This window comes from Arachis hypogaea, chromosome 6, assembly GCF_003086295.3.
Source record: "Arachis hypogaea cultivar Tifrunner chromosome 6, arahy.Tifrunner.gnm2.J5K5, whole genome shotgun sequence".
NCBI lineage: Eukaryota > Viridiplantae > Streptophyta > Magnoliopsida > Fabales > Fabaceae > Arachis > Arachis hypogaea.
The window spans coordinates 6419684-6473682 of record NC_092041.1 but is presented as its reverse complement, the minus strand read 5'-3'; the positions used below and the strand labels follow the sequence as shown (position 1 = coordinate 6473682).

Sequence of the window (53999 nt, the reverse complement as noted above, 5' to 3'; positions counted from 1 at the left end):
AATTTTTGGTGTATGTGTGCTAATAAGTTTTGTATAATTCAAAACTCTTCCTCTTTCTCCTTCTCATTTTTTACTGCTGCTTCTTCTTTTTTTCATCATCATCACCATCTTCTTCTTCTTTTCTTATTAATCTTTTCCTTTTTGTTTTACCTTCTCAAGTTTCTTCTTGTTTTACTCTCTCACCAACACCACCTCCTCCTCTTCTTTCTCTTTTTTTTTCATTGGAATTTCTTCTCCTCCTTCCTTTTTCTTCTTCTCCTCCATCATCAGTTATCTCGTTGTTGAAGATAATGAATAATTCAAGTTCAGATTGTTAATTAAACAAGAACAAAATTGATTATCTTGAATCCAATCAAGTGGTTGAGATGTAGTTTGATTCTAGTTGATATTTTTGTTAGTAGTGTATGATTCTATAAGTGAATAATGTTTTTATTTGTGAAAATTGTTGTTCATCGTTGATGGTTTGAATTGAATGTAATATAAAGGTATGCATTAAAGAAAATATTTTTCTGTATTTGGGTGTAACACGAAGATATTTGTGTGTATTGTTTAAGAATTTTCGGTGTATGTATGCTGATAATTAAGTTCTACACAATTCAAAACTCTTATTCTCCCTCTTCCTCGTCTTATACTGCTTCTTCTTCTTTTTCTTCATCATCATCGTCATCATCTTCTTTTTTTTCTTATTCATCTTTTTTTTCTTGTTTTATCTTCTCAAGTTTCTTCTTGTTTTACTCTTTTAGCAAGAATAAAAACAAAAAAATCAAATAAAGAAGAAGAAGAAACGCATAATGATACAAAATTACTTGGAAAATGATGAACTTACATTCATTCAACTAAAAGAAAGAAAGAAATAAGGAAAAAAAGAACAAAAAAATGCAGCATTAGAGAAATATTTTTCTGTATTTGCAGCGAATTTGGGTGTAACACAAAGATATTTGGGTGTATTGTTTAATTATTTTTGGTGTATATGTGCTGATAAGTTCTGCATAATTCAAAACTCTTCCTCTTCCTCCTCTTCATCTTCGGTTGCTTTTTCTTCTTCATCTTCTTATTTCATGTTCTCATAATCTTCTTAAGAGGTCAAACAAAGAAAAAAAATAAAAAATACATAATGTTACAAAATTAATAGAAAGAGAAGGAGGAAAAAAATGCAGCAACAACAGTAGTAATAAAAAAATAATGATGGAGATGAAACATGCAAAGAAAAAGGAGAAAAAAAAAAGAGGAGGAGGAGGAACGCGAAACACGCTATGAAAACTGTTAAGTAACGCGCGTTTTAATGACTTGTAAACCAAAATGGCTTGTATATGTAGCACTTCTGATATATATATATATATATATATATATATATATATATATATATATATATATATATATATATATATATATATATATAAGAGCAATGCTAGGAAACCAAAATGATATTAGTAAAAAATCAGCCAAAATATTTTTGGTGAATCCAAATTTTCTACGAATTAATATATATGGATGTTTCTTCTGCTAAGTATCAGAATGTTTCTTTTTCATACTAAATGGATGTTTTTTTATATATTTTTCGAATTTTTTTGTATTGTAAATGTGAATGCCTCTATTTCCTTAAAAATTTCATATTTTTTTTAAATTTTATAGATATTTAATTATTTTTGCTAAAATATAATTAAATATTTCTTTTGTTAAGTATTAGGATATTTTTTTCATATTAAATGAATATTTTTTTATATTTTTGTTTAAATGCTTGTAACATCCACGAGAAATTTTGTTTATAACCTGGTTGGTAACATTTAAGTCTAAGATTACAAAGGAAGAGAAATTTATTGTCCCTAACAAATCATCTACATAGGATGATGATGGTATTTATGTAGTAACAGAAATAAATGAGTGAGAAGGTGGATTTGGATTGAACTTGACAGATTCCTTTCATATGAGTTCCTTGACATCCTCTTCAGTGCATGTTGGATGTTCAAAGTCAAAACTGAATGGCCTAGGACAAACCGGCTCATCATTGATGGCCTCCATCGCCTCCTTAGATAGCACAATCGGCCTCAGGCTTTAGTTACTTGGTCTCGATGCGCCTGTTCCGGAAATTCCGAGACTCGAACCCGAGTCCGAACATAAGGTTCACAAGCTCCCGATCTGGTAAAGACAGTTCCGACTAGAAGCAGAAGCGATCGAAAGAGTGGGTTGCGGTGGGGAGGCGGAGAGGGCCTGACGGTGAGAGAGAGATTGATTGTTAGAGGTGGGTAGATTAATGTGAGAGAGAAAAAAGAGAGGTTTTTATAGGTTTTAATTAGATTTAGTTAATCAATTTTTAATTTTTTAAATTTTGAATTTAAAAAATTTAAAATTAATTATTAATATAAATTAATGTGGTTTTGTTTAGTTTTTGGCTGATAACCTTTTGGTTCTATATACTTTTCCTATATATAAACTCGGCCATTAGTTTTTTAAAATTTTGGCTATAATGAATATTAAATTTTAAAAAATATAGATATAAATTATATATTTTTTATATATAAATATTTATAAATATGAGTATTAATTATTATTATCATATATTAACTCAAAATTATATGTATAAATTTTATAAAATATGAGTACAAATTATTACTGATTAAATAATAATAAAAAATAATAAATTTTAATAATTTTCTAACATTCATGTACTAATTCGTCGAGAGCAAATTGATAGAGTGAAATTGGTCTCCAATAAAATTTCAAGTGAATTATCAATTATGTTTACTAAATAACGAAATTATATCATTTTTACGTAACTTATATATTGAAATTAAAGGATAAAATTGGTGCCACATACTTATTTTTTCCTTTGATCATTAAAAAAATATTACTTATACTTTAAATTTTTAGGTTTAGTCCATCTTTTTTGTGTAAATAATATTATTTAATTAATTTAAATATTCATTTTATAAAAAAATATTTATTTTTATAAAAAATTACTTATTTTTTAGTTTTTTTTTCTCCTCTAAAGATTGAATAATAAACAATTTTCAAAGAATATCTAGTTGCACATCGCTGGTTAAAAAGAAAATTCAAAGGCTCTAAAATAATATTAAAAAGATGTTATATAAAATAGAAAAGTTGGTGAACTCTGTTTTAGTGATGTCCATGTCTTGCAAATCTTACACCAAAGTCTCCTTACCCTTCAACTAACTGATGGTTGGCATTTCCTCAGCTTGCACCAAACTTATAGTCACGTGCAGTTGTGTTTATGTTCTCTTTTTCTGTGATAAATATTCCAATTTTATTGTTGCAAACTTGCAATTGCTTTGAATTAAAGTTGAAGGACTTTGCCAATACTTGATCATCAAGATATATATACATATACAGCAGAGATGGTTATTGCCATTATTATTATTCTCTTACCATATCCAACTCAAAAGCTTCCAATCCCTCTCTAGATCTTCTCCTAAGCCATTTATCTATTTCATCGTCATCACAACCATGTCCCAATCAAACACAATTGCAAGTCTGGTGATCTTAATCAGCAGTGCCATCTCCTTTGCATTCGCTTCTGATCCTGACACACTTCAAGACTTTTGTGTTGCTCTTCCCTCTTCTTCAAAAACAGGTGTGAAGGTGAATGGATTTGCGTGCAAAGAATCATCAAACGTGACAGAATCTGATTTCTTCTTCAACGGATTAGCCAAGGCTGCAACAATCAACAACACAGTAGGGTCAGTGGTGACAGCAGCCAATGTGGAAAAGATTCCAGGGCTCAACACATTGGGTGTCTCTCTCTCAAGAATAGACTACAAACCCGGTGGCCTAAACCCGCCGCACACGCACCCACGCGCCACCGAGGTCGTGTTTGTGTTGGAAGGAGAATTGGAAGTTGGTTTTGTCACCACATCCAACAAGCTCATATCAAAAACCATAAAGGAAGGTGAAGTGTTTGTGTTCCCAAAAGGGTTGATACACTTTCAGAAGAACAACAATGGGGACAAGCCTGCTGCCGTTGTCTCCGCCTTCAACAGCCAACTCCCTGGCACGTTGTCCATCGCCGCCGCTTTGTTTGGCGCAACGCCGGCTGTTCCTGACGATGTTCTCGCTCTGGCATTCCAGATTGATGCCCAAGACGTTAGTAACATCAAGACCAATCTTTCCTCCAAGAAGTAAAGGGAAGATTGTTTCGTTTTCTTATATATATGAAACTATTCTTCTTTTTCCTGGCCTCCACCAAGTGATTCTTGATCTATACGTAAGATCATTTAGTGGTTGCATTTTTTCCATTTGAGTCCATTGAAACGAGGATAAGTGTACGTATAGAGAATTGAATAATAAGAAGTTTTTACTTTTTCTATATATAATAATATAATTGTGTCATTATCAGTTGCTATAAGCTTTTACATACCAGTGTCTTATCACATATAAACACAATAAATCAAAAACAAAAATAGAAGTTTTGGACACGGAAGTTTGGGTTGTCTTGAACTTCCATGAACATGGTAAGTGGAGCTAGGTTTTAGAAAATATGCATGGACATGAACATTGACATTTTTTATTTTTTTTTTTATTTTTAAAATATTTTGTTTTCGAACAAAGATTAATAGCATTTAATTGTCTTTTTGGTATATTATTGATTGATTTAGCTTCGATTGAAAGTAAAAACATGGACTTAAAAAAAGAGCCTGGCGCATATTATTTTCCTAACATATTTTTTTATTATTATTTATTCATTTTTAAGTTTTAACAGACTTGAAAAATTTACCATGGTAATATGATTACATCACAGACACTTATCGCTGAACAGGTCAAAATATAATACTCTTATCATATGGCTTTCTTGAGTAACAAGATTAATTAGTTGAACTGAATATTGGAGATGAAAGATTGGCCAAATTTCCAATTGGAGGGTGCTACGTTATAAGCAGTGAGGGTTCTTCCATCGGTGAGTTGAACTGTGAAGGACAAGCTCTGTCCATTGAGATAGCTTAAACTTTGCCAGTTAACACCCCAGTTCCTGCTCATTGCTTCCCACACATTCTTCTTTGACCCTTTTACCCACACTTGCCCTATCTCCCCAACTCCACCTACATTGCTTATCGTCACTAATTCGAAATAATCCCTTCCATTGATGCTAAATCTTATTCCTCCACTCCTTCTACACCCAACTCTGCATAATTAAATATATGTTAGGATTGGATTTTTTTTTAATATATTTAACTAAATTATCATGTAACGGACATACTTTCTGTACAGTATGGGTACGATGCCGGCCTTGTATTTGGCGATGGTTAGAAAGGAAGGTTGAGACATGTCGAAGTGTGGTCTTGGAGGATTACACCAACCGCCATTGTCATTAGGGAGTGCATAGTTTGGAGGACAAAAGTTTGTGGCAGTAACTGTGATGAAAGTGCCCTTAAGGCACCATTGCGGCACTTGGCTTGCATCACAAACTATCTGATAGCAACCGCCGCATGCCTTCCCGTCGTTAAACAGAACGGTACTCAGAGCCGTCGTCTTCGTACAGTAACCGTCTCTGTACAGATTCCCATAGCCACATGCACCACCTACAACAAGAACTCACAACGATGAGTTAATGAATCCGAACAAAAAACATATCAAGTTGAATAATCTTGATTATATAAGTTAGGTACCCATTGTTCCCGAGGCATCGGCTCCACCATAGAAAGTTGCATGAGCTTTCTGCCACAGTTCACATTGAACTCTATGTTGTGCAATGAATAAGACTAAACACAGTAATAAAAAGCAGAATGTTTTCATTCTCTCTATATATATCTATTATCTCCGTTTAATTTGTCTAATCAAGCTAAGGAAATGTAAGGTACTTGATTATTTTGCTGCATAAAATGGCAAAATCATATGGTAATTTATAGAAGCTCATGCTGCTTGTTGTCATTGTTTTTATAATCATTTTAAAATAATCAGGATGACATAAAACTAACGTAACTAGTTCAAGATTAGATAATTGTATGTTACAGAAATAAAAAGACAAAAGAAATGATATATGCATGATGAATGTAACAACTTTCTTTTATTATAGCATAAATGCATAATAGTGGATATTAAATTAGTATAGGACTAATATTTCTCCCACTCATTCATTAATATCCATTATTCCGTTTGTTCTGTTCACTGTCAATTAATATTATTTTTTGTTAGAATTTATTTTTGGTTTAATTATTCGTTATATTTTTATAATTTTATTAAATTTATAATTAAATTTTTATATATTTTTAATTAAATTTTTATATTATTTTTAATTTTGTAGTTTGATTTTTTTATTAAAAATATTAAAATTAATAAAATATTTTTTCAAAAAATAAGTTATCAAACATTTAATTAAATTTTTAATTGTGAGTACTTTTAATTTATAAAAAATATTATGTTAACTCTAATTTTTTATATTGACAAAGACATAATTACAAAGTTAAAAATAGTATAAGAATTTAATTAAAAAAAATATAAAAACTTAATTAAAAATTTGGTGATACTACATAGAATATTTATTCTTCTTCTTTTATATACGTATAGAATTTAGAATAATAACACAAATCAGTGTTTGATATTTTTAAAGTTGAGTACTTTAGTCATCTAAATTTTAAAATACACAAAATAATTTTTCACATTTATTTTTGTCAGACAATATAATTCTCCTCCAATTTAATTCAAAAAATAAACTAAAAAATAGTCTCTAATTTTTTTTAAATCTCAAAATAATTTTTACAGAAAATTTAAAAAGTTTAAAACAGACATTTCAATTAAAAGAATTAAATTAAAAAAGACTGTATTCTCTAACAAAAATAAACATTAGAAATTATTTTGTGTACGTTTTTACAAATCTAAAAAACTAAAAATAATTACATAAATCAACCTATGAAAAATTAAAATCAGATACTTTAATTTTTTTAATTTTTAAAATACATAAATAATCTTTCACATTTATTTTTTTTTAATTTACACATAATTTTTTAAATCATAATGATTATCTTTTTTATTTTTTACATCAGGCAATATTCCAAATACGGTTTATATTCACGTCATCCTCATTATGGTTTTGGTTTGTATTGTTCCTACATTGTACCGATCTCTTCCTAGTTGGTATTAATATTTATTCCACTCCATATCAAATAACTTAACTTTTAATTTTTTTTTCACAAATAAATATTTAATAAAAAAATCGGATAATATTATTTTTTTACTATTTATTTCTTCTTTTATTGTAAAATTATCTCTTATAAATTCTAAAATTTGTTATAAAAAATTTGATATTAATTATTATAAAATTAATTTTTTAATAATGTTAAATAATTTAATAAAAGTAGGTGAATAATTTTTTGAATAAATAACTATATGTATCCATAAAAGATAAAAACGCCACACTAAATCAAAACTAAACTTGTACCCTAAACCCTAAACTCTAAATTTATACGCACACAAAATGTCTTCAGTGTGATAAGAGTACTCTGTTTTTAGAGGGTTAGAGTACTACATAAAATATTTTTATCACATGAACATATCTTATGTGAGTACAAATTTAATTTCAATCTGATGTGAATATATATGTCAGTATTTTTATTTTTTATGAACACAAATAATCATTTATTTATATTTTTTTATGTAGATGTAACTAATATTTAAGATATTAAAAAAATGGGTAAATATTTAAAGTTAAATTTGGACCAAAACAAATCCAATTTTATTTCACCTATAAAAATTCTCATTTGCAAGTTTGATTTTCAACTGGATCAAAGCTGAAATAGCAATTTTAATTGAATTATATTTGATAGAAACTAATATATATAATAATACCGTAAGCGTTAAACATATATAAAAGAAAATAATTATTGTAGAATTGTAACTAAAGATAAATTTTTTTATTTTATTATCATTATCAACCACATAACTACATAGATCAATCAATTATACTTTAATGTGATGCAGGGTGAAAATAAAATAATTTTTATTAATATTCTTTTAATTAAAGTCTAAATTTGAAGGTGGTGGACCTCCTCCATGGCCCAGGTCGAAGTTTATGTCCCTCTCCTCCGCTAGATGGAAAATTCATGAATTTGTTTCTAAAAACTTTGTCTAAATTGAAAAACACTCCAAAGTTCTCATCAAAGTACAAATAATCAAATATAAACGCGGTGGATCTTTATGTTTAGGTGGAGTACTATGTCCCTTTCTTCTATGGGATGGACCTAATCCTTCGAAAAAAATTTATGTTTTTTTTGAAAACTATTTAAACTTGCTGAATTTTAAAATCCTCCAAAATTTTCAGCATGATAGGAGCTAACAAGCTCATGATGCTTATTGTCTTCGTTCTCATCTTCATTTTAAAATAATCAGGATGACATCAAACTAATGAAGTTAATTCAAGATGAGATAATGGTATGTTATATAAATGAAAAGATAGAAGAAATGATAAATGTAACAACTTTCTTTTATAGCATAATAGTGGATACTAAATTAATGCAAAACTAATCTTTTTTCCACTCATTCATTAATAGGGGTGGCAACAGGGACGGGTAGGGGTGGATTTTTGCTCTATTCGAATTTCATCCTGTAACAACTCGCATAGAATTCATCTGCGAGTAGTAAATCGTTGAACTTTAATCTGTCCGGATATTCGCCCGCTCCTACCTGCCTCTATAATTATTAAAATCCAATAAATTAAATTAAATTTTAAAATTTTATAGGAAAAGTATATGAAATCAACTAATAATCAGCCAAAAATGGAACAACATAATTAATTATAATTAGTTTTATTAATTTATAATTTAATTTGTTTTTTAAATTATTGTTGACTACATTTAAAACATGAGGGAAAATACGCTAGTGATAGGAGAGAATCACGGAACAGATACTTTGATCATTCATTAGTTGATTCCATATAATTAATTATGTTTTATTAATGCGTAACATATAAAACATAGAAATCATATCCAAAACCATCCAATTTATAAGAAAAAAAATATCCGTGTGCCTATCAGTAGCAACATCCGGTTAAAGTCACCGGTGCCTCTGGTTTACCAGTTGGCTGATTCTTGGCTTATATAGAGTTGGTTCCCTAGAATTGTTGAATTTTATATAACTATTATCACATACATAATATAAATTAAAGTAAAAATTTAAATATGATACAATATTATTAATCATTTACTAATTATTTTACGTATATTATATATATATATGTCGGGGCGGGTATTACCTAAACCCAACCCCGCCCCACTCTTCCTAAAAATCCACCCCACTTAAAACCCGCCTCGCAATTACCCACCTCGAATGGGTAGGGGCGGGGTAGGTACCGCAGGTAGGGGTGGAAAAAGGCCAGGCAGCCTGCCAGGGGCCTGCAGCCTGGCATGTGTTTGGCCTGGCTTGGCCTGTTATAAAATAGGTACAGCCCCAGGCTCTTTTAAAAGCCTTAATACATTAATAGGCCAGGCCCAGACTTACTAATTAGTCTTATAGGCCTGTCAGACCTGCCTGGGCCTGTTAAAATATAATTAAATATATAAATAATTATTTATTATTAATAAAATTATGAGATATTTTAAATTTATTATATTTTATTATAAATATTTTTGTATATTTTAAATATGTTAAAAGTTTAAAATTGTTTATAAATATTAAATATATAAGATATTACATATAACTATTTTTATTAAAAAATAATTTTTTTGAATAATATTTTTATTTTTTTAAAAAAATTATCAGGCCTTTTAACAGGCTTCAGGCCAGGCTAGGCCTAGTAATTTATAAAGAGTTTATAACAGGTTGTAAGCCAGGCTCAGGCCAATTAATTGTATGACAGGCCAGGCCTGTTAAAAGTAAAACCTGGCCTGACCTGAGTTATTTCCACCCCTAACCGCAAGTTTGGATGGTGTTAACATTCCTATTCATTAATATCCATTATTCCGTTTTATCTGTTGACCGTCAATTAATGTTATTTTTTTATTAGTATTTATTGTTAGTTTAATTATTTTGGATTTTTACTATTTTATTAAATTTGTAATTAAAGTTATATATATATATTAATTAGATCTTTATACTATTTTTAATTTTATAGTTAAATCTTTTTGTATTTAAAATATTTTTCTTTGAAAATAAGTAATAAAAAATTTAATTAGGTTCTTAATTGTAAATACTTTTAATTTGTAAAAAATATTAGGTTAACTCTAATTTTTTACACCAACAAAGACATAATTATAAAATTAAAAATAGTTTATGGATCCAATTAAAAAAAATATATAAAAACTTAATTGAAAATTTGGTGATACTAGAAAGATTAATAGAAAAATTAAATATTTATTCTTCTTTCTTTATACGTATATAGAATTTAGAATAATAACCCAAATCAGTGTTTTTTGTAAAGTCGAATATTTTAGTTATCTAAATTTTAAAATACCAAAATAATTCTTTACATTTATCTTTGTTGGATAATATAGTCTTCCTCTAATTTAATCCGAAAAGTAAACTAAAAAACGGCTTCTAAATTTTTTTAAAACTCTCAAAATAATCTTTACAAAACTTTAAAAATTCCAAAACAAACATTTAGATTAAAAGAATTAAATTAGATAAGATTGTATTGTCTAATAAAAATAAATATTAAAAATTGTTTTGTGTATCTATAAACCAAAATGACCAAAAATAATTACATAAATCAATCCCTAAGATTTTTAAAATCGGATACTTTAGTTTCTCAATTTTTAAAATACACAAAATAATCTCTAATGTTTACTTCAATAATTCAATTAGACAATACAGTCTCTTTTTATTAGCTAACAGTAATGGCTAAACGTTGACTTGCATATATAACCATTAAGTGTGCATGTGTATGATGTTGACAAACCAATCCCTATGAAATAAAGTACAAAACAGTCATAAGAATTTAAAAAATATCAAAACAGTCTATAAAAAAATTAAAAAAATTTAAAATACTTCTTTCGAATTATTTATATATAATTTTTTTAAATTAATAAATTTTAATTTTTAAATTTTTTAATCTCTTTATCTCAAAATTATTTATTTTATAATTTTTTATATATATAAATATGTACTTAAATAGATTCTTAAAAAATTTTGAATCAAACGTCTTCAATTTCTATAAAAATTTTATTACGTCGTGGTTTTTGAATTTTAAAAAAATAAAATATATGTCTTTTTGTCATATTGTTAAAAATTTATTTATTCAAATAAAAATAATAGAATTAACTAAAATAAAAATTTATGTTTTATTTTTATAAAATTAGATATCTCTATATAATAAAATATTTTGAAAAACTAAAATATTCAATACAAATTTTTTAAGAATTTATTTAAATATATATTTTTATATATTTTAAAATTTTAAATTATAAATTAATTATTTTTTATTGAAAATTGGACACGTAAAGTAATACCAAACCAAAGTAAAATGTTGAAAGCAACAACTGAAGCTGCTGGTGTCACGGCTTCACCGAAAGTGTCCCTCTATATATATATATATATTCTACGTACAAATGTTTTATCTATACAAATCAGAATTTGAATTCTCGAATTCTCCCCATATATATATATATTCTGTATATAAGTATTTTATCTATATAAATTAGAATTTGAATCCTCTAAATTTTAAATTTTTATTTTAGAGGATAAAATTAAATGTGATTTTTTACTATTTATTTCATAAGTGAGACCAAAAGAAAATATGAGAGAAAAACCATTTAAGAGTGAGAGACATTTTATTTTATAAAGCAAAAATTTAAAGGTGGAAGATCACTTTAGACACGCTTCTTCTAATACATCGATTTTACGCGCCTCCTAATTTAACAAAATTTTCAATCAATACACGCATATTCTTCTTTGTGCCGTTACTACACGTTCTTCTTCTCTTTTGTTATTGTGGTTACCGATACCTGTTCCTCCTCTCCTTCCTCCTTTTTTTATTAGAATTTCTTTTCCTCCTTCTCCTCCTTATCTCGTTGTTAAAGAGATAATGAATAATTCAAATTCATATTATTATCAATTGAACTTATTGATTTGAATCCAATCAAATAGCTTAGGTGTGGTTCGATTCTAGTTAATTTTTTGTTAGTAGTTTATGATTCTGTAGGTGAATAATGTTTCATCGTTGATGGTTTGAATTGAATGTAATGTAAAAGTTTTACATTGAAAAAATATTTTTCTGTATTTGCGATAAATTTGGGTGTAACACGAAGATATTTGAGTGTATTCTTTAAGAATTTTCGATGTATGTGTGCTGATAAATTTTGTATAATTCAAAAATCTTCTTCTCCATTCTCCTCATCTTCTACTGCTTATTCTTCTTCTTTTTCATCATCGTCATCATCATCATCTTCTTCTTTTTTTTATTTATCTTTTTTTTATCTTCTCAAATTTTTTTCTTGTTTTTCTCTTTTGACAAGAATAAAAACAAAAACAATCAAACAAAGAAGCAGAGAAAACACATAATGGTATAAAATTACTTGAAAGAAGATGAACTTATATTCGTTCATCTAAAATAAAGAAAGAAATAAGAAAAAAATACAGTATTAGAGGAAAAAAAAATTCTGTAATTTACAGCAAATTTGGGTGTAACACGAAAATATTTGGGTGTAATACGAAAATACTTGGATGTATTGTTTAAGAATTTTCAGTATATGTGTACTGATAAGTTTTTCATAATTTATAACTTTTCCTATTTCTCCTCCTTATCTTTTGCTTGCTTTTTTTCATCATCATCATCATTTTCTTCTTTTTTTTACTTATTCATATTTTTCGTTTTGTTTTATTTTCTCAAGTTTCTTCTTATTTTACTCTCTCACTAATACTACCTCCTCCCCTTCTTTCTTTTTTTTTATTGGCATTTCTTCTCCTCCTCCTTTTTCTCCTTTTCCTCCATCATCAATTATTTTGTTGTTGAAAATAATAAATAATTCAAGTTTAGATTGTCAATTGAACTAGAACGAAATTGATTATTTTGAATCAAATATTATTTTCCTAATATACTTTTTATTATTTATTCATTTTTAACAGACTTGATAAATTACCACGGTAATATGATTACATCACAAACACTTATCGCTGAACAGGTCAAAATATAATACTCTTATCATATGGCTTTCTTGAGTAACAAGATTTGCTATATAGCTGTTATAGTCATCAAATACTGCACACAATGTTTGAATTGTTGAGCCTATTTGGATGGATACAAGTGGATATGTATAGTGATTAATTAGTTGAACTGAACATTAGAGGTGAAAGATTGGCCAAATTTCCAATTGGAGGGTGCTACGTTATAAGCAGTGAGAGTTCTTCCATTGGTGAGTTGAACTTTGAAAGACAAGCTCTGTCCATTGAGATAGCTTAAGCTTTGCCAGTTAACACCCCAGTTCCTGCTCATTGCTTCCCACACATTCTTCTTTGACTCTTTTACCCACACTTGCCCTATCTCCCCAACTCCACCTACATTGCTTATCGTCACTAATTCGAAATAATCCCTTCCATTGATGCTAAATCTTATTCCTCCACTCCTTCTGCACCCAACTCTGCATAATTAAATATATGTTAGGATTGGACCTTTTTTTTTTTAATATATTTGACTAAATTATCATATAACATATACGAATAACGACATACTTTCTATACAGTATGGGTACGATGCCGGCCTTGTATTTGGCGATGGTTAGAAAGGAAGGTTGAGACATGTCGAAGTGTGGTCTTGGAGGATTACACCAACCGCCATTGTCATTAGGGAGTGCATAGTTTGGAGGACAAAAGTTTGTGGCAGTAACTGTGATGAAAGTGCCCTTAAGGCACCATTGCGGCACTTGGCTTGCATCACAAACTATCTGATAGCAACCGCCGCATGCCTTCCCGTCGTTAAACAGAACGGTACTCAGAGCCGTCGTCTTCGTACCGTAACCGTCTCTGTACAGATTCCCATAGCCACATGCACCACCTACAACAAGAACTCACAACGATGAGTTAATGAATCTGAACAAAAAATATATCAAGTTGAATAATCTTGATTATATATGTTACGTACCCATTGTTCCTGAGGCATCGGCTCCACCGTAGAAAGTTGCATGAGCTTTCTGCCACAGTGCACATTGAACTCTATGTTGTGCAATGAATAACACCAAACACAATAATAAAAAGCAGAATGTTTTCATTCTCTCTATATATATCTCCGTTTAATTTGTCTAATCAAGCTAGGGAAATGTAACGTACTTGATTATTTTGTTGCATAAAATGGCAAGATCATATGGTAATTTATAGAAGCAGTTGGGACAGTGGAACGAACAACGAACTAGTTCGATAATCAATCGGGTTCAAAGTATTGAGAAATAAAAATAGTATCGAGAGTTGACTAAAAAAGTCAATTCTCGCTCTTGTTTTAAAAATAATAGTGGATAACATGCCTTAAAGAAGTAGGGATAATGGTAGGTATAGATAATCATGAAATAAACTAATTAATTGGTTTGTATGCATAACATTAACACGTTTAATCATTTCTAGGATCCGTGGTACGTACAAATAGTCAAATACAATATAATCAATCAAATGTAGTTTCCACAACTTGCGGCGGTGAACCCTAACATGCATTTATCATATAATAACTAATCCTATAGGCCAACCCACTTGAATGATAGCTTATCCAACATATATTACAGAAATTAAATAAACAAGATGCTATTATTCCGTACTTATACATAAATGGTACACGCAATAATGAAAGATATAAAGAACGAAACTATGGGTACCTAGTAGGTACATTGTAACATGCAATGTGTTATTATTATTGATATGTATTTGTAGTTGACCTGATTTTCTGTTTATCAAGAAATGGGCATTTTTTTTAAATGTTATATATGCAGCTATTGTAGAAGAGGGCTAAGCAACTGTTATTAATACATGTGTTGTGGCATGTTTCATGGAATTAGTTGGAGTCACAACTCACAAGGCACATGGCTGATGCCATCCCTTAACGCTATTTCCGGTTATACATACCACATTCTTCCATGTTCAAATGTCAGTTTCACATTGCACATTCTGCTTCTAAGGAATTTGGGATTAGTACTTAGTAGTACGATATAATCAATATCGTTAAACGTTTAAGCATTATTTTGATATTTGTATTTTTCTTAATAATTAACACACACATTTTTTAATTAAAAAGTAATTTAAACATAATTAATTAATAATAATCATATTTTTATTCGAATGTTTAGACTGATTGGTGTATGTATCCATAGTGATATTATGGTTAAGAAAAAGTATTGAAAATCAATACTTTTCAACCAATAAATCTGTCAATAATTGAACATTAAAAATTAGTGAAAACTTATGTCTAATTATCTTCACGTGAAGTTGTTAATTAAGAATCATTAGATGAGTTGATATATTTGACTAAATTATTATCAAATAGTTTTTATCTATCAATTTTATATAAAAATAACTGCATGTGAGTTTTTATTTAAAATTAAACATTTAAAACTAAAAAAACAAAAATATCTAAAACTCAATTAAAAATAATATTTGAACATGAGATAAAGCAAAATCAATTTAGGGTATAATATTTAAGATTTAGAATTTAGAATTTATAAAATGATAAACAAGGACAACTGGAGATGGTGAGTGGCCGGTGACGGCTGACCACATTGCACAAGTGAAATTGTAGTGCTGGAAAGAAAGGGAAGTGAAAGGATATTTTTTTATTAAAGTTGTGAGAAATTGGGTTTGTTTAGTTATTGGTTAAAGTTGATTTTCTTATTTTTTGAATTGTGTTGTTAATCAATAACTTAAGAATAATGCTAGGGAACTATAAGGATATTAGTAAAAAATTAGTTAAATATTTTTGGGTGAATTTAAAATTTTTACGAGTTAATATATATAGATGTTTCTTCTACTAAGTATTAGAATGTTTTTTTTTCATACTAAATAGATGTTCTTTTATTTTTATTTTTTTGTATTGCAAATGTGAATGTCTCTATTTCTTTAAGAATTTCATATTTTTTTAAAATTTTATAGATATTAATTATTTTTGCTAAAATATAACTAGATATTTCTTTTGTTAAGTATTAGGATATTTTTTTCTATTAAATGAATGTTTTTTTTATAATTCATGGCCTGTCCGCCTTGTCCAGTGTAGATTATGACATCTCTTTCATCCATATCATTCTCGTAGCTACCGGAGACAATAACACTCGTTGCAATTGGCTCATTGTTGACGCTCATGGAAGCTGCCAGGTAATCAATGTCAGCCTGGATCTGACCGTGCAATCCAAGAAAACACAATTCCATCCGAAAGAGGAACACGTCGCCAACATACACACCGGGAATCGCTCCGACGATTCGCTTATCGCGATTCAGCCAAAGATCCTTCATCCTCATCATCTGCGCCGCACGAATATCCCCTCTTTGCTGCATCCGCTGTGCCATCTTGGCATCAGCTTCGCCCTTGTTGACTGTTTCCGTCTGGTTATAGCCGGCGTCATTGTCAGTCGCCGATTGTTGTTCCCCGACGGATTCATGAGCTGGCACGGCAACAGAGACGGTGGTTTCAGTTGAGGAAGAATATTCAACAGTGGATTCAGATCCAACGAACGATTGTCTTGGATGCGTGAATTCGCTTCGGACGTTGCCTCAGTCGGTGACGAAGTCGAAAGTGGATTTCGTGTTGAAGCAATTGTCTTGGATGCGCTTGTTAAGGACGTCGCGGAAAGCATAGAAGTCGCCATTGGTGAGAGAGAGAGGTCTCTGTGTGATTGTTAGAAATTGGTAGGTTAATATGAGAGAGAAGAAAAATATTTTTATAGATTTTAATTAGATTTACTTAATCAATTTTAAATTTTTTAAATTTTGAATTTAAAAAATTTAAAATTAATAATTAATATAAATTAATATAATTTTATTTAATTTTCGACCGATAATCTATTGTTCATATACTTTTCCATAACTTAAAGTGATAGCTGAATCTTGTTAATTGGTCACAAACAGTTGACTGAAGCCAATAATTTTGGAACGAAAAATAACTATTTAATTCGAAAGCAGCCGTTTTTGGGATGCCGAATCCAAGAAAATGCATATTTTTTGGGCTGTCAAGGCAAATACCTTTGTCGTATATAAGAAAATTTTTGAAGAAGAAGGCTTGGGCTAGGAAAACTAAAATCCTTGTAGTGAACGAAGTAGCTAGGACCTTCAGAAACTTATGACCCAATCAATTAGCACACAGCCATGAATTGCCCTAAATTAGACCAAATCTTAATACGTTGCATTGTTCCAATATATTGGCAATAGTAGGACGGATTCAAAAATATTACTATAGAAGTTAATAATATATATAATATTAAAAAATTATATAAAAAATTATATAATATAAAATATATTACAAAAGTATATTAATAGAGAATATATTTTAAAATATAAAAAATATGTATGTATTTTTTATTAATAAAGTGGTCAATTTTTTGTATCATAAAATTTATTGATAATAAAATATGTATCAAAATTTTCAGCAATTTTTTTAATGTAATTAAAAGACAATTAGCAAAAAATTAATCTTTCATTTTGTTTCTGAGTTATTCTTCATAACATTCATAACTGAAAAAAATCTCTCAGTTGTAGTAGTTGAAACATAGATAATTAATACCAAATGAATCAAGAAATACACTCACAAAAAGAAAAAAATCTATTTTATAAGATTTGAAAAATTTTATTTAATTTAAAAATATTAATAATAATATCTTTTCAAATTTTTTTAATATTGTTACTTATTTTTTAGATATTATAAATCATTAATATTTAAGTTAGATTAGACTTTTATTTATATTAAACTAAATACTAAATAATTTTTTTAAAAAATTAAATCATACTTAATAACTTACTACTATTAATCTTTTTTTTAAAAAGTTGGGAGACGAGGCCTTCATTTGCCCCCGTATGTCCGTCCCTAGCTATAATCAAATAGTAGATAGAATTTTTGTATGTGTGTGGGTGTAATGTATGTAAATGTGACCTAGGATTAAAAAGTGTCTAATCCATTAGACTTAGAAAAAAAAGACCAAATCTAAGCTGCATTACTCACTCCCACCTTAAAGTAAGCATAATTGTAGCCGATGCTTAGTTCAGATGGTAAATCATGTATCTCTTGATACGCTGCATTCGAGTTCGAATCTTGGTGTATGTCCCAAGTTGAAAAGAAACTCTTTAATGTTGTGTGGGTGAGTGTGTAGTGTGAATGTATAATGATATACCTAGGATTGGAATTGTCCAATCTATCCGACCAAAAAAAAAAGTAAGCATAATTATAACTAATTTGGTTGGTTCAATAGTTGATTCATTAATCCGTTTAAAAATAAAATATTAAGAAATTTAAATTTTGTCTTGTACATATAGTAATCCATTAGCTAATAATAAATTCTTAAACAGAATTTTAATTCATGACAGATTAATCTTTTATATGCTAAATTAAGAAATATTGTGAGAAAAAAAACATAATTATAAAATGTCATTTGAGTTTTTAGAAGTGTGTATTAATTACATTTAGTATAATTTTGGTAAAACTTTGTTTCACTTTATTTTTGGTATTCTAAACAGGGTATCCAATTAATCTTCTATGAAGATCTTAATTTGGAGAGCAGATACAACTCATTTAAAAAAGAGTAAACTCGATCCGAAAATTACTTAGCGTAAATATCGAATCTGTATATGTCAAAATATTTGTGATAAATTGCAAAACAATAACAAATAAAGTGAAGTAAAACTTTGGAAATAAAATGTTCGAAAAAAAAAGAAAAAAAACAATGTAAAGACAAAAATATCACCAAGAGAAAGAAATAAAATAAATACGAACATTAAATAAATAACAAATAAATTGAAGTTTAAAATAAATGAAAAAAAATTAAAACATCCGAAAAGAAATGAAAAGTAATAAAACGAAATAAACTGAAAATAAAAAGGAAAAAAATCAAGAATAAAAGAAAATTGACTACAGACACTCACATGCACTTGTACTCTATGAATCTTTTTGACGTCAATATGACTTTGGATGATTTTGCAGAATTTTGTGTGATGGTATAGTGTTTAGATTGAAGCTCCTTTTTCACTTCTGCAATTTTTATTTATTTATAGATCATAAGAATAGATTTGTAGAAAATTTTCTCTTCCTACAATCTAGCTTCCTCCTATTTTTCAGATCATAATATAGTGATACTGCCTTGATAATGAAAAATCTTGACTCCCAAACTTAACGTTCTAGGTCTTCTCTTACCCTAGTCTTCAAATTTCACATTCCATAAAACGTTTCTGGATAAAATTTTCGTATGATTATTTCATTTCAATTTTTTTAAAGTCACCAACTCAACTCCTTTTATAATAAGTCGAATCCTTATATTAACGTTCTTATGGAACAACTCATGTGTTACGATATTTTGACTTACATTCTCATGAAATACTCACGTGCTATAACATTTCAATTTACATATTATTGACTTACTTTTAGGTCAAACCATTAAAATCGCGCCATCTATAATGTCAAATTTTTATGCTAACAAAATTAAAAAGTTAAATGTTGAAATAGAAAATGTACACCAAACTTTAAGAATGATAAATAAACATTAACGAAAATACAATAATATAAATTATCAACGAACATTTTCTCTTTAGGTGAATAACTAAAAGTTACATGTACTGAAGATTTAAATTGTGAAAAGTATAGTCAAGCATGAAATAAGTTGTAGTCTTTTCAAGAGGAAAACTAATATCACAACCACTTCAACTAAAATATTTAATATACCATTGGAATTGTTAATAAGTCCAATTAAGCTCCATTGTTGGGACCAACCTTGGGTTCTTTTAGTGGATAATCTCAAAATTTGTTTTCCGAAATGATATCGAAACTATCTTCTAAGGCAAGGATAATGTAATGATGTTGGATACGTCTCCGGAACCCTAGATATATCAATCATGCATTATCCATGGAAATGGCATGTATTGTTTTAGGTAAAAAAAAAAAAAAGAGCACTCTTCTTATTTACGAGATACTTAATTAATATTTTCTTTATTTATAAAATATACATATTTATTTTTAAAAAATGAATAATATAAATTTTAGTCTATTTGACAAAAATACTTATCAATAATTATTATAATTATATACATATATCAATAAAATAATTTAGTCAATTTAAATAATAATTAAAATATATTATTATTGTAATAAATTTTATTTATTTTAATATTTTAATTTATCTCATAATATAAAAAAATTCAAACTTGGTATAAAAATATTTAATTTAAATTTTTTATATATTTATTTTATAATTAATAATAAGAAGTGTAGAAAATTTTATGAATTAAATTATATAACATCATACAGTTGATAATTAAAAGTTGATGATTATTAGTATGAAAATTATTAATGGATGAATAGTAACCAATTAATAATGCAAAACAAATTATTATGAGAATGATGATATATATGTAGACGTACACATCACCATGCTTATCTTCCATGGAGTTCCTGTGGAGGATATGTTGTTTTCATTGGTTTCGTCCAATCACACGCCTTCATAAAAGTGGGACCAATTTATCAACCCAGCTGTATGTTATTGTTGGCAACCAGCATCTACTCCTATAAACTCTCTCTACAGTGTAAAAATGTCTTCATCTATGGTATAGTTCTATCTACTATATAAAGGCTTCAAGGGTTGCCCAATTTTTATTCACTCCTCCCCCTTCTAATTTTAAAAGCTTATGCTATTTTGCATTGTCACGTTCGCCTTTATCTTGTTAATTATTGCTCTTTGGTACGTACGTAATTCATTACTAGCTACTATAGTTGCTTTTAATAGAATATAGGCGCGAACACTTTCATGTATACATAATATATATATATACACGTAGTCCATTAATTAAAATATTCCATGTATTAATATGTGTTAGTTTGCGTAGAATAATTGAAAAAAAAAGAAGCATTTCTATTTTATTTTATAGTTCAATTCCAATACACTAATAACAATTTTCTTATATATATACAATAATTAACCCATAGGATCATATACCCGTTTATTTTGATATCGTCAATGAAATAGTGTGATACAACTTAACCTTATTTATTTACTATAGTTTAACAAAATATGATTGGATAATTGATATAGCATTGAATTCTTAATTCTAGAGTTTAATTTAAGTTTTTTTTTATCTTCATAAAATAACAATATTATTATTATCAATGTTTGAAAGATAAGAATTTTCAGCTCAAAATTTTCCAATTTTAATTATATTTATGTCAATGTAATATATTCGCAATGATATATACCTCACGCGCGCATGCATATACAATTGACATTAATTGGATTAATAGCATATAATGTCTATTAATATTATTCTATTCCATTTTTAAAGTGACTATACGCTTATTTCTCCTGTAGTATACTCATGTATAATATTTAATTTGCATTAATAGTATCAAAAAAATATCTTTTATTTATTTTGTAATAATTTACATATATGCTTATTTAGAAAATGAGTTATATATAATTCTCAATCTCAAAATTCTAAAATAGCACAACATACGTTTTTTCAACTACATTGTGTATGTTTTATTCTTTTTTCGTGTTATAATTTTTTTAATAATTGGTTTATATTTTTTTATACTTCGTATCACAGTCTTGTTAAGTGTAAACCAATTTAGCATTTTTCTGTTGTATTATTTAAAATTTTGTTTCATAATTTTTTAAAATTTTTATTTTTTATTTTAACAGTCGATAGATAAAAATATGAGTTACGTAATAAAATTTATAAAAATATTTTAATTTAATATCTATAATTTCACGTATAATATCTACAATTTTATACTCGTTACATTAATAATTTCATATATATAACATCCACAATTAAAATATTTTTTCAATTAATATTATCCATCTTAATAATCCAACTATATGTCTATAATTTTAGATAAATAACATTTATGATTTCATTCTCGTAACATTCATAATTTCATTCATATAAGATATGATACACGGGTGGAAACTTAATTGGTTGTGATTTTTGTTTTTGATTCCCATCAGAAGTAAGGAGTGAATGAGCACTATGAAGTGCAGGAGAGGTACCAATGGATGTCTCAAAAACATGGTTTTGACAACTTTTATGGTGGCCGTGGTTGTTGTCCAACTCCAACATGTGAGTTGCAATGGTGTTGGTGTTGGTGGCAATGGATTTGTTCAACGAAGTGGCACCAACTTTGTTGTGAATGGGAAACGTTTCTACTTCAATGGATTCAATGCTTACTGGCTCATGTACATGGGAACTGACCCATCTACAAGGTCCAAGGTCACAACCACTTTACAACAAGCCTCCATCCATGGCTTAAGGGTTGCAAGAACTTGGGCCTTCAATGATGGACCTAATTACAGAGCCCTCCAGATTTCTCCCGGCACCTATGACGAGAATGTGTTTAGAGTACGTATTACATAATATTGTAAATCATTAGATAATTTGATACGTTTGACCGAACTACTTAACAGTTTGTAATATCAACGTCATGTGAAGACATATTCATGAAAGTATCCATCTTAATATATATTTTCTCTATTTTATTTTTTGATATCTGTCACTGTCAACTTTTGATACATGTATCTGTGTTTGTATAGGGATTGGATTTTGTAGTTTCAGAAGCGCGAAAATATGGGGTGCGGTTGATTCTGAGCTTTGTGAACAATTGGAAAGATTTTGGTGGGAAAAATCAGTATGTGCAATGGGCAAGAGAGCATGGTGGCCAAAATGTTAACAATGAAGATGACTTCTTTAGTAACCCAGTTGCTAAGCAATACTACAAGAACCATATTAAGGCAGGTTACATTCATATTCATATATTATATACTTGAGACCATGCATGCAACACATAAAGTAGTCTCATATTTAATCATGATATATAATTAATTCGGTTATATAATAGACACTATTTTAATATTAGTATTTTTAACTTAAAATCATTTCAATATATAATTAGTTAACTTGTGCGTACTTCATAATTAAATTCTTTATGAGATTTTAACTGTACTATTTTGAGAGAATATATATTTTATAGGCCTCTTATAGTTGTAGTTGTACTTTTATTTTATAGGCCTCTTATAGTATAGCCTTGAGGAAAAAACACACACATATATATTATCCATATATTTGGTTTATGTGTTCCAAATTAAATTGTGGTCTAAACAACATGCTTTTTCATATACTTATCTTCTAGTTAGTGGCACATAACATTATTTATTTGTAGGACATATCGGAAAGGTGGAAGGTTTAATTTGAGGACAAAGACAAATAACTTTCATCCCATGTTGGAAAGACGGAAATATTTTGTTCTCCTTTCTCTTGTCCCATCAATTAATTTTTATTAATTTCACGAAAACAAAAATACTATAAATGCCTTAAATCATTTTTAATAATTTTTCAAATAAAAAATTGAACGGATACATGCACATATATATATACAGGCTGTGGTAGGAAGAAGAAACACGATAACAGGGGTGGCATATAAGGATGATCCAACCATTTTTGCGTGGGAATTGATGAACGAACCTCGTTCCCAAAGTGACTACTCAGGCAAAGTTATCAAGGTCATTTTCTTATAATTTCGCCATCATAGCTATACAACATTTTACAACTGGCTACAGTGCCAATCAATTAATTATATTAACAAGTATAGCCTAACTAGATAAATAAATAAAGAAAAAGCTTAATTAGGATAGGCCACCTAATTTTGGACATGATAATATATGAATGGGTGTTGGGTTTTTCAGGAATGGGTGATTGAGATGGCTGCTTATGTGAAATCCATTGATACAAATCATTTACTTGAAGTTGGACTTGAAGGCTTCTATGATGAAACCAGAAAACAATTCAATCCAGGATTTCAATTAGTTGGCACTGATTTCATTTCTAGCAACCAAGTTCCCCAAGTCGATTTTGCTACTATCCATCTCTATCCGGATGAATGGTATGTATATAAATATGTGTTCGTATCAAAATAGAATTTAATTTTAATGCACTGACAGTAGAAACTATTTTTTTAGATAATTATTCATGTGATAAATGAAAATGATAATTATTCTTGATGATGTGACATTACATAATTTAATGCATATGTAAAACTATTTTATATTAACAGTACATCAAAATTAAATTCTATGAAAATAACATTAAGAATTATTATCTAATAGTTTTCAACAATCATCTTCATATAAAGATATATTTAAGCGAGTATTTATCTATACTATAATCTTATCATAAAAATAATGCAATTAATAATTGTCATGATACTACTTAAAATTTATTCTGATAAGAGGAGACACATAAATGATTATATTTCTAATAAATTATTTTAAGTAAGAACCTTTTTTTTTAGATTTTAGATTGTTTGAATTTTTGCATATATTTTTTTTTTCTTAAAAGAAAATGGTCTTGTACACTTTTTTTTTTGGATTTAACAAAGATCAAATTTTAGACTTTTCGATTATAAAAGTTTTAATATTATATTATGATATTAGTTTTTTTAAAAATTTAAACTAACAGAAGAAGAGACACAAATAATTAAATCTCTAACAATAATTAATAATATTATGATATTATTTACTTTATTTTTTTTATTAATACTTTATTATGGATATATAGGATGGCAGGGGCGAACGAAGTAGCAAAGGGTGAATTTGTAGACAAATGGATAAAAGCACACATTGAAGACACACAGAAGATTTTGGGAAAGCCCATTGTTGTTGGAGAGTTTGGCAAGTCTTCAAAGACACCAGGGTATAGCGTTGCAGAAAGGGACAGCTACATGAGAAAGATCTATGATGCAATATTCACTAGTGCTAGTAGTGGCGGACCTTGTGCTGGTGGGCTTTTTTGGCAGCTCATGGCCCAACAAATGGATGGCTTCCGAGATGGCAATGAAATTATCTTCCAAGAGTCCCCTTCTACCACCAAAATTATCGACCAACAATCTTACAGAATGTCATCTATCTCTTAGTTAGTAGTTACATACATACATACATACATCATATACCACCTCCAGCATTTCCCCTCAAATAAATATTTATGTATATGTATATGTATATAATAGTAATACTTGTGGTGCATGCATGGTACGTAAGTGTAGAAGAATAAGATACTAGCTATTTAAGAGTTGGTTTCAATTATGAGGTCTTTATAAGAGATTATAATGTGAAAAACAATACTATATGTTTAATTATTAATTCATGTGGAGCAGATATATCATATCAAAGAATAAGTGCAATAAAATTGAATGCGTCAATCGTCTCTCTCCATTCTCTAGTATTCACATTGAAAACAAAATTGATATTCGTGACCTATACGTACGGCAATGAGAGAATACCTTGATTTTTAAGTTAGTAAGTACCAAAATAAAGCTCAGTGATCACAATTTAGGGCTAACAATACTATCCACACATGGATTTGAGTGTAACGTTGATTTTAATTTATTCGCTAAATTCACAATTTTAATATATAATGTGTACGATGGTAATAGTGATTCATGTGACATGAATTAGAGTGTGTAACAATTTTTTATTCCAAAATTGAAAGAGGATCTCAGTGTAGAATTAAAAAATTGAGAGAAAAAGGCAAAAGAAAACTCTGCATATTATTGAATCATACTATATTTACAATTCATATCAATTCTAATATATATATATATATATATATATATATATATATATATATATATATATATATATATATATAGTAACCCAAGTTAGCACAACAGTTTTCAACCATTTTGTAACTAACCAAGGATAACTCTACTGCCAATACTCCCCCCCCCCCCCCTCTCAAACTGAGGTACTTGGAAGTATGTACCCTCAGTTTGTCTCTGTATTTGCTGAAAGCTTGAACAGACAGGAGTTTAGTTAATGTATCAGCTATCAAATCCTGTGAAGGTATGTGTATGACATAGAGCTCTTTATTATTTACCAAATCCCGAATGAAATAAAGATCAAGTTCAAGATGTTTACAACGACTATGTAGTACTGAATTCGCAGATAGCAAGCATGTACTTAGATTGTCGCAATAAATTTTTGGAGAAGTTGGTTGAGGTATCTTAAGTTCCGCCAATAACTTTTGTATGGATATAATGTTAGAATTTTAATTTTAATTGTGATTTAATTTGTTAATATAAAAATTAGTTTGGGTGGTGTTGTAATTATTAATTAATTATATTGGCAGTTAGTCTATTTTTTAATGGAAAGAACACGATTGTTGATAAATTTTATAAAGTTTGGATCTCCAATCTTGAAAACACAACAAAACAAACACATTTTGATTTTATCTGACTTTGTGATTCAAGAATTGAAAGTTTTAAATTAAATCAAAGAATTTATTGGCAATGGCCGGAGGTACTAAATTACTAGTTTTATAAAAATTTTAACGCATAATCTCAGATTGAGAAGCTGCAATCGTCCTATACTCTGTCTCAGTACTGCTCTGACTTACTTTTGTTTGCTTCACACTCCTCCATGAGACTAAATTGTTGCCAAAGCAAACACAAAATCCTGTAATAGACTTTCGATCGTCCAAGTCTCTACCCCAATCTGCATTTGCAAATGTAAGTAGTCTAAAATCAGTGGATTTTGTGAATAGCAGACCAAATTCTACTGTACCTCGCAGGTATCTTAGTATACGTTTGACACTCTTTCATTGTGAAATAGTTGAGTTGTGCATAAATTGTGATACACAATTTAATGCAAAACTGAGATCTGGACGAGTCATAGTAAGCCAAGTAAGGTATTGAAGTGCTCCCACTATGGTTCTATATTCTTTTGGATTATCATAAGCCTCTGAGTCATTTGATGCTAGTTTTGAATTTGAAACAATTGGTGTTGGTAATGGTTTTGATTGATCATACCACATTTCCTTAAGGGCTCACGAGCATAATTTGTTTGAGTGATCAAGAGCTGTCCTTGTGACAAGTAATATACCTCAAGCCCAAGGAAGTAGCTAAACTTCTCTAGATCTTTCAAAGGAAATACTGCATTGAGCTTCCTAATGAGAGAAGAGATTTATGATTTATTATTTCCTGCCACTATTATGTCATCTACATTTACGAGTAAATATATAGCATAAGAAGAAGCAATTTTCAAGAATAAAAACACATCAGACTTTGCATTAGTAAATCCAAATTGCTTCGGTGTTTGTGATAATCCATAAATTGCTTTATGCAAATCACAGACTAAAGAAGAGATAATATTGACATGTCCTTCACGTTGTACCATATACACTTGTTTTTCCAATTTTTCATTTAAAAAGTTATTATTAAAATTGAATTGCTTAAGTTCTCAACCTAAAGATAATTCTGGGCGTAATCCTGTGTTGGTTTTTAAGGTATAAAGTATCTTATTTAAATTCAAAAAATTTTATTTAATTTTAATATAGTCTCACCATGAGGTCAAAGTTAAATAATTAATGAAATGTCCTACAGTATAAGAAGAAGATCGATAATTTAGAGAATAAATACAAGCTCCAAAGGCATAAAACCAATCGTGGATGCATCTCGATAATCTGAAGAATAAATACAAGCTGTAGATGTACAAAATCAACCGTGGATGTATTAATATATTTATTTATCATTTTTTTTACAATTTAAATGAAATATTTTTTATAGAACTAAGGAGAATGAATGATAAATAAATGTATTGATACATCCACGATTGATTTTATGCTTCTGGAGCTTGTATTTATTCTCCAAATTATCGACATTATTCTTATATTGCTGTCATGTAGGACATTTCGTTAATTATTTAATTTTAACCTCACGGTAGGATTATATTGAAAGTTAAATAAAACTTTTTTTATTCAAATAAAATATTTTAAATCTTAAAAATTAAAACAGAATTACACCTAAACGAAAGATACTAATTTAATACTTTATCCCAAACAAAAATACGAATAGAACTTGAGTTTTAAACTTGTAAATAGCATTGGAGTGAAATTTAAACTTTACCCTTCTTTATCCATTACCACCCTAATCGCAATTAGCTTAATTTCCGTCATGATGACTTCATACTATACGTCCACATTTTAGCGGTTGATACATAAACATAAATCGAATTGACATATGCTTTTATTCTTCGGGCTGATGGCGATACTTCTCATAGCCCATTACAATATTAATCATACAATTAATATTCCATTTTGGCATATAATATAATAACGAAAAACTCTTGGAACCAGCACAATTTCTAGTATTTTTAGTATTATTTAATCAATATAAATATTAAATTATTTTTAATAAATAAATTTTATTAATTCATATTATAAATTCTAAAAAATATAAATATTATATATAAATTCTAATAAATATAGATATAAATTATATATTTTTTATATACAAAATATTTATAAATATAAATACAAATTATTGTTGGTTAAATGCTTCTTGGTCATACAGCATTATTCTATAATAACAGCTATATAAATAATCTCAACCAATATGATAAGAATTTTATTATTGCCCGCTGACTTTAATTTGTCGCCCTCTTTATTTGTTAACAAAAAAATGTTGTGTCAAATGAATGTGTACATACATTCTTGATTTTCCAAGATTGAAGAATCAAAATTTGATATACTTGATGAGCCCTTTTTCCAGGACTAAAGTTTGGAGATAGTGTATTACTATTACTATACCCTCCCAGCCATTTTGATGATGCTACATGTAATGCCATCACATACATGTTGATAAATGATAATCATCCATCTATCCATCCATCCATCCATGCATGCATGTATCACTAAATGATTGTGCCATTGGTTATGATAGCATCTTTCAAGATCACAATGATTCCTGATCGAATATAAAACCCCTCAGTTGGTCTGTCACCTTCTTGCACATTCTGCACTCACACCACATTTTTCATCTAAGTTCAATAAAAATAAGAGCTTAATTTTGATATAATGCCAGTGTAACTATTCACGCAGTTAATGTAAGAAGTAATTACTTTTACTAACAAGTCATTGCATAATTGAATACACGTGTAAATTATATAAGTTTAATATCTAAGTCAGGCCTAATATCAATTAAAACAAACCTCTTACTCTGATTTATTCTCTATAAGTAAAACATTACTTACTTCTTTGTTTGAAATGATGACGTTGCTTCCAATTCTTGCATTTTTGTCAATTATACAATTCCTACACATAAATTACATTTGACAAGCATAACCAATTAAGAAAAAACATTACTGAGAGAAAGAAATCTGAACAGTTTGTATGCATTTAAATTCATAAAACATAAGATACCATACTCTTACAGGTTAACTTAAGAATTTTTTAGGTTTGGAGGATTCTTACACAATTTTGGTATCTTTCCCAATACCTACTGGAACATGCCCTGCTGCTAACATAGCTGCTCTTTCAACTTCTGTTTGGTAATAATCAGCACCCATCATCATAGTATCCTGTGATGAAAACATTCTAAAATTTAGCTATATGAAGAGGCATTGGAGGTTTCACTTTACTTCTAGTTAACAATGTTACCTTAAGGTGCACGCCAGAATCAAGTCTCGAGCGAATTCCCACAATGGAATGTTCAACATTGCACTCTCTTAAGAAACAACCATCTGAAATCAAAGAATTAACTACCTACAATGGAAATTATTGCAGAATCTGATTAGACACCCAAGATTGGTTATAGCAACTGGCAATGACATGTTCTGAATTATAGTACCTGACAGTTCTCCATTTTAGTTGGTGGTAGGAACCTAGGACATGTGTAAATAGGCTTGCACTGATCATACAACTGAAACTTGGGACACTGCAAAATTGGAAGAAAAATGCATTAGTCTGTGATTTATAAACTCATTGGAACTTTTTTTTTCTAACTTAGAACTAGCAACTGTGAATACTAAAAAATTCCTACCTGATCTGTAAGGGACAAGTTTGCATCAAAGAAGGATTTTATAGTCCCAATATCTTCCCAATAACCACTGAAAAGACATGCCTGTGATGATATAGTATACAAGGGCCAACCTTGATTATATTATATGCACTGAAAATGGAATATGATAACTAAATGCATTCATCAAAAACTGCACTGACACTAACTACTTCAGCTAAAACAACTAGTGTGATTAGTTCTTTACTCTGAGGAGCTACCTGGACATTAAAATCTCTTGCAGCCATTGGAATGACTTCGGATCCAAAATCATTTGCATTAGGATAACATTCCCTGAAAAATTGTCATTAAAGGAAACATAAAAAGTCTTTTTTTTTTCCCTTGTCCGACCGGGAAAAAAAAGGTTCTATGTTCATCCAACGATTTCAATATTGGACGATATAGTTCATGAAACGATGAGAAGCCAACAGCAAACAATATAACATGATCAACCATATGGAAGTGTAAAGATTTCCTACAGTAAAAGTATAGAGAAAACTGATAGTTTTACTATCCTTGTTTCTAAATTTCCTTTTCTTTTTTACTTATTATCTTACTGCTGCTTTTGGAACTATTTTTTCTCCCCCTATCTTTTGAATTTATAGATGAACTACCAACAATGGAAAACACAAACAGCACAAATAAACTTAATTACCTTAGAAGTTTTAGTAGAGCGTCTATTTTAAACACATATATACCCATTGAGGCAATATATGGAAATTTCCTTGCTTCTTGAGCTGATAATCCAAGAGCACTTGTATCTACATGCTATGAGAACAAGTAATTCAATCAGTGAATTGTGACTTCAAATTGAACAACTATAGTTATAGTTATATGATTTCTTTTTAAGATATGTGAACTTGGAAGAGTAACAAGTAACAACCATAGATCTTAACAAGTCCCCCTTTGGCTTTTCCAAGAACTGGCGTATCCGGCCTCTTTCATCAACTCTAACTAGTCCAAAATCAGAGGCGCGACTACAGATAAATCAAGAAGAAAAATGCAAATATCTGAGTAAACCAATGTGAAAAATGGAAATGTAGAATAATATTGATCTTAGAAGAAACACCACCTAGCATACCTGCCATCGACTGGGAGACAAGACACTGATATATCAGCATGTGAATCAACATGTTTCTGCATATAAGAGATCACTAGTCATATGAAAATGTTCACATGAGAAAGTGAATCAGCAAAGTTGAATTGAAATCTAAAACCAACCTGCACAAGTTCCATGTAGTCCATTCGATAGAGCTGATCGCCGCACAATATCAAGATGTTCTCTATGTTTTTGTGCTCAGCATCCTAAACAAGTTCCACAAAATCAATGCATGAACAACTGCAGCTATAATAGCATTCAAATCTTCTTGTTGAAAAAAGGACTACTCTGCCAAATGCACCATTTTATGATCAGAAACAAAAAGGATATTTATGTCATTACCTCAAACAACCAGAGGAATTGTCTTACAGCATCAGCAGTACCCTGAAACCACTTCTTCCCTGATTCACCGGCCGTTTGAGTTGCTGCCAATACCTACCATAACAAACTTTTAGTCTGTGCATACCATGTGTAATAAGTGTTCATGTGAATCATGTCTTAGAGAAAGGTAAAAAGATAACCAAAAAAAAAGTCCTACCTCCACAAAACCCCCACCAAAGTTTATGCCACCTCCCAAATTGTATGTTCTTGAAATGTGGCGGTTTAGGGACTGAGAATTAAATTGTGTAAGGACATAAATTTTGTTGATTCCACTGTTAATACAATTACTCATTGGTATGTCTACTAGCCTGTAGCATCCTCCAATTGGAACCTGAGAATTTATATGAACCATACATAAAAGAAGCACTTATGACTTAACAAATGAATTACTCACTTCTATGTTCAAGATCTTACAGCAGGTTTAGCCCTTCTTTGAGTAAGAGGGAAAAGGCGCGTTCCGGCTCCACCGCCTAATATGATGGATGCAACAGTTTTTGGGTCAGCTTGTGGTCCTGCAACCATTGGTGATTGAAGTGCCTGAAAATCCAACATTCAATTATGCAGAGACATAGCTAAGTGGACTAATAATAAACATGACTATGATAACTTGAGTGAATACCATAAAATCATTTGCAACATCTGCAAGAGTAGAAGTAGCCAAGAATCTTTTTGTTGTGTTTCTCTGTGCAACACTCAAGAACTTGCCTAAGGGAAAACCTGATCCTACATTGTTTGAATGCACCAGTTTTACTGTAGTACCATAGAATGAGGAACACAGAACTCTATGATCATGGTGGATGGACAGATTCTTTGAACCCAGAAACACCGGAAATGCATGCAACTCACTTGCCATCATCATTTTTTCTAAATTGCCATACACCACCACAATTATTTTCTTATATAAAATCTGGTCCTCTTCTCTGAAGAAACTGAACAAAGTTCAGTAGCACAATCCCGAGCTTAGTGCACTATATTGTATTGTATTTATATACATTACACAAGATTACGTTAGAGCCTTATCAAATGTGCTTATTTAGAAGGGAAACATAAAAAAATGAAAAAAGGGAACATCTGAAAGACCTTGTTTATAAGCAATCAAGAAAGAAGGACAAAGAGGAATTGAGGAAGCAATAATAACATGGGTCGCCATTTTGATATTATTAGGTTTAGTTTTGCATGTAACATGTTTGTTATATGATATGATTATATTTATATTTAAAAGAATTAAAGCAAGATGGGTTTTCCTCAAGGTAGAGCAAGGAATGGCTTATTGACACAAAACCAACATGCAAAACCCACCGACTCTTTTTAATTAATTCCTTTTTTTTTTCTCTTTTTTCTTCATTAGGATCTCAAATCTCTTGCACAACACAAACTCAGTCATAAGTTTTCTTAAGATTCTCCGCAGCTTACACTACACTAAAAGTAGAGAACCGAATCCATATTCCTCCATGCACGCTGTTTTTGTCGACCATTTTATGCTGTTTTTGCGTCCTATCTTTTTTTTTTTTTAAATTGAGGTTTGGGTCTATATTAGTTTAGAACAAATAGTTCACTTTTTCCAGATCAACTATCAACCCACTAAGCCTTTTAGTTTTTACGACTTTCAATCATAATATAATACTAATTTGGTGTATTCGAGGATTCCAGTTTTCTCTATTTTTAAGCTGGCTAGAGAAAGGGTATAGCGCAGCATGTCGTGCATTCTGTTTAGTTGACAGCAGATCGTTAGATTAGTCACTAGTTTATACTTTATAGAATGTGATGTCCACATTGCCTACTCACAATTTAGCTTCTATTATAAGTTCAAAATATAAAAAACTATAAAAAAGAAAAAATAAAAGACAGAAGAACCAGGGTTCAATAATAGCTCTAAAATCACTAGGAAGAATAGGAAAAGAAAAAAATGCAACAACAATAAAATAATGATAATGAGAAGAAAACATACGAAGAAAGAATGTGAAAAAAGAGGAAGAACGCGAAGAAGAATGAGAAGAAATAAGAGAATACAAACATTTACATTAGTAGAAATAATTTGGGCGTATATTGACGGCCTCACTAATGAAACTTATTTTTGTTGAATTTAGACCAACTTAATTGGACTTAATTGCCATAAAACTCTTGAATGTGTAGCAAAACTGTTGTTGGAATATTCTGATGGGTTCATTTTTAAGGATTATCTTGTCAATCAATGGTAAAAATCTACATATCACATAGTAAAGTAAAAGTTTTCAATTGAAGTAAGAGAGAGTTACAAATATATTGAAACTTACTGATTTTTGAAAGGCAATAATTTTAAGGTTAAAAAGGCAATGAAAAAGGGAACTTCGTCCCTCCCTTTACTGAATGAGGATAACTATAGTCTCTTCAAAATCATTTATCATTAAACACTTGATTGGACCCTTACGAAACAACCAAACAAAACCTCACGGAAATAACAATAAAATACAATCTATGGACGAGAGATGTAACACTCCTTAGTAGGGTAACCTAATGTCTAATGGGTTTCCACAATGAAGACTTTCTGTCCACCAAAATCTTCCCCTACATGCCAGACTTCTAAGCAATCAGATATTGCTCTTTTAAGCATTTTGATGATACCTTAACATACAAAGAGGAGAGGAACTAACTACATGATGCTGTTCTGCTCTGCCTGAAAGAGCAGTTTGCAAACCAGTAAGTGACTACTGCAATTAGAGGCGTCGTTACCAAAAATTAAGGCATTTGCGCGGCATGGGACAGAGAGATGGTGGACAAACTGTAACAGCAAATGCCAACTGTACATTAACAGAATTATGAGCATTGCTAATATACTACATTATTTTATTTGTCTATTCTTAGATTGTTACATAGATGACCAAGCTCTGGCCTAGCATCCATCCATGCAGAAAATTCCATGTCCGAAGGAGAGGTGCAGTAGAGGTAGGATCTGAATGTGATAAGGAAAAAATACCGCCTGCAGATGAAGTAAGGAGAAACAATAAGCATTACAAGATATTTCCAACACTAAACTGCAACGTAAATAATAAACAATAATCATGCACCGTGAATAATTTCTTTTATTTTTCCCGACTTTATCAAAATGTTATAATTATTTACTTGATTCAGTTGTTTGGTGTGTTGGTGGATGTGCGCACAAGAAAGATGTTACCACTTATGTCAATATCAATCTTAGACTCATTCATTTTGAAAGTTTGTACCACGTAATACCATATCATATTCTATGACATGCATTATTTAAGCTGTAATAACCCTTTCAAAGACTCAAAACACCATTTGATTACATATTTAGTATTTTTAAAATTTCACCATAATGATTATGAATTTAAATAATAAATATAAGACAAAGGTAGAATTATAGCAAAATTATTTTTTATAAACCATTTTGAGGACTAAACAACGTCACATTATATCAATTCTTGAATTCGGGGCTCTAGCATCCTAATAATACAGATAACCTTTGCGAGTATCAATGAAACATTTCTGCAATTGTACAGTTGAAGGAATAATTTTACCTCAAAGCCTTGATACCCATGTCCATAAGATATGCACGTTTCTCATCATCATCGTCGGTGAACTTTTGAAATGCTTTACTGTAATGAAGAATATCATCTCGAATATGCCCTGCACCTGCACATCTATTGAATAAAAGAAAAAATGTTCAGTGCCTTCAATTAAACATCAACGAAGTCCTTATACTACTATATTGCAAAAAAAAATTTCTCCAATCATAAAATTATCAGGCTTTGGATGATAACCTTTCAATGACAACATCAACATCTGCTTTGCTTTGGGGACCATATATGAGGACTCTTGTAAGGCTCAAAATGTCACGATAGTCGCCCATCCTGAGTGCTGTTTCATCAGAAGCTCGGGATGGCAGAGTCTCTTCAGACACTGCACATATGTGGGGACCATATAATGGCTGTGGGACTGTGGATGCAAAGTTTGCCTCAGCACCAAGTCTACAACAGATGATGGCCATTGCATATGAAACTCCACCAAAACCTGTGTGTGATACAAAAAGATAACTCCCTGCAGAACTACAATCAGGAAGAGTTTAGAAGTATACTATTATATTAAATGAAATAGTATTTTAAAATATTGATATACAAAGATTACAATTTCTAGACAGTTTGCATGTAAATGCAATTGGAAGTAGGGAGCATATTAAAGGCAATGCTGCTATTGGCTACAATGCATTTAACACACTAGAATAGGACCATATAATACTACGGATAAGCCAAAACTGACACAAGAATAGTTATAACTGGGAAACATTTTGGAGATACAGCATGGCCCCCAAATTATGGAAATCATAGGTTGGTTATGATTCTCTCGATCAGCGGTTCAGCACAGCCAACACAAGGACAACAATGTCAGCCAACTTTACAAGATAGATGCATTACTGACGAGAATACTTACTCATCTTTACAATACTGAATTGCATCAACATCTGAGGCTAAAGCATCCCTTTCTCGTGTTAAGGGGATCCTCTGGTAGACAATATCATATCCATCATCTTTTAGAGCAGAATAAACTTCTGAAGGTGTCTTCACATCATCTGCCGAAATGTTTTCCCAGTATCCAACCACATCAGATTGATTTGTTGAAGGGTTATATTCTTCACGGTGTAGTAGCATTCGGCCTCCAGAATGTCTTATTTCAGCTAGTATATCTTCTTTCAACCGAGCTTCAATGTGCTCCACCTGCATTTTATTTACCATGAGTTGTGAAACACGTGAATTCTTTGATATGATAACGATAGACAACTGAACAAGATGTCTTACCACGGGACCAGTGATTCCCACATACTTGAGAGTATCAACAGGTTTGTTTAACTCCCTTAGGACAAAGGGAGTACCATTGATATAAACAACTGCTTCCTCCCTCACATCAGTTAATATAACTTTTCTAGCAGTTAAGGCAGTTGTAGGCTTAGCTTCCAAATAGGTTAGCATCTCCTTGGCGCCAGTGATGGTTGGAGTTGCCATGCTATACACAGGGTATTCATCAACCTGAAAAAAATTAAAAAAAAAAAAGCAACTTTTAGGCATAATAGCATTACTGTAATCACCAAAGGAAGTTCACATAAGCCTCCAAGATCAAAAATGACAGAGCAGCTAGCGGTAAGCATATGATGGTAAGATTGTCATTTCACTTCTTTAGTGGTTCTCACAATCACACGTGTTTAATAACTTTTGCATATTAATAAGCAAAGTTTGGTAGGCTTAACTGTCATATCATGATCCCATAGTTAGAAAACAACTTTTTGAATGTTAAAATGATGAATATAATATAAAATAATAATGTACTAACACCATTTTTTCTGTAGAATAATCGGTTAAGTAAATTATTTACTAATTGAAATAATGCAGTTGTGCAGACAACAGTTTTCACAATAACTTTGCACCATAAAACATTAAAGATGCTAATTCTACCTACACTTGGATGATCCTGATGTCCCCACTGGACGTGTAGCCTTACCCTCTGGCATCACAAACTTGATGATAGTTAGTTTTTTAGTAGTAATTAAGTAAGCATACCTTGTAAACATTTGGTGCACCATGTATTTGTATGTTACTGGAAGTTCTCTGACCAGGAAAGAAATACATTTTCAGAATGGAACCATTCCCGAGAACAGAACCATTTCGGGACTTGACAATAGCCTCCATCACTGCATCTCCATGCTGAGATTCTTGTGGTTGCCTCAACTCTTCCTATAATGCAGATTGGTTATTGAAGAAATTCAACTTCAAATTGAGGGAAAATAATAGTTCTAAAGTAGAAAAATATTTACAGGGACAGTGAAAAATCGCCCTGGCCTCAGCCTGATGCTCCATTTCATAGCCTGCACCTCTGGCCTCTGGTGCAACCAAACCTTAAATGTCATTTTGGATCCTCCTTGTCCACAGAACGCATCAAATGCTCCACTTCCAAGATATGCTGCGAAAGCAATTAAACGGAAGTACCTCTCTAGGTACTCAGCACCACGATTCAAAGCTACCCTCCTTACTCTAGGCTCAACGTGCTGTTGATTGAATACTTTTCTATACTTCAGAACAGCTTGACGAATGTTTTGAAGAGCAGAACATCTATCAATAATAGCATCTAAGGCTTCCCGACATTCAACACCATTTTCAAATAATGTTGTTATCTTCCACAGCAAGAGGATGTCATTTATACCAAAGACACGGCTTTGTTTCTCATCTGTTGTTATTTGCAAAGTATCGGAGGTTAATGCAGTGGCATTGCCCCCAGCTTCATCTCCACTTGAGGAACCACTATCTGATTCTTCATGGGTCACATCATCACCTAGTATTTTAATGGGCCTACCATAATCAATTCGAAGCTTCACAAGGCAAGCTATAACAGTACCAGTGGTTGTCCTGCCCCTACCCATCTGTTATAGTAGTGAGATATTAGCAGCAAGAAGTGAAAAAGAAACCAGTAGACAGAAACGCAGAATGGACATTGACAATGCAAAATAAGAGAGAGATTATAGTTACCTGACAATTGAAGACAAAAGCAGTATCCTTTGCAGCACAAGCAATATTACATGCCATTGTGTCGAAATCAGAACTTTTAGGAGCTTTTCCATCAGTGATGGGAACTCGCGCATATTTAATAGGAAACCCATCAGCCTCGAGGCTTTTAAAAACTTCAAGTGGAGTCTGAACCATGTCAGGCGTGACATGCTCCCAAGCATCACTTATATGGCCATCATCTGTTTCATGAATAACCATTATGGCATTGCCATAGTGGTTAGCTTCCCGAAGTATATCTTCTTTCAACCGAGCCTCCATTTTCTCCACTCTTTCACGATCAATTCCCTGAACAAATAAATTACAATTTCCAGATCAGCCAACAGTTATACATACTTTCGCAGTTGTGTGATCCTGTATATATTTTAACAGATCCCATAACTTGCAGAAACCAAAATCAAGGAACTTGGACCCGCTAATTCACACTGATTTTTGGCTAAACAAAAAGAAAACCACTTTTTTTTGTGGTTGGGAGAGAGAGAGAGACAAAAAAGGGGGGGGGGGGACAGCATGTAAAGGATACAATAGGAGATCAAGAACAAGAACCTACTAAAGATAGCTAGTAGTTAGTTATGTCAATCTGTTAAGCTGTTATATTAGTTTAGAACTACTAGTATATATAATTAATCTGTACCATCAATACTACTACTACTGATAACTCATGAATATTGAATATCACAAGATTTCATTGTTCCTCTCAAGAGTTGTCCACACTACCCTATTTTTTGGATTATCCTCCATCTAATTAACAGAAGCATATGTGTGTAAACTTCAACTGTCCCTAAAACTGAAACCAGGCTGTGAAGGCCATGTTTCAAGCTTTGAATTTGGAAAGAAAGGAAAAATCAAACGTCAATGCCATTGGTTAAAAATTTCAAGCTTTAGTAGTTTATCTCTTGATATTACACATTAGAGTGGAACTGGCATGCTTTTGCTACTGAGCAGAGAGGCCTAGAAGATATAACTATAATGACATATTGTTGTGGAACCAAAATAAAGTACTATCTTAAAATTGTGGCTTTAGCTCTACTTCAAAGCTCACTCAAAGACGGTGGATTGCCAAAAGTTGATGTGGAACTCAACAGACTGTAAAAAAAAGATGTCCTTGCCTGGCTCAAACAGCATTTCCCAGTTAGAGTTACAATCTATTAGTGGGGTCATTCTTGGAATCGGTTACAACTAAGTTCTCGTATAGACATCTGACAAACATGCTACAAGTAAAATTGGGAAACACAAATTGGTATTATTCTACTAGGGATTATGAACCAAAAACCAATTCAACATCCACTTAGTGATCCGCTTAACATAAAATTTAAAGAAAAGACAGGATAAAGTATTATTTACCGAGTATTCTAGCATATTTTTGTATGGTCTTTCTACTTCACGAAGAACAAATGGCTTCCCATTGATGTAAATAACAGGTTCTTCTCTCATATTATGCCAAAGTACTGGGCGTCCACCTTTAGAGCTACCAATCCTACGAATGACAGATCGAATACCATCAATTGTTGGATTTGCTACACCATAAACTGGAAACCCAGGAACCTCTCGGAAATTGGGAGCCCCGTCCACTCTCTCGGGCAAACTTGGGTTTTGACACCCTGGACAGTGATCACTTTTTAGAACGGTTTGACTACCAAGAACCTCTCCATTCCTCAAAGCAGCAACCACACCCATCTCACAGGGGCGGCCATCAGTAGATTCGGCTATCTTTTTTAGAGACGGTTGCAAAGATGAATATCCAAGTGCACCCATTGGATCTCTCCTAAGTAACCTGCAATTTGAACGGTTATGGTTTATGCGAAATGTTACAGCCATGAGATCAGGAAGCTAATAAATCAGATAGAGTCAGAAAGCCCAATTGGTAATAACTATCCAATTATATGATAGGAGATTCTATTTAAAAAATTAATAACTTGGGTGACAATATACAAACAAAGATGCTAGGCAGCATCTGGATATATCAGCAAAGGATGATGCTACAGACTGCAAGAAGAATGGATATCTTGGTGATGTGTCCATATAACTAGTGTAAATTGACACTAAGAGAATAAGAGAAGATAACTTTTTGGGGTAAAATGGTAGTATGGTACAATGGAATTATCTTGTAATGTTCAAATCAATTACCAAATCCATGTTTTACAACTCAGTTTGAATGAGATATAGGCATGTAGTCTATAAACTAAACAAGAGGAATTAATAAAATACATCAACTTCACACAATTATTAAAATGTAAACCTGCGAAGAATACTGTAGAGTTCAGGTCTTGCTCTCATCCAATCTGCAAAACTACTATGACCAGCAGCACTAGATTCAAGTGCCGCCCTTTCTGAATGAATGTAAACAGCAAAACATATCAAAAAGTAATATCTCTCCAAGTACTCCACAAAAAAAGAAAGTGATGCCTCTCTTTTCATCTCATCAGGTTGTCGTAGAATGCTGTTACGATAGGTGGCAATTGCTTCACGCAGGTTCTGAAATACAAGGGATTCATTTTCAGATAAAATGTGAAAAGTGAACCCACAAAAGATGCAACAACATAAATTCAAAACATCAGGGAGATAGAATAGAACATATAGAAACTCCTACCTGCATTGAAGCACACCTGTCAATGACTTTGTCCACTTGTCTTTTCCCCTCAAGACCACCCTGAAGCATGTTAGCTAATTAGAAGGGATAATAATTTTTTACAAAGAAACAGAAAATGAATACTTTCATCTTATAAATGAACATTAAAGTTTATTCGAATACCTCTAATACCCGGATCAAGCTTCTTATGACTCCGTATTCTCCCCTGCGAATTGCCTCCTCTGAGTTAGGTAAATGGTCAGCTATATTGGTCATACTTTGAGAAATTCTTCCAATTGAATTGCTTCTTGGAATCCCTATCATGTATTAAGATAAATACAACATTTTATTAATGACAGCTCCACTGTTATGCATCATGTCTAATATTGAAACATAATTGTTAATCCCAGTTGCATTGCATAGAGGCCAATCTGAAAAGCACTATAGCAACAGTGGCCACAGCTGACATTTTATACTGATTAAAATTAAAATACTAGATTGCGTGTTCATATTCTCTGGGTTTCATATAGCAAAATAGCACACATCTTAAACAGAAGAATATATAGCTTCAAATCAGATTCCGAATATGCACAAAATCACTTCTTAATTTCTTGGATGAAGATGAATGACAACATGAATAAACGAAATACGCCATAACACAGACAAATCACATAAATAAAAAATAGGAGTACCAGAGGCCCCAATTCGGTTTAGGTATACCAAAGTTGCAATGACCATTCCAGTTGTAGTTCGTCCACGTCCCATTTGACAGTTAAAAATTATCTCTGTATTTACATCAGCTTGAAAAACTTTATGAACCTAAAATCAAAGATGAAAAGCAGTTGAGAATTGAGATACATGAAATAATTAATATCAAGAAACTAAAAGTGAATTTGTTTTCTAGGTTACCAAATATTGTACCAAAAGAAAAATTACATAATTGAATCTCTTGATCATGGCAAAAGAATAAATGTTCAGACAGTGTCACAAAATTTGGTAGTTTGACAGAGAATGAAAGCCAGCAATCATAATTTTCTTGCAGACAATTTTCTCAGGAATTGTTGTAAATGAATAAATAAATAAATAAGAGAAACACTTGAAGGTACAAACTCACATTCATTAAAGGAAGTGCAAAAAGTAAACACCCTCCCTCCCACAAAAAACACACACAAAAAATAAATTAATTAATAAATAAAAATTTATAACCAACTATCCATAATTAATTATATTTCTCCGGTAATATTGCCATACAGCATCAGTTCAAAGTAAATAGCACTGTTGTAAACTTAACACACAAGAACTGACCAAAATATCAAAATCCTGTTCCTTTGGTGATTTTTCATCAGTTATAGGAACTCGCTCATAATCAACTAGGTATCCCTCCACTTGTAACTCCTCATACACCTACAGCAAAGAAAACAACTTTGATGCATTGTTGTCAGAAAACTGATTGAGTAGTCTCAGACCCCCATTGTAAACAAGTTGCATCCATACCTCTAATGGTGTCTTCACGGAATTACATGATACTGGTTCCCATTGGTCCACCATCTGACCATCTGGAAGTTCATCGGTCACAAGGATTTTATTTCCATATCTGTTACACAAATGTGCGAATAACATAAATAGTAAGGACAACCACCAATTCCACAGGACAAGTTAGAGAAGAAGAAGAAGGGGGGGGGGGGGGGAGCAGAGAACAACAGAAATAACTACCTGGCAGCTTCCAACAGTATGTCCTGTTTCAAACGAGCTTCCATTTGTTCAACCCGTTCCCTATTAATTCCCTGATCAAGTACATAATGCCACAGATGTTAGACGCCAAAAATAATCCTTTTTAAGCATCACTGCACACAATTTAACCCAAACAAGTAAAGTAGGTCCCTCAACTGCGAGGGGTAAAGAGCTTCACAAATAGGTAATAAATGACATACCGTATACTCAAGGTTAGAGAACGGTCTCTCCACCTCACGCAAAACAAAGGGGCGACCATTGATGTACACAAGCTGATTTCCAATGCAAAGATTAGAGCATTACACATCGAAGTTAGAGTAAAAGCTCAGAGAACATCATAACTAAACAAACCTTAAGTTCAGCTAATACTAAATCACTCAGACTCAGTTAGCCTATTAAGTTCTTTTGGTATTCCACATGTTCATTCAGAACAACAAGTACATGGAATATGAGCATGAATATGAATATGAATATGAATTTGAATTTGAAGTGAGTACCGGTTCCTCGCGAAGGCTAATCCAGAGAACATGAGCTCTCTTGCCCTGTTTCTGAGCACCAATGTGCTTGAGAACATTCCTGATTCCATCAATGGTTGGGATAGCAACGCCATGAACATGTAAGGAATCAGCCTGCAAGAAAGAATAGCATTAGAGAGCAGGAAAGCTAGGAAATGAAACAGAAAACAGAAAACAGAAAGAAGAAGAAGAAGAAGAACCTGGCGGTAATTAGGAGCACCTTCGATCTGAGGAGAGAGACGCTTGTTCTGGCAACCAGGGAAATGGTCGCTCTTGAGAATGGTCTTCTTGCCAAGCACCGACCCTCCCCTCATCTTCATCACCTGCTCGGGCTCCTTCGGTATCGACATCTTCTTCGATTCTCTTATCAATCCAATGATCACTACTCACTCCAACTTCTTCTTCTTTATCAGTTACTCTTTTTTTAAAACCCACAGAAACAGTTATCTGTTGTCCACTTCCCACAGAATTGATTTCCCCATTGATTAATTAAATCCAATCTCCATTCCCCCAATTTTCTGACGGAATCTATAAAAACAACAAGAGAAATTGCTGCCAGCGCGCACAATCTAACTCTATAATCGTTCACAACCGAAAATCTCACCCCCTTTTCTTTTCTTTTCTTTTCCTTTTTCCCTCTTCACAACTGTCGCAACAGAACGTGAAATGCGTGAATTCTTCTTCTTAGCTCAGCTTAGCTACAACCACAAGCCGTGTGTATCTGCCACTGTCCTTAAGCTTATATAAAAATAAATGTAAGCATAACGAATCTTTATTCCGATTCTTATACTCTTCAAATCTTAACCTTTTTTTCCTCTATTTCCTTATATAGTCGTACTAATCTTCATATTTATCCACACTCACTCTATACTTAATTACTTATTTCTCAATTTTATAAAATAATTTTTATATTTTTTTAACTAAATGAATAAAAATAAAATAATAAAAAAGAATTTAAAATACTATCAAAATTATTATTTTTAGTTATTAATTAATTATTAATATTTAAAAATATAAAATAAAATATATTATTAAATTATTATACTAAAAAAATAAATTAAAAAAATTAAGTTATTAATTAAATAATTAACAAAAAACAATAAATTACTCCCGGTCATTTCTCATATTATTATTCGCGTACGCTTAATTTGAAAGCGCTTATGGCTTATGCTGTGGATATTCGAGTTTTGCTATGATGGCAAAGTTGCGTTTGGTGCCAAGAATTAACAACATGACCGAAAGCCCAACAAGTTCTACCAACCGTTCGTATTTCACTTTTCGCGTTTTGGATTGGACATTTTGGACTCCATTAATCCTCGTATGCCCAGAGTTGACGCTCACCACAAAAATTTGTACCACAAGTTAAATCAAATAAATTAAATACACGAATTAAATTGGGTTAGTCTCATAATTAGTTCACTAAGGTTAATTTGAATAAATAATTTAATTAAATTATTTTTAAAAAATAACTTAAATAATAAATATTTATATTAAAAATAATTTATAAATACATTATTTTATATTTAATTTTTTAATTTCAAAAATATTTATTTTTAAAAAATTATATAATAAAAAAAATTTTATTATAAAAAAATTATTTTTTAAATTTTTTATAAACACTTAAATAATTTATTAAAAAATTATAATTTAAATTTTAAAATTTTACTAGACATTAATATTATTATTTTTTATAAGTCAAAAATTATAAAAAAAAACTTTTAAAATTTTTTAAACCAATTTTTAATCTGTTTAAATAAGATGAAAATTCAGGTGCAGTCAACTTCACGTGAAGTTGATAACTAAGAGCCATTAGATAATTTGACTAAATTTTTATCTAACGGCTCTCAACTATTAACTTCACATTAAGTTGACTACAAAAGAATTTTTATCTTTAAATAAATATCAAAAATTCGAAATACATATAATAATTTATTAGCAAACAATAAACCTTTAAATGAAATACAAAAATTAAATACCCGATTCGATTCTCTATGAAATTGAGTAAGGACTAAGGAGGAAAAAGTAAAATGCTCGTGGCTTTTCGCTTGCCTCTTATATGGATAAAGCTTGCAATGCAACAAAATGTAATAAAATTGTGACAGTGATTATTCCCAAACGTGCATCACTGTACATGTGAACCATAGACGATGGCGTCAACTATCATACGAGCCATGGCTTTATTTTACGAAGTTGGATAAGATAAGATTTAGGCAATAAAAAATGTCGGAAATATTATATATGACATTATATTTATCATAAATTCAGCATTGACAAAGTTGTATTAACTCCATATTTGTGTATAATTGGAAACAAGCATACTTAAATGTGATAGAAACAGAGGAAGAAATACAAAACGTGGAAGAAATGACATGTCAATTGATGGGACGCGACTTTGGATGATCCAATCACCATTGTTATGAGGGGCCCAACGAATAAGGTTGTTAAACCAACAAAAAACAGAATAATTAAGAGAAAGAAATAAAAAAAGAATTACCGCTGACCAATTTTGAGTATCTTGAACTTAGATGGGAACACAACGCGTTGCACTATTACGCATGTGAAAGGTTGAACAATGAAATAAAAATGTATAGTAAGAACGTGAAATACATGGCGGTGAAGTAATAATTTTATAATCACTTTGAAATCTGAATGCAACTTTTTAAGAGTTTTGACCAAGGGATGGAATGAACAAATGCAATTTGAACGTGGTTTGTTGGCTATTTTTTTTATACATGAAAGTTAGTGATACCATGCTTTGAAGGGTTTAAAAAAGAAAAAAAATTATTTAAAAAGTATCATTTGTTATTTTTTTTATGTAATTACAATATTTTTACTAATATATAGATCAAGAGTATGTTAATGAATATACTAATTATGGAATAATATCCTAACAAATTATATTGATATTTTTTTATCCTCTTTGATATTTTTCTGATTTTATTTTCTAATTACGATATTATAATGGGATCCACTCACATAAAGACGATTAAAACATCTTAATTTAACATATATAATTGATTAAATCGTATTATTTTTGTCAAAATTAGGCTAGACAAATTGATCTAACCGAAAAATGGTGAATCAAATTTTGAACTGATCTAAATTAATATTATTTTTTATAGAAAATAATTACAATACCCTATTATAGAAAATGACTAAAATACTTCTATTATTTCTAATCATTCTATATAATAAAGGTATTATAGTCATTTTTATAAAAAAATAAGAGCAATGTTAGGGGCCAGCAATTTTTGTGATTGTTAGCCATCAACTAGCCATCAATGATGATTTGATGGTGTGAGATTGGTGTGAGATTTCATCCAATGACTCACCTTTCTCTGCTGGTTACATGCTGGCCAAAATTCAATAAAACTGCTGGCCCCCTAGACTTTTCCAAAAAATAATATTAATTTAGACCAGTTCAAGATTTAATTCACCATTTTTTCGGTTAAATCAATTTGTCTAGCCTAATTTTGACAAAAATAACATGATTTAATCGATTATATATGTTAAATTTTAATTACTGAAAAACATCTTTGAAAAAAAAGACGTTTTCAGCGTCTTTATCTGAGTGGCACCCTATTCTAATACTCCCCCTCAAGGTGAGTAGTGGGATCACCAGCTTGGTTAGAATTTTAGCAATGACTTGTCTTGAAACTGCTTTAGTAAGAATATCAGTCAACTGATCTTCTGATCTCACAAATGTAAGCTCAATAATGCGCTTCTCAATTTTTTCTTTGATAAAGTGTTGATCCACCTCAACATGTTTTGTTCTATCATGTTGTAAGGGGTTCTCTGAAATGCTAATTGCGGCTTTATTGTCACATTTCAATTGACAATTGTGGTGGAAACCCAATCTCAGTCATCAATTTTCTTATCTACAATACTTCAGTTATGTTTTTAAAGATCCCTCGAAATTCTACCTCTATGCTTGAAAGTGCTACAATTTTCTGATTCTCCAAGTTACCAGGTTGCCTCCAACAAGTGTAAAGTAACAAGCTGTTGATCTTCTATCGTTTGGGTTGCCCGCCCAATCTGCGTCAGTGTATGCCTCAACCTTCAAATGACCATTCCTTTTTAATATGGTTCCATTTCCCGGAGCTCCCTTCAAATATCGAACTATCCTCATGGCGGCTTCCATATGATCTTCTTGTGGCTTATGCATAAACTGACTTACTATTCCCACAGCATAAGCTATGTCAGGCCGAGTATGTGATAAGTAAATTAGTTTTCCAACTAGTCGCTGGTATCTTTCCTTATCTGTTAGGGTGGCACCTTCTACTATCTTCAACTTGTAATTAACTTGCATGGGCATATCTATTGGTTTGTAATCCACCATTTCTGTTTCTGCCAAAAGGTCCAAAATACTTTTTTTGGGAGATAAAGATTTCTTTGTTAGATCGTAGAACCTCTATTCCTAAGAAATATCTTAGTCTTCCCAAATCCTTCATTTTAAAGTCTGTAAATAGGTTCCTTCTCAATTTTGCAATTTCTTCAGTATCACTTCCTGTTATGATCATATTATCCACATAGATTATTAAGCAAGTGATTGAATCTCCCCGTTTTTTCAAAAAAAAGGTACGATCAGAGTTGTTTTGCTTGTACCCATACCTTTTCATGGCCAATGTAAATCTTCTAAACTAGACACGTGGAGATTGTTTAAGCCCATAAAGAGCCTTCTTTAATCGGCAAACTTCATGTTTTCTAAATCCTGTTGAGAAACCTGGAGGAGTTTCCATGTATACTTCTTCTTTCAACTCTCCATGCAAGAAAGCATTCTTGACGTGAAATTGATGGAGTGCCCAATCTTCATTTGCTACAATTGAAAACAACATCATGATAGTATTAATCTTTTCAACCAGTGAAAAAGTATCAGTGTAGTCGATACCATAGGTCTGTGTATAACCTTTGGCCACCAACCTTGCCTTGTACCGTTCAATGGTGCCATCTGCCTTGTGTTTAATGGTGAAAATCCATTTGCACCTTACTAGCTTTTTTCCTATCGGTAGGATACACTTTTTTCAAGTTTCGTTCTTCTCTAGAGTTTCTATTTCTGTATTCATGGCTTTTCGCCATTCAGCTTTCTCATTAGCTTCTCGAACAGTTCTTGGAATGTCTTATGTCAAGAGTGTGATAGAAAAAGCCTTTGCAACATTTGCTATTCTGATACGTGGTCAGGAGGGCATTTTTGACATCTTAGAGCTAAGGGACGGAATAATAATCTTGTCATATTCAAGGATCTGAATTCTAGAAGAATTGTGCCATGCTAGTCTTGGACATCAAGAATACCAAGAATCCGTCTAAAAAACAGTGGTGCTGAAAGGGCAACAATAATTCATAAGGCCCATTGGGTTAAGGCAAGACAATAAGAAGCCCAATAAAGTTTTTCAAATTCAATGGGAGGCATAATTTATTATTTATTTTCGAATTTTTAGGCCTTTATTTTAAGTTTGTTTTGTTGTTAGAGTTTGTTGGAATATTTGATTTACTTTTGATTTGTTTAGTAGTATTTTTAGGGATTTTAAATTTAAATCATATCTGATCTAATCTAATAATATCAAATCTGATTTAAATTAGTTATCATATCTTTAGGATTTTAAAATTTAAATCAAATCTGATCTAATCCAATAAGATCAAATCTGATTTAAATTAGTTATCTTATCTTATCTTTTAGCTAGTTTGTTTGGGGTCTATTTAAACTCCTTTGGTGAGACAATTTAGATAACTTTTGATGAATAAAATTTTCTTAGTGCTTTATGCACAATTTTTTAGTGTGATTAAGTGAGGTGAGTGATTTGCTTCGCTTGTTGCATGGAGAAGATTGAGTGATTCAATTTTCATTCCTCTGATCTAGGTTGTCAAGGACATGTTCTTTGAAGGTCTAGTAGAAAATCCTTTTCGGTGACCTAGGTTGCTAAGAACATCTTAGAGGTCTAGTAGAAAAACCTTTATCTATCTTTTATGTTTTTGCTGCGTCTCTTTATGCCAATAAATTCCTCTTCTTGATGTCATTCTTTTCTTATCCCCTTTTACTGAATAATCCTTATCTATTATGATAAAACCCCTAAGTCCCAAGCTATCCCTTATCATATTTCTTCTCTAGCCACTCTTATCGGATATCTTGAGTTACGGGAAACATGTTCTTGTGAGTACTGATCAGGAGGCATCCCTCTTTTTCTTCTTGGAGGAAGAATAAAGGTATTGGGTTCTGGTTCTTCTTGTTCCAGTGCTATACTATTATTGTTAGTGGCCTCATTAAAAACAGGGAGTAAATTATCATATTGGTAATTACTTACCTCTTGTCTGACATTCTCAAAAGAACTCTCACTAGTTGTATGTACCAAGTTGTTTTCTACGTTGACTGAAGTATATTCGGTGGCTCCATCTACTTGCTCTGTTTGAACAGTTTCTGGGCAATAGAGGTTATTTAGGCAACTTGGTGGTAGTTTATTATTGTTCTCCCCCTGAATGTCATATTGGTGGTTGAAGTAAAATTTGGATTCTAAAAAATCACAATCCATGGTCATATGAATATGACGAGTGATTGGATTGTAATACCTATACCCCTTTTGGTGTGTAGCATACCCAATGAAAATACATTTTTCTGCACAAGGATCAAGTTTTGTTCTATTGAATTTGGGGATATGGACAAAGACGGAACATCCAAATACTCGAAGTGGTAAGGTTAGAATAGGTGGGATTGCAGTCTGAGTAGCCAAGACTTGTAAGGGTATTTTGTGGTGGAGAACTTGGGTAGGTAAGCAATTCAATAAGTAGGCAGAGGTTGCTATAGCTTCAGACCAAAAAGTTTTTGGAACTTGTGCATCAAAAAGCATAGTTTGGGTCATCTTAAGTAACTTACGATTTCGCCGCTCAGCTACACCATTTTGTTGGGGTGTATTTGGACAGGAAGTTTGATGGATAAGACCATTTTGCATAAAAAAAAACGCGCATTGATTGGTTTATAAATTCCTCACCATTATCTGAGCGAAGTACTTAGATTTTCTTGTTGAATTGAGTTTGAATTATTTGTAGAAAGCATAGAATTTATCAGGCACTTCAGATTTGTGTTTTAAAAAATATACCCAAGTCATGCGAGAGAAATTGTCCACAAATAATATAAAATATTGAAAATTATTATAGAAAATAGGGGCTGGGTCCCACACATCAGAGTGTATTAGAGAAAAACTAAAATTGACTCTATTGTTGGTTGGGGGAAAAGAAACTCTGTGATTTTTTGTATGAATACAAGTTTCACATTTGAGGGGTTCAGTGCTACTTGTAAAAAGACTAGGAAATAAAAACTTGAGGTACGCAAATGAAGGATGTCCGAGATGCCTGTGCCATAACCAAAGTTGCCTAGTAACCATTCTGTGAGCAAGCATGGCATGACCCTGGTGTGCTACTTCATCAACGTAGTAAAGGCATTCTCACTCAGTACCACGCCCAATGATCTTCTTCGTAAGAATGTCCTGTAAAAGACAAAAGGTAGAGTACATGAGTACCACACAATTTAGTTCCTTTGTTACTTGACTAACAGATAATAATTTTGATGATAGTGAAGGGACATATAGGCGATTTTTTAATTTCAATTTTTCTAAAAAAGTAATGGAGCCTCCTCCTTTAACATCAATTAATTCTCTACTAGCTATTTCAATATAGGCTTTTGAGGGTTGTTAAAATCATGAAGGTCATGAGTCATAGTATCAGTAGCCCCACAATCGAAAATTCATTCATTTATTTTTTTAATTGGATTCTGATTTTGGGTCTCCCTTTCATATTGAGTCGCGGCCTGGGTTGAGCAGCCAATGAGTTCAGTAGTACTTGCCGTTACACCGCTGCTGCCTTGCCATCGCGACTTGCTTCCTCTCTTCTGGCATCGCCACTGCTGCCAGTGACCTCTGGGATGCTCACAGCGGCGGTCCCCTTACTCTGATTTCTGGATGACTTGGGATTATTTTTCCACCAATCTGAGTAATCCACAGTCTTAAAGCAGTTTTTTTTGGTGTGTTTCTTCTTTCTTCGGTGTGTTTCTTCTTTCTTCTTCCACCAATTACTTTTTTCATCAGAGTTGCCCACAGTGGATAATTATTTTCATTTAATTTGAAACCAATTGACAAATTTTCAGAATTGGTTTGTGATAATCGCATTCCAAGACTATTGCGTAGAATATTTGTAATTTGTAATATCGATCAAAATGGTTGATTTTGAGTTCCTAGAACCTAACTCTACTCTGATACCATGGTACAAAAGATTTAAGAAAGAAAAGAAGAATTATTTAGAAAAGTCTCATTTGTTATTTTTTCATATATGATTACACAGTTCTTACCAATATATAGACCAAGAGTACGCTTATGAGTACGCTAAGTATGAAATAATGTCCTAATAAATTACATTGATATTTTTTCTTATCCTCTTTGATATTTTTCTGATTTTGTTTCCTAATTATGATATTCTAATATTAGATCTGTGTTATGCTGGATTATGGGCGTTAGAAGGTTATACATTATTATAACAATGGTAATTTTTTGAACTGTTGAAGAAAAAATCGGATTGTTCGATTTTTTTGTAGAGAAAAGACATCACAAATCGAACTGTCTAATTTGTGTTGAATAAAAATGATCAACATTTTGGGACAAAAAAGTTGGACCTACCAATTTCATCAAATTTATTAACAATCACAAATAATTTATTAAATTCATATTTGTTAGTTAGTGTTCCTAATATTACCTAAATTGCACTAAATTTATTTATTCAGTTTCGGTCATGCAGCTATAATAATAATAATAATAATAATAATAATATACCTTCACTAATTAAGAATGAACAATAATTGATTATTATATTTAAAAAATTTCAAAACTTCTACTTTCAGTACAATACAATAAAAAAATAGTTGAATTACACATCCAATTTTTTTGTATTTAAATTCAACTAAATAGATCCAATACTAATAAAAACCACTCTCATTAATGAGAACGTGTTACACGCACCCAAACTCCAAATGTTACCTCTTTCTTCGCACTAGAATATGAAAAATCGTTCGTTCTTCCAACTCAAAATTGCAACAAACAAATTTAAAATTTCTATCAAAATCTCTCAAAAATATTTTAAATTTTATGTGGAAATAACTACAAAATCCGGTAGTACGTTTGAGATCATCAACAAAAAACACAAAAAAAGAACAACAAAGATTTCTCAAGATACTGACAAAACTACTTGTTATTATGTTCAGTTTTCTCCATCGCACCTTCTCACAATTCTCGTATTTCTACTAGTTCGGTTTAGGGTTTAGTGGATCGAATTCGTTCATTTAGTAGATCAAGTTTCTCTTATTCAATTTTTTCTTGTTTTTTCTGTAACTAGGGCATCAAATAGAACTGTGTTGTTAGTTTATTGGTTCTAATAAAAAATTTAGTTCATTTCTAAGTTTAATTGAGTTCATTTATATGCAAAAATGAATTGAATATGTTTTTTTTTTGTTGATTGAGTTTTTATGACTTTTTGTTCAACTCTGAACCAAATTCGGTTTATTTATGAATTAATTAAGGTTTACTTGATACTACTGTTAAGTAGTGACCAAATTTGTTATACTTTAAGAAATTTAGGTTCATTTATTAGTTTAATTTAGGTTCATTTGGTTTGGTTTTGCTTGAATTTGTTGAACTTGTTCATGTGAAATTGTTTAGTTAGTTTTTGTTCAAATCTGAACCAATTTCGGTTCATTTGTAAATTAACTGATGTTCATTTGATGCTATTGTTAAGTATTGACTTTTTGTTATACCTTAAAAAATTTAGGTTCATTTCTTAGTTTAATTTAGGTTCATTTGCTTTCGTTTCGCTTGAATTTGCTGAACTTGTTCATGTGTGGTTGTTTAGTTAGTTTTGTTCAAATCTGAACTAATTTCGGTTCATTTATGAATTAACTAAGGTTCACTTGATGCTGTTGTTAAATATTGACCAAATTTTTTATTCCTTACAGCCAAAATGAAAAAGAAGATTATCTCAAAAAAGGAGAAGCCATAATATAATGTAAGCATATACACATTAAATCAACTATATTTTTTGTATATAAATATATCATATAACATAATGTTTCAAATCATTGCAGAAAACTCACGATTTGAGTTGCTCAACAAGATTGATAGCTCGGGTATTCGCCGACTTGAGTGACAAAAGAAAGTTATCGTTAAAAAATGGGATGCAGTGCACTGAGACATATCCCATAATTAAATGTCTTGCACAAACTCTTGAGGGAATTGATTCTTTGCTTTGATCTCTATCATAGATTCTTGAACACGCGCTATGGGAAAATCTACATAACTCCTGCCAGATAGGAGATGCACTGGGCCTAAATTCAGGTGGTATTATACTTTCCAATTTTTACATTTGTTTTTCTCTGTAACTAAGGCATCGAATAGAACTGTGTTGTTAGTTTATTAGTTATGATAAATAATTCGGTTCATTTCTTAGTTTATTTAAGGCTCATTTGGATCCAGAAATTAATTGAATGTGTTTTTCTTGATGATCGAGTCTTTATGAATTATGGCTACTTGCTCAAATATGAACTAATTTCAGTTCATTTGTAAATTAATTGAGGTTCACTTAATGCTGCTGATAAGTATTGACAAAAATTTTTATTCCTTAAGTAATTTTGGTTCATTCCTTTGTTTATTTGAGGTTTATTTGGATACAGAAAATGAATTCGATGTGTTCTTGTTGATGATGGAGTCTTATTGACTGTTTGTTATAATTTAAACTGATTTTTTATATTAAAATATTGTAGGAGATAATTTTCCTGAAAAGGTTGCGTACAGTGAACTGAATGAGTAGCAAAAGGAGATTGTTCACAGCTTTAAAGGTGCTACTTTGGCGTCTTTGACAACATCTGTGACAGATATGAGTATTGTAGGGGAGGGGGACTTGCTGAAATTCAAGACGACTTTCATCCTCTTCGTCCAGAAATGCTTCATGTTGCCGACAATAAAAAGCACAGTCTCCAAGGTCCATAAGATCATATGTCCTTCATGTGGAGACAGTCCGACAATGGAATTAGGCGTCTCATGTGCTCTTCCTGATCAAAGGGATCAAAGCCCAGAGAGCAGGAAATAAACTTTCAGTTGATGGCTGCGTCTTTATATTAATGATAATATATTTCCATGAAATGAAGTTCCCTAATCTAGAAGCAGATGATGCTCTCGGGATACCATGGGTGGTGTACTGGACATGGAGGAGACTGGTC

General features: G+C 31.1%; 7 protein-coding genes across 7 annotated transcripts; 2 read left to right on the top strand and 5 right to left on the bottom strand.

The window, feature by feature from the left end:
• The first annotated feature begins 3297 nt into the window (after window positions 1-3297).
• On the top strand, window positions 3298-4331 carry LOC112695646 (germin-like protein subfamily 2 member 4). The gene has a single exon (XM_025748069.3). It carries the CDS (start codon window positions 3463-3465, stop codon window positions 4135-4137), a length of 675 nt encoding a protein of 224 aa, XP_025603854.1. The 5' UTR covers window positions 3298-3462; the 3' UTR covers window positions 4138-4331.
• Window positions 4332-4650: 319 nt separating this feature from the next.
• LOC112695645 (putative expansin-A17) lies at window positions 4651-5830 on the bottom strand. The gene is made up of 3 exons (XM_025748068.3): window positions 5619-5830; window positions 5210-5531; window positions 4651-5134 (listed from the first exon to the last, which is right to left on the bottom strand). The coding sequence occupies exons 1-3, from the start codon at window positions 5743-5745 to the stop codon at window positions 4822-4824; spliced, it is 762 nt and encodes a 253-aa protein (XP_025603853.1). The 5' UTR covers window positions 5746-5830; the 3' UTR covers window positions 4651-4821.
• A 7128-nt stretch (window positions 5831-12958) lies between these two features.
• On the bottom strand, window positions 12959-14222 carry LOC112698064 (putative expansin-A17). The gene is made up of 3 exons (XM_025751481.2): window positions 14015-14222; window positions 13606-13927; window positions 12959-13514 (listed from the first exon to the last, which is right to left on the bottom strand). The coding sequence occupies exons 1-3, from the start codon at window positions 14139-14141 to the stop codon at window positions 13202-13204; spliced, it is 762 nt and encodes a 253-aa protein (XP_025607266.1). The 5' UTR covers window positions 14142-14222; the 3' UTR covers window positions 12959-13201.
• Window positions 14223-20573: 6351 nt separating this feature from the next.
• LOC112695644 (mannan endo-1,4-beta-mannosidase 4) lies at window positions 20574-25285 on the top strand. The gene is made up of 6 exons (XM_025748067.2): window positions 20574-20777; window positions 22044-22434; window positions 22626-22823; window positions 23469-23591; window positions 23775-23971; window positions 24646-25285. The coding sequence occupies exons 2-6, from the start codon at window positions 22057-22059 to the stop codon at window positions 24998-25000; spliced, it is 1251 nt and encodes a 416-aa protein (XP_025603852.1). The 5' UTR covers window positions 20574-20777; window positions 22044-22056; the 3' UTR covers window positions 25001-25285.
• Window positions 25286-28459: 3174 nt separating this feature from the next.
• Window positions 28460-32580, bottom strand: LOC112695643 (glucose-1-phosphate adenylyltransferase large subunit 1). Its single transcript, XM_025748066.3, has 15 exons — window positions 32017-32580; window positions 31812-31934; window positions 31555-31728; window positions 31359-31451; window positions 31139-31222; window positions 30999-31054; window positions 30801-30894; window positions 30573-30685; window positions 30139-30211; window positions 29903-29983; window positions 29711-29797; window positions 29521-29625; window positions 29335-29441; window positions 29115-29175; window positions 28460-28877 (listed from the first exon to the last, which is right to left on the bottom strand). Exons 1-15 carry the CDS (start codon window positions 32254-32256, stop codon window positions 28776-28778), a joined length of 1593 nt encoding a protein of 530 aa, XP_025603851.1. The 5' UTR covers window positions 32257-32580; the 3' UTR covers window positions 28460-28775.
• A 1130-nt stretch (window positions 32581-33710) lies between these two features.
• Window positions 33711-43626, bottom strand: LOC112695642 (uncharacterized). The gene is made up of 19 exons (XM_025748064.3): window positions 42958-43626; window positions 42740-42871; window positions 42443-42514; window positions 42225-42295; window positions 42006-42105; window positions 41817-41915; window positions 41204-41330; window positions 40695-40828; window positions 40533-40592; window positions 40182-40417; window positions 39287-39716; window positions 37907-38230; window positions 37198-37800; window positions 36944-37117; window positions 36188-36415; window positions 35823-36106; window positions 35156-35440; window positions 34913-35035; window positions 33711-34353 (listed from the first exon to the last, which is right to left on the bottom strand). The coding sequence occupies exons 1-19, from the start codon at window positions 43105-43107 to the stop codon at window positions 34221-34223; spliced, it is 3765 nt and encodes a 1254-aa protein (XP_025603849.1). The 5' UTR covers window positions 43108-43626; the 3' UTR covers window positions 33711-34220.
• Window positions 43627-46697: 3071 nt separating this feature from the next.
• LOC140173578 (uncharacterized mitochondrial protein AtMg00810-like) lies at window positions 46698-47096 on the bottom strand. Its single transcript, XM_072198058.1, has one exon. It carries the CDS (start codon window positions 47094-47096, stop codon window positions 46698-46700), a length of 399 nt encoding a protein of 132 aa, XP_072054159.1.
• Window positions 47097-53999: the final 6903 nt, after the last annotated feature.

What these genes read in the sequence shown, in the direction of transcription:
- LOC112695646 (XM_025748069.3), top strand. Translation starts at nt 3,463, where the DNA reads ATGTCCCAATCAAACACAATTGCAAGTCTGGTGATCTTAATCAGCAGT.
- LOC112695645 (XM_025748068.3), bottom strand. Translation starts at nt 5,745, where the DNA reads ATGAAAACATTCTGCTTTTTATTACTGTGTTTAGTCTTATTCATTGCA. An exon ending in CGATGCCTCGGGAACAATGG is followed by an intron (nt 5,532 to 5,618) that starts GTACCTAACTTA and finishes TTCTTGTTGTAG; the next exon opens with GTGGTGCATGTGGCTATGGG. An exon ending in GTACCCATACTGTACAGAAA is followed by an intron (nt 5,135 to 5,209) that starts GTATGTCCGTTA and finishes TTAATTATGCAG; the next exon opens with AGTTGGGTGTAGAAGGAGTG.
- LOC112698064 (XM_025751481.2), bottom strand. Translation starts at nt 14,141, where the DNA reads ATGAAAACATTCTGCTTTTTATTATTGTGTTTGGTGTTATTCATTGCA. An exon ending in CGATGCCTCAGGAACAATGG is followed by an intron (nt 13,928 to 14,014) that starts GTACGTAACATA and finishes TTCTTGTTGTAG; the next exon opens with GTGGTGCATGTGGCTATGGG. An exon ending in GTACCCATACTGTATAGAAA is followed by an intron (nt 13,515 to 13,605) that starts GTATGTCGTTAT and finishes TTAATTATGCAG; the next exon opens with AGTTGGGTGCAGAAGGAGTG.
- LOC112695644 (XM_025748067.2), top strand. Translation starts at nt 22,057, where the DNA reads ATGAGCACTATGAAGTGCAGGAGAGGTACCAATGGATGTCTCAAAAAC. An exon ending in ACTCAGGCAAAGTTATCAAG is followed by an intron (nt 23,592 to 23,774) that starts GTCATTTTCTTA and finishes TGGGTTTTTCAG; the next exon opens with GAATGGGTGATTGAGATGGC. An exon ending in CATCTCTATCCGGATGAATG is followed by an intron (nt 23,972 to 24,645) that starts GTATGTATATAA and finishes ATGGATATATAG; the next exon opens with GATGGCAGGGGCGAACGAAG.
- LOC112695643 (XM_025748066.3), bottom strand. Translation starts at nt 32,256, where the DNA reads ATGATGATGGCAAGTGAGTTGCATGCATTTCCGGTGTTTCTGGGTTCA. An exon ending in TTGGTGGGGGTTTTGTGGAG is followed by an intron (nt 31,452 to 31,554) that starts GTAGGACTTTTT and finishes TTGTTATGGTAG; the next exon opens with GTATTGGCAGCAACTCAAAC. An exon ending in TGTCTCCCAGTCGATGGCAG is followed by an intron (nt 30,895 to 30,998) that starts GTATGCTAGGTG and finishes ATTTATCTGTAG; the next exon opens with TCGCGCCTCTGATTTTGGAC.
- LOC112695642 (XM_025748064.3), bottom strand. Translation starts at nt 43,107, where the DNA reads ATGTCGATACCGAAGGAGCCCGAGCAGGTGATGAAGATGAGGGGAGGG. An exon ending in ATACTGTTGGAAGCTGCCAG is followed by an intron (nt 42,106 to 42,224) that starts GTAGTTATTTCT and finishes TTTGTGTAACAG; the next exon opens with ATATGGAAATAAAATCCTTG. An exon ending in GTTGATGTTGTCATTGAAAG is followed by an intron (nt 35,036 to 35,155) that starts GTTATCATCCAA and finishes TTTATTCAATAG; the next exon opens with ATGTGCAGGTGCAGGGCATA.
- LOC140173578 (XM_072198058.1), bottom strand. Translation starts at nt 47,096, where the DNA reads ATGGTGGATTACAAACCAATAGATATGCCCATGCAAGTTAATTACAAG.